Raw genomic sequence first — 58,928 nt, forward strand, 5'->3', positions numbered from 1 at the left:
TTTCCAACCTTTCACTTTCAGCTGGTTTGTATCCTTGGATCTAAACTGAGTCTCCTGTAGGCAGCATATGAATGGCTCATGGTCTTTTTAAAATTTTTTTATCCATTTTGTCCAGCTATATCTTTTTATTGGGGAGTTTCATCCATTTACAGTCAATGATATTACTGTACACATAATGTATTATTTATTTCCACCACTTTATTCTTTGGTTTTCATATGTCATGCCTTATTTTTATTTTCTTTTAACTCTTTTCATCATCCTTTCTGATATTCTTGCCTTCTACACTCTCCTCCAAGCCTCTCTCTCCTGTCTTTTTTTTTGGCTGTAGGGCTACCTTTAATATTACTTTTTTCAAAGACAGATTCTTTTTTATGAATTCTTTTAGTTTTTGTTTGCTTGTGAATATTTAAACTCACCTTTATATTTAAAGCAATTTTGCTAGATAAAGAATTCTCAGCTGGCAGTTTTTCTCTTCCAGTATCCTAATTATATCATACCACTGTCTTCTCACCTCCATGGTTTCTGGTGAGAGATCTGCACTAAGTCTTACTGGGTGTACCTTGTAGGTGATGGTTTGCTTCTCACTTGCAGCTCTGAGAATTTTCTTTTATCTTTGATGTCTGACATTCTGAGTAGTATTTATCTTGGGATAGTCTATTCAGATTTATTCTGATTGGAGTACACTGTGCTTCTTGAACATGTAAATTCATTTCTTTTAAGACAGTTGGGAAATTTTTAGCCCTTATTTCCTCAAATACTCTTTCTGCAACTTTACCCTTCTCTTCTCCTTCTGGAACTCCCATTACACATATGTTGTTGTGCTTTGTGTTATCATTCAATTTCCTGCAACCGTGCTCAATTTTTTCCATCCTTTTCTCTCCCTGTTCTTCTCTCTTCCATTTCAGCTGAGATGTTTTCTGCAGCATTTATTCTTTCTTCTGTCATTTCTAGTCTACTGGTATATGCCTCCAATGTGTTTTTGATCTTGCCTATTGTGTCTTTCATTCTTATAAGCAGTTATTTTTCTATTCAGGTTTTCAAATTCTTCTTTGAGCTCACCCAGTGTCTTCTCAGTGTCCTTTATCTTTTTTTTTTTTCTCTTTCGGCTCAATTATTTCCGAAATAATTCAATTATTTCGGCTCAATTATTGTACGAAACTTGTTGATTAGTTGTCTCCAATCCTATGTCTCACTTGGGGTTTTGATATTTTCCTTTGCTTGGGCCATTTCTTCCATATTCTTAGTATGGTGAGTAAGATAAATGATGCTCAATTTCTCTTTCTTTCATAGGTTTTTAGAGGCACGTGTGTTACTGCTGTTCTTTGATTCGTGGTTCAACCTGTTCTAGGTCTTTAGGGTTATCCTTGTTAGTTGCTTAAATCTGGGCCAAGGACCCAGTATGAGTTGCAGACCTGCTTCCAAGGTCTTGAGGAGGGAGGCTGTAAAGACCAGAAAAATCCTATCATTTACTTTTAATCTCCTCTCATGCACTTTTTTGGTCCACCAGCAGATGGTGCTTTTCAGCAATCCTTGCAGTTCAAAACCTGGTTGGAGTGTTTTCACTGCAACACTGACCGCAACAATGTTTCAGGGGATCCTGCTTTGAGGTTCTGAGCTTTACAATTCAAAGTTTCTCAGAGGCAGTTCTTCAGCCTTTGCTAGCAGCCCCCTCCCTTTCTGCAGGTAGTAAATAATTCCACTCCCTTCTGCTTCCTCAGCAATCAATCCTGGTCATAGGGAGGGTGATTGAGAGAGTTGGATCTCTTTAGTCTTATGCTGACTCCCAGGGCAAACAATGGTGTGGCCCAATCCAGCCTGGAAGTGCTTATAGAACACAGCAGACCAAATTTGTTGGCCAAAAGTTGAATTAGCCTTAGGGTGCACCCCTCTTTCTCCTGTTTCCTGGGGAAGTGGATCCCTGTGACCATCTTTGTCTGTAGCTGTCTGCTGTCTGCTCAGAGGGTGGAGGAAGGGCACTAGCACCTGCAGATGCAGCTTCTACTTACAGTCTTTCCACAGGAGTCTTTCCCTGTGCCCTTCTCTCATTCTGGGTGGTGTCGAGCCCTCCCCTGGTGTCTAAACCATAGATCATTTTTTCCAGGTTGTTTCTGCCTCTCCGCTCCCTATTGTTCTCCCTATTGGGAGAGTAGCATGTCCTGTGACTCTCTAATCCACCTTCCTCTCAGAATCTGTATCACAATTTGATGATCCATTTTCCTCATGATGGGCATTTGGGTTGTTTTCATTTTGGGTTATTATGCATCTCTTTCTCTGTCTTTTAAACTTCCCAAGTATTCTGATGTTTGCCAGGATTGAGAGCTAGAAACTATAACAGACAGAGAAAGAAATTTCCAAGGGGACAAAAAGAGGGCTCCCTCTCTTTCCCAGAGTAAATGCCTTTTGGCAGCCCTGTCAATAAGCATTTTAAAGAGCTGCTGTTTAAAGCATCCAAGCTTATGGGAAGATAAATCTGTCTCTATAAAATGCCCAGTCACTCCCCTATTTATCTTGGGTTAATTTGGGATCTCTGAGTTGGCTGTGTGTTTATGCAGAGATGCATCTGTGGTATATTCACTACCAGGTGGCTAAGTTTGTGAGCCTGCTGCTTTCTCCTCTCATCAGGGCACTGCATTCTATTTGTACATTAACTATGTAACTATGTACATATTAAATTTCTGGAAATTGAATTCAGCTGTCTCCTTGCTTATGTGAGAAATTTCAGCGATGTGTTCCAGAAGCTTTTGCTTTTTTTTATTCTTCCGGCCAGTTAATTTTTCATGTCTCTCATGCCCGTCCCCTTCCCCACTTCTGTCAAATTTTATTTTTGTATGTTACACACTATATTTAGTTCATAGTAGCGCAATCATACAGTATCTGTTAAACCATTATTGACATGTGAATTCACATTTAAATGCACCCAGACTTGGAGTGGCGTCTTGGGTCTCTACTTCTCAGCTAGCTTCTTTTTCTTCTTTCTTTCTTTTTTTCTCAGCTAGCTTATTTTTCTGAGCTTCAATTTCCTCTTCTGCAAAATGGGTGTAATTACTTACCAAAGATGTTTTAGAGGGTCTATGAGATCAAGCACGTAAAGTCTCATTTATCGCGGTTATTACTATTGGCTAATTCCCTGCCGCCTAATGGCTTGCCTTAGCACACCGTCTGTGTCCGAAGTAATCAGTGGTCTGAACTAACGAATAAACGGTTCAGTAAACTCAAGCACGAATTCCATGCTTCAGCGCCTGTGGGAAATTTCCCATTTCGACCCTCCCAAGATGTCAGCTCCACGTTCTGCCGTAAGGTGGTCCAGACACTCTCAAGATGGCGTCCCGGAAGTGCGTCTCCTTGGCGAGCCCCAGAAATCTCGCGTTGGGCGAGGCCAACGCGCATATTCTCGCGCGAGGGCCCGTCAGTCCCAGCTAGGGGTCGTGTGAACAGCAGCTGTTACCGACGGCGGGGGTAGAACCGGAGCGGCAAGGAAGGGGCCGAAGTGGTAAGCCCGGGGCCGCTGCCGGGGCCAGGGAGGTGTGGAGACAGGATTCGGGCGGTATAAAGGTTTAGTGAGGGTGTCCTCTTTCGGGTTCGCAGCTAGAACAGGGCTGCCGGAAGTGCAGTAAAAGAAAGAGGGTTTTCTTTTTCCTGGGAACTGGTGAGGAAACTGAATCTCGAGGTGGAGGTCGGAATTGGGGGACTCATTCAGGCCGCCGTCTTTACCTGTAGGAACAGAAGATGTCGGACAGCGAGGAGAGCAACTTTTCTGAGGAGGAGGACAGCGAGCGCAGCAGCGACGGCGAGGAGGCCGAGGTCTGTGGCTGGGGGTCTGGGAGAGGCATTGCGCGTGGAGACAGGACCAGGGTAGCAAGGTCCCTGTGGGCGTCCAGAAGGGATCAGAGCGACCTCTGTCCTGTGGAAGCTTGCAGGGTATCCGAAGAGATAAGAGAGGTAGTTGAAGTCTAGCAGAGGGACAGGTGCTGGAAACCAGGGATGCACCAGGTATGGTGGGATAACCATCAGAGGACTAGTATATAATAAGCATGCTTCTTGCTAGTTGTTCTTATTTTTAGGTTTGCTCAATCATTCCAGAAACCTTTTAGTGTTTTTACTATGTGTTAGATACAATATTTTGTTTTTGGGCTACATCAGTGAACCAAACATTTAAAAAATCTCTTGCTTACCAGGTGACTGATTGACCCACTCTCCAAGGAAAGGTCCTGTATCAGGGGTCAGCCTTGGTGAGGGGAAGTCCATGTTGATAAGCCTATGTGCAGCTTCATGCCTGCCACTGTAGTTATTTTTACACGGGCCTATTGAGTACTGATGGCTGGAATAAAAACTGATTTACATCAACAGAATATGTCATTTTCCCCACTTGATTTAATGAGAGTCTTCCCTGCATTGGATGTCTTTATCCACATAAATTGCAAATATCTTCACATTCATTCTCCATTCTGAGAAGTCCATCCACATACCTCTTCTCAAGACCTCCTTGTCTCCAATCTCCCAATACTTTTCTTCTCAAGTCCCTGATCATTCTGTGAAATCATTGGTAACTGCTCACAAACTAATGTAGACCATTCCTTTTGCCATATCTCAATCCAGGCAAAAATAGATAACCAGATGTACTGCCTGAAGTACTGACCACTAGGAGAATTTCCCTTTACCTTTTTTTTTTTTTCAGGGTTACTTCTGATTGGGGCTGTGCTGCAGTCATCCACGTCATATTGGTGCCAGTTAATTTTGCAGAACCATTTGTAAACCAGGGCCTCTTAAAAAAAACTCTGCTTTGGAAAACTCCAGAATGTAGATTCTAACAGAAATAGACGTAACCAGTAAATAAATTATATGATAACTTAGACGGTGATGTGTACTCTGGAGAAAAGTAGATCCAAGAAAAGGAATAGGTGAACCTGATTGTACTTTACGGTGCTCAGGATGAGTCTGAGAGAGAAACATTTGAGCAGACTTGTTGGAGGTGATGGAGTGAGTCAGGTGGCTGGAAGAAGAATATCCAGTAAAAGGGAACAGCAAGTACAAAATTGGAAGTGTGTCTGCCGTTTTCAGGGAGTAGTAAGGAGTCCAGTTTTGCTGGATTTGAGTGAGTGGGGCAGTGAGGTAACAGGCCAGAATACTGGCTTTTGAAGGCTGTAGTGAGGAATCTGACCTTTACTGCATGAAATAGAACCATGAGAAGGTTTTGAGCAAAGGAGCGACTTGATTTAATGTTTTGGAAGGAGCGTTCTGGTGTTGCGTTTGCTGAATTGCCACTTTTCAGGAATCAAATAACAGACATTTCCTGGGATGTTTCCAATTTCAAGTATTTTAGAAATTATTATACATATACACATATTTTCCTCATTTCTGATTTATTTATTGAGCAGGTAAATGGCTAAACATCTATTACCATGTTCTAGATACTTCCCAAGTGTCAAACAGAGTAGAGCAGGGCAAATCTTTGCTATGGAGTTCACATTTAGTAGACAACATCCAAAAACCAATAAACAAAGAGGTGGTAATTATAGATACTTTGTTTGATCTGTAGACCCTTACATTTATTTTTTAAGTTAGTTGCCAACATATGAAGGCAAATTTCACGTAAAAATAGTAATATTCTGCTTTTTTGGAGGGGTGGAAGGAGCTGGCAGCCCAGGGCCGGGGGTGTGCTACATAGCAGCCCTTTGCTAGAGAAGTGACTTTTCCCTTTACCACCATGGACTGCCTCCAGGTCCCCACATAGCCTACCATCCCGCCCCCAGTCCCATCCCGCCCCCAGCACTAGGACTGAGTGTCATCTACCATTTCTCATCACACCTGCCTTATGCAGAGTTAAGAAAGGGAAAGATTTCACATACCCGTGTCCTGGAACACATCAGATAGACAAAGAGTGCTGTGACTTTCCTTTGGCCTGCTCCACTTACTTATGTTGCCAGCTTGTCCCCAGCAGGCATTTGATTGTTGATTCTTCTTGTATCTTTTGGGGGATACAGAATTGGAGGAATTGGGATATGGTGAGGGTGAGGCACATGGGAGGATGCTCCAAGCTGTCACACTGGGGCCTTGGTCTTTGACTCATGGTGTCAGGGTACTTTGCTTAGTGGTTAGAGCCTGGTACTAAAGAGAAGGGTGTCCCTGCTTCCTTTCCTGCTTGGAACAATCAGTTTGCGTGTACAAGGCTCACACCCTCAATACTACACCAGGCTTTTGATTTACCAGCTGGCATGTTCACTATCCCCAGTCAAGGTAGAGGGTTGTGTGAGGCCTGCCTTCACTGCCAGATATAGGACTTGGGTGGGCTTTTCAGGGAGCCAGATGTTGGCATGGTCTTGAAGGATGGCATTCTGTGTAAAGACAGGTAGGGATGGAAGGCAGGTGTTATGGCATCAGTCATTTCTAGTCCCAGCCCCAGTAACCTGTTCATTCATTTAACGTGTGTTTGTTGAACCCCTGTCATGCTAGGATCACAGTCTCCTGCACCCAGTTTCAAGTCCTGGGATGGAGATAGTATTATAAATAGAATGTTACTTCAGGAATACTGAGGGCAGTATAAGAGCACATTCAAGCCCTGAGGAAGCACAAAGGTAGTAAGTAGCAGGAGCTCTTTTCTCAGAAAGGAAGTATCCAGGTGTGGGAATCTGGGAATGAGCCTTTGCTGGGAACGAGCTGGCAATGAGCCACCAGGGATCATAATAAGGTTCCTAGAAAACAGACTGAGTTGCTGTTGTAGTTCAGGGTATTAAAATGTGGGGTATTGTGAGCTAGTTGGTATTGTGTATTAAGCAAACGTTTCTTAAGGCTTCTGTGCCTGGCCCTGGGCTGGGTGATCCTGGGGACCCAGAGATGCTTGAGATAGCCTGACCCTTGTTCTCAGGGAGCTCACAGTGCACTGAGGGAGACAGACCTTTCACTGGAGAATAACTGCACAGAGTGTTCAGGGCTGGGATGGGGAAAGTCCAGAGGGTTGTGAAAACGTAGAAGACTTGTCTGACTTTGCCTGGGGGCACCAGGGAGGGCGTCCTGGAGGAGGAAATGTGAGTGGGAGGAAGAGAAGAATGGCTTTTTATTCAGAGGAACAGCCTGGATGGTGGGCAGCACTGAGAGTCTAGTACAGGTGGTTCAGTGGCTGGGTTCTGAAGTGTTTGTAAGGGAAAGCCCTGAGAGGTGGGGTAAGAGGGAGAGACAGTAGGCAAAATGTGCACTTCGATCCAGGCTGGCCGAGGAACTGGTTTTTTATCTGAGGGCAGTGGGGAGTCCCTCTGTTTTAAACAGGAGAGCAACTTGGTCAGATTCATGTTTTCGATCATAGTTGTGGTAGGAACCATCCTGGGGGTATAGAGTGGGGCAAGAGGTATTTTCAGGTGAAGTAAGGATATAACTTTAAGCAGGTTGAATCATTTAGTGAGAAAGTTGTTGCTTTTGTTTTTTTTAAGTTGTATGTCCTGTCTTCTGATGGCATCAGGGAGAAAGTTTCACTTCTGTGCTAGTGTATCTTGAAAACCTCTCTGAAGTTTTCTGTTCTCAGTGTTTATCAGTCTTAGAGCTTGCAGCAGGCAACAGTATCTTGCTGGAATTTAGTAACATTGTTTTGCTTTTATCTTTGGTTACCTTTTTTTAATTTAAGGTTTATTTTTTTTAAAACCCCCCCATTGCAGCTTGCTTGCTGTCTGCTCTCTGTGTCCATTTGCTGCATGCTCTTTTTGTGTCTGCTTGTCTCCCTTTGTTGTGTCATCTTGCTGCGCCAGCTCTCCGTGGGCGCAGGCCATCAGCTCTCTGCAGATGCGGGCTGGCTTTCCTTTATAAGGAGGCCCTGGGACACGAGCCCAGGACCTCCCATATGGGAGACAGGAGCCCAATCAATTGAGCCATAGCCGCTTACCTATCTTTGGTTACCTTTTATTTATGACAAACAAACCTTTTTTAAAGAGAGTTTTTAAATTATGACATATTTTAAAATGTAGGAAAGTTTCTCTTTTAAGTTAAGTAAAAATGTTAGTGGATTTAAAGAAAATACCAAGTAAACGGGTGGTGCTGATGAAGCTATGGCAAGAAATGAAATTAATGAAAAAAAGATTGAGAAATATAATTTTGTATCGATAATTTCCATTTTTGGGTGCTGAGGAAAGAGGGATTAGAGGTTGAGAGACCAGAAGGCTGGGGCAAAGACGTGTGTGTCAGAGGGCAGTGTTCTGGCCTGGATTAGGGTATGTGGAGGTGGGGAGGAGGAGACCCATTGGAGAATCATTCAGAAGGCAGAGAAGACAGAACCTGGTATGTGATGGGGAGCTGGAGGAAGCCAGCATGTGTGTAGCACAGGGAAGTCACTGAGGTCAGTTTGGGACACAGTTTGTGTGAAGGCTTCAGGAGACATCTGGGGAACGCATATGGGAGGGTGCTGGCACATGGGGTCTCTAGTTCAGGAGAGAGGTGGGGACTGGAGACAGATGGGGGTGTTATCTGCTGAGACAGGAACTAAAGTCATGGAAGGGAAAACTCCCAGGGTGGGAGTATGTATATTGTAGGAGAAGCAAAATGGGCCCTGAGGATTGAAACCAGCATTTAAGGGATGAGGAGGAGTGAGAGGATCCTGGGAGGTAGGAGAAAAATCAGGACTGCATGGTGGAGCAGGAGCCAAGGGAAGAGCTGTCCACAGGGAGGGAATGGTCAGCAGAATCAATACTGCTGAGGTGGCTCTCAGGTCAGGACTGAAGAATACCCACGTGATTAGCAGTGTGGGGTGGTCTGTCACCTTGGTGAGCAGCATGGGCTAGAAACAGAGAAATTGGAGTCCTCGTCACAGAGATGACCGCCACAGCCGTGGGAATAGAGGAGAGGCCCAGGGGGAGCTTAGTGTAGAAGGACATGAGGGCCAAGGACTAAGCTTTGTGGACCTATAACGAGAAGTCCAGTGGGTTGGGTATTCTGCGTCAACTCCTGGGTGCTGGCTGGACGGGGGTGCTGTTGCTGAGGTAGGATGGTTACCAGAGAGGTCTGCCAGAATGGCAGGGTGTGCATGCAGAACAGGGCCTCTGTTGGCCAGGCTGACCTCAGTCACATGTGGGGCATGGGGAGCTTGGTTTCCAAATTTGGGGGCAGTAGAACCCTGGTGCTCCAACCCTGCCTGACCTCTGCAGGTAGAGGAGGAACGGCGGAGTGCTGCAGGCAGTGAGAAGGAGGAAGAGCCGGAGGAGGAGGAAGAGGAGGAAGAGGAGGAGGAATATGATGAAGAGGAGGAGGAGGAAGACGATGACCGGCCCCCCAAGAAACCCCGTCATGGTGGCTTTATTCTGGACGAGGCTGGTATGTCATGGGGCCAGGAGAGAGCTGAGCAGGGACTGGGCTTTGCTTCTACTTTTTGGTTCCATTTTTCTAATGTACTTTTTTTCTCTTTTGGTAAGTTTCAGCTATATAAAACATTAAAATATTGTACTGAACCACCACCACTTCCATTGTCCCTGTACCATATCTTAATTTCAACAGTTTAAGAACTCACTGCCAAATTTGATTTTCTTTTCTTTTTTTTTTTAAATATAATGGTACACACTCTTTTTTTTTTTTTTTTTTAATTACCCCCCCTTCCCTGGGGGTCGTTCTCTGTGTCTATTTGCTGCGTCTTGTTTCTTTGTCTGTTTCTGTTGTCTTGTTTCTTTGTCCGCTTCTGTTGTCAGCAGCGGCACGGGAAGTGTGTGCGGCGCCATTCATGGGCAGGCTGCACTTTCTTTCGCACTGGGAGGCTCTCCTTACGGGGCGCACTCCTTGCACGTGGGGCTCCCCTACGCGGGGGACACCCCTGCATGGCAGGGCACTCCTTGCGCGCATCAGCACTGCGCATGGGCCAGCTCCACATGGGTCAAGGAGGCCCGGGGTTTGAACCGTGGGCCTCCCATGTGGTAGACAGACGCCCTAACCACTGGGCCAAGTCCCTTTCCCTGATTTTCTTATTATTCTTCATTTCCCAGCTGCCATTGGATGTTTTTGAAGCAAACTCTATATACATAACTGTACCCAAAAATATTTTTGTATGTATTTCTAGAAGACAGATTTTTTAAAAAACACATAATCGTAGTACCTTTATCACCCTTTAAGAAATGACAATAATTTGTGCTAGCCATGGCCAGCTCAAAAGACATAAAAGTAGGCAACAGGAGAGGGTATTGGAGACCAGCAGATCTGGGTCTCTTCTCTCCTGGCTCTGCTATTTTCTCCTATTGAATGTCTCTCTCAGCTTCTTTCCTCCTCTATAGGGCAGATAAACAGGAATATTTTGAGGATTCCATTCATGGAGATTATTCTTAATGGGTGCAGCGTTTCTGTTTGGGGCAATGGGAAAGTTTTGGTAATGAATGGTAATGATGGTAGTGCAACATTGTGAATGTAATCCTACTGAATTGTATGCTTGGGAAATTTTATCATATGCATAAGAAGAGAGAGAGACCAAAGAGATGATAATTAAATGCAATACACGGGGAAGCAGATGTGGTTCAAGCAATTGGGTTCCCGTCTACCATATAGGAGGTCCTGGGTTCGATGCCTAGGGCCTCCTGGTGAAGGAAAGCTGGTCTGTGTCATGGGCTGGCCCACGTGGAGTTCTGGCCCACGTGGATTGCTGCCCTGCACAGAGTACTACCCCATGCAGGAGTGCTGCCCCATGCAGGAGTGCTGGCACAGCAAGATGATGCAACAAAAAGAGACACAGAGGAGAGATAAGAAGAGACACAGCAGATCAAGGAGCTGAGGTGGCGCAAGAGAATGATCACCTCTCTCCCACTCTAGAAGGTCCCAGGATTGGTTCCCAGAGCTGTCTAATGAGAATACAAGCAGATACAGAAGAACACACAGTGAATGGAAACAGGGAGCAGATAGGGGTAGGGGAGGGGGAGAAGTATATAAAATAAAAAATCTTAAAAAAAAAAAAAAAGCAATACGTGATCTGGAAGTAGAGCTAATAATGGAGAAAATGCCTAAAAGGACATTATTCTAGCAATTGAGAAATCGGAATGTAGATTGTATGTTTTATATCAATGTTAAGTTTCTTTAACTTGATAAGTATACTTAATGTGTGTACATAACTCAGCGTCTCTGCTCTTAGAAAATACACATGTAAGTATTCAAGGAGCGTGGTGTATCCACCTTACTCTCAAATGCTGAGAAAATAGGTGAGTATCTCACCTCTCTGAGCCTCAGTATTCTGGTCTGTGAAGTGGAGATTTGATGTGCCTATCTCCCAGAGGAGGCACTTCCTTTCCTGGGAGTTGCTGTTAGGAAGGTCACCTTGCCCTGACTCCTTGGCCTTTCATTTTCAGACGTGGATGATGAGTATGAGGATGAGGACCAGTGGGAGGATGGTGCAGAGGACATCCTAGAGAAAGGTGAGTGTGGGCCCTATCTCCACATAACCACAAACATTGAGGGGTGTGGCTGAGAGGGTCTTGGGAGCCCATTCCCCCCACTCCCATGCCCTGTACCACCCTAACCCCCACCTTCCTCACCTTGCTTGTTTCTGTTGTTGCCAGAGAGACCAACCCCCCACCTTTTTCCTTTTAGGCCCATGAGTTGGGGGGGAGGGTACCATGGGGCGGTGGGTGTTATGGGGAAAGGACTCTAGGATCCCAGGGCCCCAGTGAGTCCCTTCTGGGAATTATAGGATAGGTGGGCTCTGTCCCAAGACCCCCCCACTTCCTGGGCCAGTGCCCTGCCCTTCCCTGTTATTTTCCGTTCTGTGCACCTCATACATTTCGGCTTCTCCCCCACCCACCTGGTGCCTGGCCTTTATTTTTGATTTTCGACCTTCCTGTGTCCTACCCTTTCCCTTCCCCCAACCCATTGGTTGATTTTGCTGCTATAATTTGGCTCATACTTTGTCTGCCCTCGCCCACCACTACCACCACCACCACCACCACCACCACCACCACCACCACCACCACCACCTCCTCTTCCTCCAAGTAGAAGAGATTGAAGGTAAGAATCTGAAATACGTGATTCCCTGATCCCTTCCTATATCCTGACATTTCCTCTTTCCTGTGGCATCCTGCCCATACTCCCCCAACCCCTTGTCTGGTCCTGGGGCTCTAATTCATATAAAGTCCAGAGTCAGGGAGTTCTAGGGCCAGATATCTAGCAGTTGTTGACCTGGGGAAGTGTGTGTGTGTTTATGTGTGTGTATGAACATGTGTAGGTGGGATGGAGTTCAGGGTGGGCTTATTAGACAGTGGCTGTGAGAGGGGAATAGCTAGATACCCTTAACTGCTGGACCCCTTCCCCAAATTCTTTTCACGAGAAGCAGGATGCTATACAGGAAAGGGTAGGGGGGTGGAGAATTGGGGATTTCCTTGGTGAGGTGTCTTCTTGTTCTCAGGACAACCTCTGGCCCTCTTAGCTCCACCACTTTCTCCAGGCCCCTGCTCTCTGCCTTCTCTTACTTACCCCATCTCCCCGTTTTTTTTCAGCCTCCAATATTGATAATGTCGTCCTGGATGAAGACCGTTCTGGGGCTCGCCGCCTACAAAACCTCTGGAGGTGAGCAAGGAGGGGAACGGTGATGGAACTGGGTCCCCAGGGTGCCTGCTTCTGTGGTGAGCTTTGGGGACAGGACAGCATCCCCTCTTCTCCTCAACTTTCAATTCATGTTTGCTTTCCCCCTTGGACTCCAGGGACCAACGAGAAGAAGAACTGGGAGAGTATTATATGAAGAAATATGCCAAATCATCTGTGGGAGAGACGTAAGGGCATGGTGTGGGCAGGCAGGTGTTGGGAGCAGGTGGTTCCTTCAGGGGGAGGATCAGGGATCTAACAGAGTTTAACCTCCTACTTCCTGACTGCCTCTCTCTTCAGAGTGTATGGAGGATCTGATGAGCTCTCGGATGACATCACCCAGCAGCAGCTGCTCCCAGGAGTCAAGTAAGGGGTGGGCAGGAGGGCTGAGGGGGAACTCTTGCTTTGGGCTGATGTACCCCTGAAATAAATCAGCCCACTGAGTCTTCTGGAGACAATCTTTTGTTGGGGGTGGGAGGGCAAGTTGATGCTTTTCCTTCTGTTAATGGCCGGAAGAGTGGAGAAGGTCAGTGTAGGGAACCTTGGGGGTGTGGAGAGAGGAAGAAGGATGGTTGTGGTTGTTCATATGTTTCATGCTGGGGAGACAGTTTCACTAAAGAGCTTCCTTTTTCTCCCCTGGCTAGGGACCCCAATCTGTGGACGGTCAAATGTAAGGTGGGTGCTGGCCTCACGGCTTGGGGGAGGCAGGAGAATGGGGGAGGATGCCTTGAAATGGAGAGCTGTCCATCATCTGTCCTGGGACTCCTTGACCTGTGCCTTCATCTTGGTCCCTCTGTCTCTGCCTCTCCATCCTTCTCTGTCCTTCCCCCACTCCATTTGCTTACTCTTTACCACCTTTTTCTCCATCTTTCTCTGCTCTGTCCCTGTTGTTGCTGTAACCTTCTATTTCTTGCCCACTGACTGTCTCTCTCCTACTGCTGTCCCCTGTTTCCTTTTCTGTGTCTTTTCCTCCATCTCATCCTATCTTTTCAATCTACCTTTCTTCTTCCAGATTGGGGAGGAACGGGCCACAGCTATTTCCTTGATGCGCAAGTTCATTGCCTACCAGTTCACAGACACGGTAAGATGGGTAGCAGGAGGCTTAGGACTGAGATACAGGGCAGAGCCCAGAGGGAGGGGCAGCAGAGGCTTCAAGGGCACCAGGTTTCCCTTGTGCTGCCTGTTGTTGGTTGAGCTGTGTCAGCTAGAAAAAGACCAGTTTCCATTTGCAGAATCCGTCTGTCCCCTGACCCAGTCATCTAGCATTCATTGAGCTCTTTCTCTGTGCTGATCACTACACTCGGAGAGGCTGCTACAGGAGTGACTATACCAGTCTTGGGCCTTGCCCCTTGAGGGCTCACTCACAGCTTGTGAAACATGCAGTAATGCTGCCCACCTGCAAGGCAGCAAATGCAAGATTAAAGGCACAGATCTTTCTTTGAACAGCAAGCTTCAAATCCTGCCCCTACCATTTCCTGGGCAGGGCTACTTCTCTCTGGGCCCCTTGCTTGCTTCTCAGCATCATCAAGATTAAATGGCTTTGGATATGTCCAACTCTCAGCTGGAACCTGACCTGCAGCTTGTGCTCAGTAGTTGTTGTCAAAGGCGTAATTGGCAATTTTGGAACCAGGGCAAATGATATGCACGTGTCCTCAAACCTGTGAAATCTGTGAAACATGGGCTTGCTAATAACTGTGTGCTGGCTGGTAACTTTCTAACATAACATGAATTGTGTTAGGCTGAGTTAATTGCTTCTACCTGTTGAAACAGTCAGTGTGTGCCAGTGGGGATGAGTAGGCAATTGCAGAGTTTGCAAACCGTGATTTTAAATGTTTAAACCTGCACTGTGCCCTGGGCAAAATTCTAGTGACCTAATTCCATTAGCTCTGATAGGTTTTTTTTGTGGATTCTTTAGGATTTTATATTTACAAGGTTAGGTTATCTGCAAACAGAATGTTATACTACTACTTTTGAAACCTGGATGCCTTTTATTTCTTTTTCTTGTCTAATTGCCCTGGCTAGAATTTCTTATATAGTTTTGGATGGAAACAGCAAGAGTAGACATTCTTGTCTTCTTGATCTTAGAAAAGAGCCCTTTCAGTCTTCTCCCCTTAAGTATGTTAGCTGCCCATTTTCAGGTTGAGGAAGTTCCCTTCTATTCCTGATTTGTTGAGTGGGTCTCAAAGTTCGTCATATGTTTTTCCTGTATCTATTGAGATGATCTTGTGGTTTTTCTCTTTTTTCTATAGATACAGTGTATTACATTGATTGGTTTCTTATCTTGAACCACTCTTGCATTCTTTCAATAAATCCCACTTGGTCATGGTATATAATCCTTTCAATATACTATTGTATTTGGTTTGCCACCATGTGGTTGACCATTTTTGCATCTATATTCATAAAGGATGTATTTTTTTTCTTCTCTTCCCCCTCCCTTCCCCCTTCCCTTCCCGTCCCTTCTGTTTTTGCTGTCTGTGTCCATCCTCTGTGATCTTCTGTATGTTTCTCTTTTTGTCTTCTCTTCTCATCTTTTTCCTCTAGGATTCACCGGGATTCAATCCTGGGTACCTCTGATGTGGAGAGAGGTTCCCTGTCAGTTGCGCCACCTCGGTTCCTGGTCTCTGCTCTGCTTCACCTTCACTCTCCCCTTCATCTCTCTTTTGTTGCATCATCATCTTGCTGCGTGACTCACTTGCATGGGCACTGGGTCACCATGCAGGCACTTGGCTTGCTGTGTGGGCACTTGGCTTGCCATACGGGCATTGGCTAACCACACAGGCACTTGGGCAGGCATTTGGCTCACCACATGGGCACTGGCTTGCCATGCAGGCACTGGCTTACCGTCCAGGCACTCACGTGGGCACTCGACTCGCTGTGCAGGCATGCTTTCTCTTCTTTTTCACCAGGAGGCCCAAGGGATTGAACCTGGGTCCTCCCATATGGTAGGCAAGAGGCCTTATCACTTGAGCCACATCTGCTTCCCTATAAGGGATATTGACGTGTAATTTTATTTTCTTATGCTGTTTTTAATCTGGCTTTACAATCATTCTAGTCAATGAACATGAGATGTTTTAGGATGAACTTGGCCCTCATAGAATCACTTAGGGAGTGGTCCCTCCTTTTCCGTTTTTTTTGGAAAAGTTTGAGAGGGATTGGTGTTAATTCTTCCATGAGTATTTGTTGGAATTTATCAGTGAAACCATTTGGTCCTGGGGTTTTTTTTGTAGGAAATTACTGATTACTAATTCAATCTCTTGTTACAAGTCTACTGAGATTTTTTTGTGCTTGAGTCAGTTTTGGTAGTTTATGTGTTTCCAGAAATAAGAAGCAACTTTTGATTTTCACTATTTTTCTATTCTCTATTTCATTTATTTCTGCCCTTTATAATCCCCCCTACTGCTTTGGATTTAGTTTGCTTCCCACCCACCGCCACCCCCACCCCCACCCCCCAGTTTCTTAAGGTGGACAGGTATTTATTTATTTGAGACCTTTTAAAATATAGCTATAAATTTCCCTTTGAGCACTGCTTTTGCTGTAATCCATAAGTTTTAGTATGTTGTGTATTGGTTTTTTTTAAGAAGGTACCCGGGATTGAACCCAGGACCTCATATATTAGAAGCAGGCGCTCAACCACTGAGCTACATCTGCTCCCCAATGAGAGTTGTTTTTGTTTTCTTTTTCCCATTTGTTTGTTTTATTTTGTTTTTAGGAGGTACTGGGGATCAAACTTGGGACCTTGTACATGGGGAGCAGGCACTTACTTGAGCTATATTTGCTCCCTAGTGTTTTTGTTTTCATTCATCCCGTTTTTGTATTCCCCTTGTGATTTCTTCTTTGATTTATTGGTTATTTAGGAGTGTTGTTTAATTTCCACGTATTTGCAAATTTTCTAAATTTCTTATTCTATTCTGTTTAGAGAACATAGTTTATACGACTTCAATATTTTTAAACTTTGAGTTTTTTTATAGGCTAACAGCTATTTTCAAGAATCTTCCATGTGCACTTGAAGAAAGTATATTCTGCTGTTGATGGGTGGAGTGTTCTATAGATGTTTGTTATGTCTAGTTGCCTTATAGTATTGTTAAGTCTTCTATTTCTTTGTTGATGTTCTACCTGTTAATTTCATTATTGCAAGTGGTATGTTAAATCTCTTAACTATTATTGTTTAATTACCTGTTTCTCCCTTCAAGTCTGTCAGTTTCTCCCAGAGGTATTTTGGGGCTATTATTGTTAGATGCACATATGTTTATCGTTATATCCTTTTGATAGATTAACACTTTTATCTTTACAGGATGTTTTTCTTCATTTTCAATAACAATTTTTGCCTTAAAGTCTATTTTATCTGATAGTAGTAAAGCCACCCTAGCTCTTTTTGGTGCTATTTGCGTTTTCTTCAGAGCATATGTTGGATGTCTTTCACTGTCACTGTATGTAGTTTCATCACATTGTTTTTTTAACTGCTGCTTTGTATTTCGTGTTATGGTTTGAGCCATAATTTAGCCAGACCTCTTGTGGGGCATTTTTTCTTTCTAGTTTGGTTTACTAAAATAAATACCTGCAGTAATCATCCTTGTGTCCATGTTATTGTGCTGGCACATTTCTGTGGGATACACTGGTGGGAGAGGACTGCTTCATGGAGGCCATTACTGTTGCTAGTGTTTATGTCTCACCGGTTCTTCCTCCCACCTTCTCACCCTCCAGCCCCTGCAGATTAAGTCAGTAGTGGCTCCTGAGCATGTGAAGGGCTACATTTATGTGGAGGCCTATAAGCAGACCCACGTGAAGCAGGCCATTGAGGGCGTGGGCAACTTGCGGCTGGGCTACTGGAACCAGCAGATGGTGCCCATCAAGGAGATGACTGATGTGCTCAAGGTGGTGAAGGAGGTGGCCAACCTGAAACCCAAGTCCTGGGTCCGCCTCAAGCGGGGCATCTATAAGGACGACATCGCTCAGGTACCTGGGGTGGGGCGGTGGAGGGAAGGCAGGGAGGGCTCATGTCCTCCCCTCCTTTCCACCTATTCTCCCTTCTCCCCTTCCTGGTGCAGGGAACAGAACCCCATGCAGATTAGGTGAAGCAGCACCTAGGGAAACAGGATGGCATACAGACTGAGGGAGAGGACAGTGCCAGGTCTAGGAGGAAGGCAGTGGAGCAGAGAGCAGTGAAGGTTTCGAGAGCTGTTTAGACATAGAGTCAACAGACCTCAGTGATTGACTGGATGTAGGCGGTGAGAGAGAGGAATCATGGATGATGTAGGGTTTCTGGCCTGGGGGGCTGGTGGAGGAGGAGCTGGTTTGGGGAAGGGGTGATGCCTGTGTTCTGTGCACGTTCACAGGCATGTTGAGTAAAGGTCTGAAGGAGGTAGTGGAATCTTGTGGAATTCCTCAGGAAGAGTGTTTTAGGCAGGAGGAGCAGCCGAGGTGCTGTTTCATGCAGTCGGACCATGGCTGGCTGAAGCAGACTGAGTGCAGAACTACCAGGAGGTGTGCTCAGAGAGGTCCCAGGACATGGGGGCTTCTTGTAGGGGGTAGGGGCTTTGGCTTTTCCTTGAGTATGATGGGAGGGCTCTAAAGGCCATAACCTAACTTCAGTTTTAACTGGATTACTTTGTTGACTGTTGAGACTCTCGACCAGATCGGCAATGTCTGGAGACTTTTGGTTGTCATGGCTTGGGAAGGGGTGATACTGTCATCTAGAAGATAGAAACAAGAGGGGCTTTTAACATCCTACAGTGCACAGGACTGCCCCCACAACAAAGAATTAGTTGGCCCACAAGGTCGCTAGAGCTGAGGCTGAGAAGCCTTGAAATAGACTGTCTGGGGCCCCAGGCAGAAGTAGGAAGATCTGTGAGGAGGCTGCTGTCATAGTCCAGGTGGCGGGTGCTGGGGCGGGGAATGACACAGGACCAAGGACGTGGTATTAGAGGCATTAGATATTTAACTCCAGGTTGAGGGGAGTTGGCCAGACTGGGGGCAGAATTTTGGGCGCTGCTGGCTGAGGGATTTCTTTCCCATCATGTTTGTCCTTCCCCCTCCTGGCCACTCCTCGCCAGTCCTGTGTCAGGCAGGAATCAGGGAGAGGCAGGTGGGGGCTGGGCCCCAAGTCCCGCCCCTCTGATCCCGTGCCTGCCCTGCACAGGTGGATTACGTGGAGCCCAGCCAGAACACCATCTCCCTGAAGATGATTCCCCGCATCGACTATGACCGCATCAAGGCCCGCATGAGCTTGGTACAGTGGGGACTCGCTGGGGGTGGGGGTGGGACACAAAGCGTGCGAGCATTGGTGGACACATCTCCTCCCTCGCCCATGCACCTTTTCCTCCACAGAAAGATTGGTTTGCCAAAAGGAAGAAGTTCAAGCGACCACCACAGAGACTGTTTGACGCTGAGAAGATCAGGTGAGAGTGCCCTGGGGTCCCCAGGCCCTGTGGTATGGAACATACCCCTGCTTGTGCCCCCACAGGGTTAGTTTGTGAGTGGTTAGCTTCACAGTGTAGCCTCAGGTTATCTAACATCCTGGTGCCTCAGGTTCCCTCTTAGAAAGCTCGATGACGATAAACCCCTACTCCCTAGGATTGTGATGTGAATTAAGTGAGTGACTATGTCTGCCCAGAACAGTGCTCCACAGATGGGAAGTGCTTGATTAATGATGTCACCTGTTCAAATGGGATTTATTTTTATAAGGTGTCTTTCCCTGATCTCCTCCTGTTGTCTGGGCTAAAATGGGCGTTTGGAGTTCCTACCCTCAGCATGTCCCTCCTTTCCTCCCCAGATGGATAGGGGAATTAGAGCAGCCCAGGATGGGCTGGGGGCTCCAGTGAGGAGGAGATGGGGACACAAGAGCTGCCAGGGATGCTCTTCCCTCTGGTCCTGTTGTGGAACCAGTTGTGAGTCAGCCAGACAGACCTGAGTACTAGGTTTTTATTCTGAGAAAAGTTGAATTGTAGAATGTACCTTCAGATCTATACCCAAGGGCCTTTCTAATACTTGACCTAGCTGAATTGGCTCCATTTACACCACCAGTTCCTGACCAGTTACTGACTCAACTGGACCTCCCCTTACTGTATGGCAGAGGAAACCAGAGTGGACCCCCCTGCCACACCCCAGCAGGCAAAGCTGACAGAGTGCTTCAGGCCTGCTTGGTGGGCCGTGCACCTTCCCTCCCCCAGATGCATCACATGGAGAAGGCGATTGAGTGAGCAGCAAGAGGAGCTGGACCTGATCCTCCCATACGCATCCCTCTGGGGGCATGTGGAGACTTTCCCTCCCCACTCTGAAAGCAGGGTGTGGGAATGGTGTGTCCCCACCCCACGTGCAGGGTCGAGGGCTGCAACCACAGACAGATCTGGGCAGTATAGTGAAGGGCACAGGCGTGGGAGTCCAGCCCACCTGGGTTTGAATCCTGGCTTCCAAACTTGTTGGCTTGCCAAACTGGGGTATGTAGTGTGACCCCTCGGTGCTACATTCCTTTGCCTGTAAGAGAAGGGTCATACTATTGATGTCACCAGGTTTTGAGAGGTGCCATTGAGGTCATGTACATACAGCCCAGGCATGGGGTGAATGCTCTCTGATCATCAGCTGCTAGTATATCCCAGAATTCATATAACTAATAGTTAACTGAGTGCAAGTAGGGAAGGGGCAGCAGAGTACAGGGAGGTGGGAGTTGCTTTGAGTCAGGGCCTTTGGGGTTCAGGCGCCAAAATGTGTGTTGGGATGGAGTAGGTCAATCACCCTGTGGTCCTCTCCCAGCTTTGCCAGCTCAGGATGTTGGGGTACAGCAAGATTCTCTTCTTGACACTCTTCTTCTAATCTTCTCTTCCCCCCAAAATCCCAGGTCCCTAGGGGGTGACGTGGCCTCTGATGGCGACTTCCTTATCTTCGAGGGGAACCGTTACAGCCGGAAGGGCTTTCTGTTCAAGAGCTTTGCCATGTCTGCTGTGGTGAGGGTCTGGCAGGGGGAAGGCAGTGCTGGTGGTGGGAGGGTGGGGGGAGGAGCAAGCTTCCTCTCCCTCCTACAGTGCAGGCCCCAGACCATTTCTGACTGTCTTTTTCACATAATCAATTTAGGGGTGTCCCTAGGGGGGAAAAATTCTCACTGTCTCTCTGATCCACTGGCTAGGCTGTGACACTTTCTCCTTTGTCCACTTTCTCCTCCTCCCCTTGCCTCTCGGGACTCAGATCACAGAGGGTGTGAAACCTACACTCTCGGAGCTGGAGAAGTTTGAGGACCAACCGGAGGGCATCGACCTGGAGGTGGTGACTGAGAGCACAGGTATTTGGTCCCTATCCCCACCCAGGCCAAGGACGAGGCAGGAGCCTGTGGGGGCAGCCCCCCAGTCAGCCCCCTGTCTTTCTCCACAGGGAAAGAGCGAGAGCACAACTTCCAACCTGGAGACAACGTGGAGGTGTGCGAAGGCGAGCTCATCAACCTGCAGGGCAAGATCCTCAGTGTGGATGGCAACAAGATCACCATCATGCCCAAGCACGAGGACCTCAAGGTGGGTGCCCATCCTGCCTCCAGGGCTGGGGCTTGCATGGGTGCACATGAGGGACTGCTGCAGGTCTGAGAGACAGGGAATCTGAGCGTTTGGGGGCATGCATGTTCAGGTGGTGGTACCCCTGCTTACATCTCTTTACCAGGAGGGTCTGCCTAGGTCTTTCCAGTGTTTTCAGGGTATGGTGTTTGCAGGTGCCTGAGAAGGTATGCCTGCTGAGGCAGTCACATGGCGTGTCTCCAGATCAGGGTGGGCTTTGTGCAGGCATTCAGGGAAAGAGAGGTCTGGGTATGTTTCTGGGGGCCTGGTGTGTGGGTCTTGTCTGTCTCTAGGAGACTGCTGGGAGCATGTGTCTTTGGGTGGCTGGGCTTGTGTATACATGGGGTATCTGCTCACATTCCTGACCCAGGGCACCTTGCATATGGTGGGTGTTCAAATGTTTAAGGGAGGAAGAAGCATGTGTCCAAGGGCTGTACTTGTGGCTCTATCACTGAAAGGGTTGGGCTCTTGTTTTTGAAAGGGAAGGTATCTGTGTGCTGGGTTAGGGTGTGGTGTTCCCATGGGGCAGTCTGAGATAGACTTCTGTTGCTCAGATGTGTGCTCTCTCCAAGGGCTTGTCCAGGGCCAATGTCTTGTACCTGGGGCCCGGCTGTTTGATGGCTTGTCAGGTTTTAGGTAGTCTGTGGGGAAATGGTGTGAATCTGAAATGGGCCCTGACCAGGACCTTTTCTGAAAACATAAGTGAATTTGGGAGGGGTTGAGTTGTGATGGCCTCCTGTCACTTACTCTTTTGTTCCTGTCCCTCATCCCCCAGGACATGCTGGAGTTCCCAGCCCAGGAACTTCGGAAATACTTCAAGATGGGGGACCATGTGAAAGTGATTGCTGGCCGATTTGAGGGTGACACAGGCCTTATTGTGCGGGTAGAGGAGAACTTCGTCATCCTCTTCTCTGACCTCACCATGCATGAAGTAGGTTGTAGGGGAGTGGGGGGCATGTATGCCTAGAGGAAACCCAGGCTGACGAGCCTGACCCCTTTCTCTCTGCAGCTGAAGGTGCTCCCCCGGGACCTGCAGCTCTGCTCAGAGACTGCATCGGGTGTGGATGTGGGGGGCCAGCATGAGTGGGGTGAGCTGGTGCAGCTAGACCCTGAGACTGTGGGCGTCATCGTGCGACTGGAGCGGGAGACCTTCCAGGTTTGTGTATTAGACTCAGTGGCTGGGGCTCACTTTGAAGGGACTTCCCTTCCCTTGGGACTTTTGTCCTAGGAGATGGTAGAGAATAGGTGAGTCTGGGTTGCAGTCCTGGCCTTGCCACTCACGGCTTTCTGATGCTGGGCAAGTGGAAAGTCGTTTGTCCTCTCTGAACCTCAGCTTCACAACCTTTAAAACATAGGGCTAATAGTAGCAGCTACTCCATTGGTTGTGAATGACTCCTTGAGATCACATTGCTCAAGGCTCGGGTGCTGCAGGTGCCCTCCTCCTCTTCAGCCTTTCCTTGTAGACCCGGGTGCCACAGAGCATAGTGCTAAGGACCCTGGACACTGGATTCTCATCTTGACTATGTTGCCTCCCTATTGTGACTTGCCCTCTCTGTGCCCCAGATTCCCTGTCTGAGAGACAGGTATCATGGCCGCACCCACCTCAGAGTAGGGGGGAAGGCTTTGGTGAAATGTTACCTGTGAAGAGCTTGGCATGGGGCCTGGCCCAGAGGGGGTGGTGAGTAAGGGTTAGTGTGAATTTCCTATCTTCCTACTCCCAATGCCCATCTCAGGCCCCTGGTGCTTAATCAGGGAAGGGAGTCTCCCCTCCCCAAAGGGTGTTTTTGAAGAGTGGCAACATTTTCAGTTGACACAGTATCTAGAGAGTGGCCCAGGAGTCCAATGTCCTGCAGAACCTGGGACAGTCTCCCACCAGAAAGGGTCGTCCCTGCTTAGAGAAGTCCTGCTCCATGTCACTCCCTTCCTCCCTCACCCCCCATCACTGTCACCTCCCTCTTGAGGTCCTGAACATGTATGGGAAAGTGGTGACTGTCAGGCACCAGGCTGTGACCCGGAAGAAGGACAACCGCTTTGCTGTGGCCCTGGACTCAGAACAGAACAACATCCATGTGAAAGACATCGTCAAGGTCATCGATGGCCCCCACTCGGTGAGTCCAAGCTCCTGCCCCTCAGCTGGGGTTCAAAGTATTGGGGTTGGGTGGGGTGGGGCATGGCCAAGAGAGTGCCCTCCTTTCCCACTCCAGGGCCGGGAGGGCGAGATTCGCCACCTCTTCCGCAGCTTTGCCTTCCTACACTGCAAGAAGCTGGTGGAGAATGGGGGCATGTTCGTCTGCAAGACCCGCCACTTGGTGCTGGCTGGGGGCTCAAAGGTGAGGCAGGCATAGTGGGACCCTGTCTTCAGGTACTTAGGTTGGCTCTGAGCTTCCCCAGGAGTGACAGGATTGTGTTTAATGGAAGTTAGGAGGGCAGATGTTACCATCCAGTGAAGTTTGCAGAAACGTGTGACTCATTAGGATTCTGAGCTGTTCATCAAATCATTCATTCATTCATAGTTCGTTTCTTTAAATTTAAACTTATTTTGAAATCAGGTGGGGATCTGGGTAGCAGGAACTAGTAGGTGGTCTCTTCAGGGTCTTGCTGACAGGATGACATATTCCCATGGCTTGTAGTCTTTGTGTCACTAGAGATTTAAATCCTGACTGGCCAAGTTTTAGTCCTACTTTGTAGCCAAGGAGGCCAGTGCCTTTGATCAACAGGCCTCTGAAGGCAGAGGGGCTGCAGTTCCCCCAAAGGGAAATCAAGGCATTGTCACCAGGAGAGGATGGTTGCTGGGCAGGTTCCCAAATGGAGGCAGGTAGTGTGGCCTGGGGGCTGGAGCCTGTCACCCAGGCCCTGCCTCCCCATCCCCAGCCTGCCAGTTCACTTCTTGACCCTTCCCCAGCCCCGAGATGTGACCAACTTCACCGTAGGTGGCTTTGCCCCTATGAGTCCCCGGATCAGCAGTCCCATGCACCCCAGCGCTGGAGGTGAGGGGGAGTTGGATGGGGTGTATTTGGGGGGGTAGAAGGAGGGAGAAGCTGAAAGAAAGCACTGGTTTGTTCAGCCCACATTGACTGAGTGCCTGCTCTGTGTTGGACCCTGCACCAGGTGCTTCTGGGGAGCCAGTGGTGACCGAGCTAACCCTGGGCCCTGCCATCACTGGACTTGTACACAGTCCAGGGGAGGATAGGCCCAAGCCCACACTGTGGTCAGGGCTCTGATGGGAATGCTCATGGGTCTGACGGATCCCAGAGGAGGCACCTGATTCGGCCTGGGGGGACTCAGGCCACTCAGAGGGTCCTTTGGCCCTGGGGGGAATTGAGTGACCTTTTCTGTCCCTTAGGTCAGCGTGGTGGCTTTGGCAGCCCAGGTGGTGGCGGTGGTGGCATGAGCCGGGGCCGGGGCCGGAGAGACAATGAGCTTATCGGCCAGACTGTGCGCATCTCCCAAGGACCCTACAAAGGTGATCTGTGCAGCCAGGTGGGGTCTGGGGGGGGACATGGTGAGGAGATCCCCCTGCCTGACCTCCTACTTCCCCACCAGGTTACATTGGGGTGGTGAAGGATGCCACTGAGTCCACAGCCCGCGTGGAGCTGCACTCCACCTGCCAGACCATCTCTGTAGACCGTCAGCGGCTCACCACGGTGTACGGCTGGGCCAGGAAAGGGCCGCGATGGGGTTGTTGGGCCGTGAGAGGACCCTGCTCACCTCTTTGCTCTCTGTCCACAGGGGCTCACGGCGCCCAGGTGGCATGACTTCGACCTATGGGCGGACACCCATGTATGGCTCCCAGACGCCCATGTATGGCTCTGGTTCCCGCACACCCATGTATGGCTCGCAGACTCCTCTCCAGGATGGTGTGTGCTTCTTGAGAACAGGAAGAGTGGTATGGGGGCATCTGAAGATGGGACAGAAGAGATGGTCACGTGCCTCTCCTCTCTCCCTGTTCCAGGCAGCCGCACCCCACATTACGGCTCGCAGACACCCCTGCATGATGGCAGCCGCACTCCTGCTCAGAGTGGGGCCTGGGACCCCAACAACCCTAACACGCCATCCCGGTGAGGGCCAGAAGCTGGTGCAGGGTGGGGTCTGTGTGCTGGTGTGTGAAGGGCTATGCTGGAGGTTCTGGGAGCCTTCTTTTACTTCAGAGTTAAGCAGAAATGGCACAGATCTGCTCTGGCCCACCTGGAATGCTCTGCTCCCAGTCCCTGGCTGGTCCATGTGAAGGAGGACACATGACTTGGGGGTGGCAAATTGGGTTTCACTCCATCCCCAGCCACAGTAGCGTGCTGTGGTTAAGACCTGGCTTGGAGATGGCTGCCTGGGTTGTGCAGCCATAGGCATGCAGCCTTATCTCAGGCCTAATCTCCATGTCACACTTCTCTCAGCTGCAAAATGGAGATCACCTCAGCAACTCCTCTGGTGGGGCTGTTGTGAGGACATAAGCATCTGCTGCATTGTTATCACCATAGTCATCTCCAACCAATCTCTCTCCCCCAAAGGGCCGAGGAAGAGTATGAATACGCCTTCGATGATGAGCCCACCCCATCTCCACAGGCCTATGGAGGAACCCCCAATCCCCAAACACCTGGCTACCCAGACCCCTCGTCCCCACAGGTCAACCCACAGTACAACCCACAGACACCAGGGACGCCGGCCATGTGAGTCCACCAGCGTGAGCCCCGTCAGCCCTTGCACAGCCACTCTCCCCACTGTCACCACTCCCTTCACCCCACCCCATTCTTAACAAATGCCTCTTTTTTCTTTATCTCTGTAGGTACAACACAGACCAGTTCTCACCCTATGCCGCCCCCTCCCCACAAGGCTCCTACCAGCCGAGCCCCAGCCCCCAGAGCTACCACCAGGTGGCACCGAGCCCAGCAGGCTACCAGAACACCCACTCCCCAGCCAGCTATCACCCCACACCCTCGCCCATGGCCTATCAGGTACCGGTCAGCCCCTAGACCTGAGGGTAGTGGGCTTTGGAGGGGAGCATGGGCCTGTAGGGCCACCTAGGCCAGATGATCTCTTCCCAGCTACTCTGTCCCCTTTTCCCTACAGGCCAGCCCCAGCCCAAGCCCCGTTGGCTACAGTCCGATGACACCCGGAGCCCCTTCCCCTGGTGGCTACAACCCCCACACACCAGGCTCAGGTATTGAGCAGAACTCCAGTGACTGGGTGACCACTGACATCCAAGTGAAGGTGCGGGACACCTACCTGGATACGCAGGTGGTGGGGCAGACAGGCGTCATCCGCAGCGTCACGGTATGTGGGGTCCGGGGGGTGGGTGGGTAGGTACCCTCTCACACAGTGTTCCTATTTCTGTGGTTACTTGTCCTTTTTTTTTTTAAGAGTTATTTATTTCTCCCTCCCATCCACCCCTCCCCCCCATTGTTTGCTCTCTGCGTTGATTCACTGTGTGTTCTTCTGTGTCCACTTTTATTCTCATCAGGCAGCACTGGGGATCTGTGTTTCTTTTTGTTGCATCACCTTGCTGTGTCAGCTCTCCGTGTGTGTGGCGCCAATCCTGGGCAGGCTGTGGTTTCGTATGGGGCAGCTGTCCTTGCGCAGGGGGCACCCTTACGCAGAGGCATCCCTGCATGGGCTGGCACTCCTTGTGCGCAGCAGCCCTGTGTATGGTCCAGCTCATCACACGAGCCAGGAGGCTCTGGGTACTGAACCCATGGATCTCTTATATGGTATGCAGATGCTCTATCAATTGAGCCACATCTGCTTCCCTCCACGGTAACTTTTTGACATATTCCTTTGAGAGATAATTTGGTATCATATACCAAGTGCCTCTTCTGTGTCAGGGTTGGGCATCCTGCTCCAGCCTCAGGGACTTTGCAGTCTCTTCTGTCTAGACCTCTCTTTTTTCCATTCTTTGCCTAGTTAATTCCTACCCACCCTTCAGAGAAGCACATCCTAGGCTATGTCAGGTCTGTCTTTTACAGGCTGTCTTAAGACCACATTAGTCTTTATGTTATCTGTCATAGCTTAAAGTGTACATTTGCATGGTTTTTAAAATTATGTATCCTGTATTTTATTCCTAAGAAGATACCCCAGTTACTCAGTGAAGGCCTGGCACCTAGTTGGCCTTCCAATTAATACATTTAATAATTAAGGTTTTTTTTATTTGTAAAGAAGTTTTAGATTACATAAATGTTACATAAAAAAATGTTACATATGCCCAGCTCCCTCCCTCTCACACACTTTTCCACTTTAACAACATCCTTCATTAGTGTGGTACATTTGTTATAATTGATGTACTAACCATGTACTACAGTTGACATTGTAGTTTATATACTTTGTCCTGCACAATTTTGTAAGTTATGACAAAATATATAATGGCCTGTCTCTGTCACTGCAATGTCATGCAGGACAAAGCCAATGTCCTGAAAATGCCCCCATATTACACCTGTTCTTCCCTCTCCCATCCTTCAAACGCTCTGGTGGCCACTGCCTTTACATTAATGATACTAGATCTTCCATTGTTAGAATAATAACAAGTCTATAGTAGAATAATAAGTATTTTAGTCCATTGTTCATTCCCCAGTCTTGAGGATTTGGGGATGGTGGTGGCCACTCTGCTTCTAATTGAGAGGGCTTAGGTCCCATGGGGCAGATGGATGGAGCTTTCTCGCTTGCAGTTGTAGACACTCTCTGTTCCTTAGTATGGATGTTGTCTGTCATAATCTCCTTGTTAGTTGTCCTGGGTGAGTCCAGTGAACTGGAGGGTAGGTAATTGCAATTCTGCTGAAATTCAGGGCTCAACTGGCACATGGACGGATCAAAGAGTTTATCAAGGATAGTGCTAATTATGGGTTCAAATAAAAGAGTCAGAAGAGCCATGTGTAAAGAACCTATGAGTCTTAACTCTGTTACAATGAGGAACATAATTCCAAAGTAGGGCCCCCTGACAGGGTGCCGAATTCCTGAACTGTCTGCCCTGCTTATAGGTTCTGGGTATCTCTAGAGGCCTCAGGAGCCCTGCTATTTGAGGCACTGTTTATTGTGATAGTCAGTGAGATCCTGCTGACATTTGAATAAGTGTAACCTCTGGAATGACCTCCTGACTGCTTTGAAGTCTCTTAGTGTTAAAAACTCACTTGTATTTACCATTTTCACCTTTTTAGTCAAGGTATTTTTCCAGAAGCATTATTAGTTGGTGCTTGGTAATAATCCCTTGGTGCAAGGGAGGCTCATCCCTGGGAGTCATGTCCCATGCTGGGATGGTGGGGGACAGGTAGTGTGTTTATATGCTGTGTTTGGCTTAGAGAGTCCACATTTGAGCATCAAGGAGGCTTTCAGGAGGTAACTCTTAGGCAGTATATAATACTAGGCTAAGTTTTAATTTCATGAGAAAAAGTTCATCAGTATAATTATCAATGTCAAGGGCCTGGCATAATGGTCTGTCTTCCTTCACTAGACATAATATTAATTTAATTAAGTTAATAGCAGAGACCAAGGCAGCCCCAGGCCCTGCCCTCACAGTTCAGTGGGAGAGACAGACATGTGCCCAGACAGTGACATCCCAGAGTTGTCAAGGTTATCAGTGGGAACCCTGAAAAGGCAATTCATTTAACTCTGGGGGGTATCTGGGAGGCTTCCTGAGAAGGTGTATTCTGAGCTGAGACCTAAAGAATGAATACAAGTAAGCCAGGAAAAAAGGCTGAGGTGGGGGGGTGGGGGTGGGGAGGGATGTAAGTCTGGGCAAAGAGGTTAAATGTGTTCCAGGTAAAGGGAATTACATGCGGAGATCTGGAGGTAAGGGGAAGCCAAGCACATATGGGGAATTGAAGTAAGTTCATTGTGCCTGGAACATAAAGAGCCCAGGGAGATGGTGAGAGGAGAGGATAGACAAGTGGCTAAGACCAGGTTATGTCCCAGCATGGGGATCCTGGACTGTGTCCTGAGGGCACCAGGGAGTTGTTGGAGGAATTTAAACAGGGGAGTGGCGGAATCAGGGTGGTGGTTTGGTGATGACTCTTCTGTGCTGCCTGTCGGGATGGATTGGGAGTGGTGAGATAAGGGGCTGCACCACTCTGGTGCCATGCGGAGGTGGGGGGGTGGGGAGAGCACCAGAAGGTTGACTGGGTAGGCATCAGAGCTGCAGGCTTCCTGGGGAGGGAGGTGATCAAGATGAAGTCCAGAGCTCTGGCTGGGGACTAGGGATCGTAGGGGTGGCCCTGAGACAGGGCCGTGGGAGAGCTGTTGTAGGGAATTGCTGAGGCTAGTTTTGGGGGCATAAAGGGTCAAGTGCCCAAGAAGCAGTTTTCCCTTTTGACTCTGATGCTGCCCTTATCCAGGCTCCCTTCCCCACCCATCCTCACACACCACTGGTCTCAGGCCTTGAAACTTGGCCTAGTCTTGCCCTTTCCTGCTCTCTTCACCTTGGGGGAAATGACTTTACTTCTCAGCATGAGTCCCGAGCCTCTGTGTCTCCTGGAGTGTGGGTCTCAGCCCTGTGTTGGGTGCAGAGCACACTGACCAGGCTGTTCCTACCCCAGGGAGGAATGTGCTCCGTGTACCTGAAGGATAGTGAGAAGGTCGTCAGCATCTCCAGTGAGCACCTGGAGCCCATCACCCCCACCAAGAACAACAAGGTAAGGGCATTGGGTGGGCTGGGGTGGGGGGGGTGGGCAGAGGGCTGCTGACTTGGGATCCTGACCCCATGCTCCCCCCCACCAGGTGAAGGTCATCCTGGGTGAGGATCGGGAAGCCACAGGTGTCCTACTGAGCATTGATGGTGAGGATGGCATTGTCCGCATGGACCTTGACGAGCAGCTCAAGATCCTCAACCTCCGCTTCCTGGGGAAGCTCCTGGAGGCCTAAGGCAGGCAGTGGTGGACTTGGCAGATACTTGGCAGGTGAAGAATGTCCCTCCTTCCTTCCCTGGCCCTTGGCTCTGACACAGGATCCTGGGGCTGGGGCAGGACTGGGCTGTTTGGTCAGGGTTACCTTTCTTTTACTTGCTGGGTTCCCATCTCCTTCCTTCCTGATGTCGGGTGGAAATCAGAGCAGAGTCTGGCAGAGGGTCCCCATCTTCCTGTATCTCCCTTGCCCTCAGCTTGTTTTTTGTGTTATGGTCTTTGAATAAAAAGAAGCTGTTTGGTCAAAAGTCCTGTGTCTGTGTCTTTTGGTTTGAAAGTGGGGTCACTTGTAGACCCCACTCTTCCTTCCGTGCTGTGTAGTCTTAGGCAAGTGACTTTGGGTCCTTCCTACATCTCAGTTTCCCCATCTAGAAAGTAATGATAGTGCCTACCCCACAGGGCTCTTTAGAAAAATGTGTGAGAAAACATCCAGAAAGGGATTGTTAGAACAGACCCTGCCATGTGACTGAGAAAATTACACCTTACTCAGGCATGCAAAATCGTGACAGTAGCTCTCGGGAAACTTCCAGATTCCTCAATGGTGCAAAATACAACACACAGTGGTCCTTTGGTCTCTTGAGCTCTGATAGCAGGGACACCAGAATTGGTGTCGCTTGTCTGATGGTTGGGGGTGAAGTAGGGGATCAGTGTAGAAAATAGGGCTTAGTAACTTGAGCCTCCTTCACTTTCCTCATTTGATAATCATGTCTTTTTAAAAATATAAAATATTTCAGATGTTCTGAAAGATACAGGATACCAGGAGCGCCCATGTTCCACCACCCAGTTGAAGAAACACTATGTGCCTGATTAGGACTCACTTTAGCAGCACCCTCAATACATTCCTCTCACTCTCCAGAGATAATCACAATTCTGAACTCAATGTTTTTCCTGTGACATACATTTACTACTTCAGTATTTACCCCTAAATGTTATATGGTAACTTGGCATGTTTTAAAAGTCTACATAAGAGGTACCAAACTGTTTTTGCTCAAAAATTTTTGAGGGGAGAAAAAAAAAAAAAAGAGGGAGACTCATCTGTGACTACTGTGGCCTCTAATTCATTGATTTCTCACCTCTCTGTACGCTGGACCCGGCCGCTGCTCCTTTGCTGAGCCCCAGATGAGGGAAATGGCTGGCTCTCAAAATTTCAGACCCGTTACAGGAAACGCAACGGAAGGAGGGCAAGTGGCCCCCGCGAACGGCAGAGTAAGATTCCTGTCTCCCAGCTCCATGTGAGGAAGGAGTGAGCGCCGGCTCACTCGCCCGCTTTCCGGGCCTCAGTTTCCACGTCTGACCGCTGGAAGGAGCAGGCAGACCCTCTGATTGCGAGAAGGGCTACGGGACTCTCGGCTGTTCGCTTTCTGGACAGACCAGGCAGCCATTAGGATAACCTTGGCGGATGGACCCTTCATAAGGCCTCAGCTTTACCTCTGAGCAGAGGGTGTGACCCGTGTCCCCGCCACGTCCTGATGCAGAGAGGGCTGCGGCGTCGGGTGACTTTGTATCCTAGTTGGCGGGTCCCGGGCAAGCCACGAGAACGGCCTGAGGCGAACCGTGTGCGGCAATTCGCTCACAAATTTTTGGCTCTCTCGGGCTTCCGTCCACAAATCTTTGGCTCTCTCGGGCTTCCGTCCACCTGCCCTTCCCCTGGGCATCCATTGGCCACGACCGTGGCTCGGGGTGGGCGGAAAGAGAGAGAGTGGGCGGGGCCGTGTGACGTCGACGCAAGATGGCGGCCTCGGCGGCCCTGTTCTCGCGCCTGTGGAGCGGTCTCCGGCTCGGCGCGCGGGGACTGTGCACGAGGCTGGCGACGCCGCCCCCCCGGGCCCCGGACCAGGTGAGTGGGACGGGAGTGGCGCTCCGCGTGCGGGCGCCCCTTCCCGGGACTCCGGACGGGATACTGCCGCTCAGGGCTTCTGGGACACCGCCCCTCTGGAAGCTGAATGGAATGTCGCCGCGGCCGTCTGTCTTCCGGGGCGCTTTCCTGCCTCCTGGAGCAGACAGAGCTTGTTCCCCTGGTCGGGATGCTGGGGCCCAAATGCATCCTCGGGACCCCCATTCCTACCCACGTGGGCGCCGGATAAGGGGGTCACCTGCTGGTCCCCATCTCTGCGTGCTCAGGTAATATTTGAGGGGAAGGGACCCGGGACCCTAGGGTCCCAACCTGGCTTTGTGGGGTAAGTACTTTTTCCCCGTTTGTGTTGGAGAGGGACGGTGGGTGTTCGGGCTTCCAACTCTACCTGCCTCCATGTTGACGGAGAGCCAGCCGTTCAGATTTCCAGGCCTATAACTTCCGTGTCCTACCACTCCCAAGACCCAGGCAAACGGATTGCCCCCTCCCCACGCTCTCTACTAACTGCTTCCTCCCATTCCCTTTCCTTGTTCTGCTACCACAGCCCCATTCTTCTGGACCTCCTAGTGCCCAGCCCCTTGATGTATTCTCTTCCCTGCCCTGCGTTTCTGAGCTCCACGCCCTCCAGCCCTCCAGTTCTGTTGCCTCCGGGATCCAGGCTCCTGACAGCCTAGTTCTTGATCCTGCTGACCTCTCCCAGCTTGCACTGCCCGGAACACGTTGCCCCAGGGGCAGCATTGTGTGTGCTTGCTTCCTGGCTTCAAATCTTGCTTTTTCTCAGAGACCAGGATGCCCCATCCACCCTGGCCTTCTCCCTCTTCTCTCATGGCTGACCTGCCTCCTTTCAACTGCAGGCTGTGGAGCTCGGGAGCCGTGGGAACGTCCAGGCTCAGGGGTCACAACAGCATCGAGGCTCAGAGGGTCCCAGTTACGCCAAGAAAGTTGCACTGTGGCTCGCTGGGCTGCTTGGAGCTGGTGGGACCGTGAGCGTTGTCTATATTTTCGGTGAGAGACACACCCCTGTCTCCTAACTTTTTCTTGGCTTCCCATTGCACCATCAACCTCCCCCTCAAGAGTTTCACTTATTTTCATTCACCGACTCCTTTCTCAGTAAGACAGGCAGCTAGGACACCTACCTCAGAAAGGGGGAAGTCACCTTTCTTCTTTCTGACTCCTGTGCTCAAGTTTCTACTTTTTCTAGTTGGTTCCTGCACCAGGCTATAAGGAGCCAATCAGAGGAGGGGAAGATGGGAAAGAATAGGCCTGGATCAGCCTCCTAAGCCTCTTCCCTCAGGACCAGCACTTCACTTAGCCCCTTTTTCTCAGAGAGGCAGGAGTCCAGACCTCCACAAACCCACAAACCCAGGAAACTATGCCTCTGATCCTCTTCCCTCAGACCCAGGGTCCAAGCTCCCAGTCCTCTTCTCAAAACCCAAGAATCCAGGCCCCTTCCCACTCTTCCCTCAGGACCCAGGAGACCAGGCCCCAATTTCTCTCATTCATCCTATCTGCTTTGCAGGAAACAACTCTGTGGATGAAACTGGTGCAAAGGTGAGGGGGGAAGAGACCCAGATGCCTTGCCAGGAGCCCCATCCCTTGGGCATGAGGGTGGTTCTCTGGTCTGCTCAGGCTCATTTCTTGTCTGGGGTGAGCCTCTCCTTCCCAGGGACCTTTGCCTACCCCTGTTAAGGGCCTAGAGATTCCTTTTCTGGGTGTGATGTTGTTCTGCCTCTGTCACCCCAAGTCCCCATTTTCTCTTACCTTCCAGATCCCCGATGAGTTCGACAATGGTGAGTAAACTCTGCTGTTTCCAGGGATGTAGCCTACCCCACGTGGTGCCTTCCGGCCCCTCCTCCTTTAGTTGGGAGGCGGGGAGTCAGCAGCTGGATGGTTTTGCAGGGAGGGGCATTACAAAGTCCTAGTCCGCTTTCCTTGTCCCTCAGCCCAGGAGCAGATGGTCAGGGACAGATGGGGGAGGGGACATGGGGGGCTTGGAGAGGCCAGACACATGGCTCCCTCTGCCTTAGAGCTGAACATCTGCACTCCCTAACGACCACCTCTTTTACAACAGCCTCCTCTTTTTCTACCAGTCCCCTATCCATTTACTCCTCATCTCCAGAACAATGCTTCCCTCTTCCCTCCTCTTCTGGCTAATCAGCTTTTTGGTGGGAGTTTTGACAAATTGGATAGTAGAGAGAAGTTGTCGTTTCCTGTCACACTTGGTCCTTCCCAAGAGAAAAATAAAATTGGCAGATCCCAAAAGCCACCTGTGTGTGCTGCAGAAGTTTATAGATGAGCATGTTGATATATATTGATTGTTTTAAACTGGGGAAGGGATAAATATGCTGTTTTAAACTGGGAAGTTGTAGAATTATAGTGGTTTTTAAAAAAGCAATATACTGATTTAAATTGGGCAGGTAGATCTATGTTTAAGGTGTGTATATATGTGTGCTTGCTTAACTAGTTTCAATTTCGTAATTTTTGAAAAGGGAGACCTGTAAGTAGTAGTTTAACTGGACTAAACATACTATACTGAAGTAGGCAGTTGTGTAAGTTTATTGTTTCAAACTGGATTCAGTGTATCCATTTAAAGCAGGATGTTTCTATTAATACCTTGACACTACTGATACGCTAGACTGGATAATTTTTTGTTGTGGGGGACTATTCTGTGCATTTGAGGTTTAGCAACATCCCAGACCTCTAGGTACCAGTAGAGTGACAATCAAAAATGCCTTAGGGAAGTGGACTTGGCCCAGTGGATAGGACATCCGTCTACCACATGGGAGGTCCGCAGTTCAAACCCCGGGCCTCCTTGACCCATGTGGAGCTGGCCCACGTGCAGTGCTGATGCGTGCAAGGAGTGCCGTGCCACACGGGTGCCCCTGGCATAGGGGAGCCCCATGTGCAAGGAGTGCATCCTGTAAGGAGAGCCATCCAGCGTGAAAGAAAGTGCAGCCTGCCCAGGAATGGCGCCGCACATACGGAGAGCTGACATGGCAAGGTGACGCATCAAAAAGAAACACAGATTCCCATGCTGCTGACAACAACAGAAGCAAACATAAAGAACAACACGCAGCAAATGGACACAGAGAATAGACAACTGGGGGTGGGATATAAATAAAATAAATCTTTAAAAAAAAAATGCCTTGGGGAGCAGATATAGCTCAGTGGTTGAGCGCCTGCCTCCCATATACAAGGTCCTGGGTCCAATACTTGGTACCTCCTTAAAAAGAAAAAAAGTCTCCAGGCATTGCAAAGTGTCTCTGGGGAGCAAAACTGCTTCTGGTTGAAATGGTTTTAAAATATGCAATCTTTATATGTTTATCCTGGCTTAACTAGACATAGTATACTGGCTTAAAGTAAACACATCTGGAAGCATAGTGTTTCAGGATAGGCAGGTATAGTGGTATAACAACAGATTTCTGTATGTATTGATTTTAAGGGGGCAGGTTTATAAGCATTCTGTTTTATATCTGGGATAGCATGTGATAAAAATATTCAGTTTAAAACTGGGCTGATGAATAAATACAATTCTACCTGGCAGTTATGTCATTGTACAGCCTTCTAAACTTTTGGACCTGGAAATAAGCTTTTTCAAACCAGGTGGGTAGATAGGTTTATATCTGGTAGATAAGTAAACCCCTGATTTGTCCAGGAAGTTGAGCAGGGTCTCATCTTGGAATCCCTTTGTGCCCCACTGTTCTCTTAGATCCAGTCCTGGTACAGCAATTGCGCCGGACATACAAATATTTCAAAGATTACAGACAGGTGAGTGGGAGCCCTGGCCCAGTTTCCATCCCCTCCATCCCCAGTCACCAAGTCCCTCAGTGCCCCATTCCTTCCTTTCCCACAGATGATCATCGAGCCCACCAGCCCCTGCCTTCTCCCAGATCCTCTGCAGGAGCCATACTACCAGCCACCCTACACACTCGTCTTGGAGCTCACTGGTGTCCTCTTGCACCCCGAGTGGTCGGTGTGTCCTGGGGAAGGCAATGGGTTGGGGCCCTGAATAGAACTGGGGTGGGGGGCTGGAACTTGATGATTCAGTTAAAAGCATAGGCTCTGCAGCACATCGATCCTATGGCAGAGGTGTCACCTTTCATTACCTCACTTCCCTCAGTTGTGGAAAGGAAAAGGAAATAGTGGCAGTAACCACTGGGTAGGGTTGTCATATGCATGTTTAACACACAGTAAGTGCTGCAGAAGAGCCAGCTTTTATTACAGAACCCAACTCTGCTAGCTCACAGAGCTTCACCCAGTCTTTGTACCCCTGAACTCCTCCCCCAACAGCCAAAAGGTCAGAGGGAGAGAATGCAGATTCTGGGAAATCCTCAGGCTGGGTCTTGTCCTCTTCGGGCTCTGGGTCTTGGTATCTCACTGTCCCCACTGCCTCCCCAGCTGGCCACAGGCTGGAGGTTTAAGAAGCGCCCAGGCATTGAGACCTTGTTCCAGCAGCTTGCCCCTTTGTATGAAATCGTCATCTTTACATCGGAGACTGGCATGGTGAGGGCACAAGGGAGGGGAGGGATGGTCAATGTGGTAGGAGATCTGGGGGGCCAGGGCTCAGTCTGATCTTGTTCTTCTCACCCTACCCCAGACTGCATTTCCCCTCATCGACAGTGTGGACCCCCATGGTTTCATCTCCTATCGCCTGTTCCGGGATGCCACGCGATACATGGATGGGCATCATGTGAAGGTGCCAGGGAGTGTCATGGATGGGACTCTGGGGTCTGGAGGGCTTGGGGGGATGACATTTCTGAGGGAAGCAGGGAAAGAGGGCCCAGCACTGACCCCAGCCCCAGTCCTTTTTCTGGTTTTGCCCATGCTCTGGTATCTACTGGGTGTCTGCCAGGCCCTTCTCCCTCTCCTCCTTCCTCGGGACATGAAATGGGATCTCCTCAAAGAAGATGGTTGGGGCATGAGGGGTAGTAGGGACATGGGGTGTTTAGAAATTGTGTTTTCTCTGTGTACTGGAACTGTATTTCTGGGACTGCTTATAAATCTAATAGCTCACAGGAGACTGTTTGGGATTGGGCTGACCTGGGGTCTGACTGACAGGTTCTATTTCTGGGGGCCCAGGAGTCTGTGGGTCTGGATCCAGGTGTGCAAGGTTTCCGTTTTCTGTGTTTTTGTTTTTGTTTTTAAAGATTTTATTTATTTCTCTCCCCTCCCTCCATTGTCTGCTCTCTGTGTCCATTCACTGTTCTTCTGTGTCTGCTTGTATTCTCATTAGGTGGCTCTGGGAACCAATCCTGGGACCTTCCAGAGTGGAAGAAAGGCGATCATGCCCTTGTGCCATCTCAGCTACCTAGTCCCTTGCGTCTCTTATTATCTCTTCCCTGTGTTTTTTTTCTTTTGTTGTTGTTGCATCATTTTGCTGCTCCAGCTCTCCGCATGGGCCAGGCCTCCTGTGCAGGGCAGCACTCCTTGTGTGGGGTAGCACTCCACGTGGGCCAGCTCGCCACATGGGCCAGCTTGCCCTCACCAGAAGGCCCTGGATATTGAACCCTGGACCTCCTGTATGGTAGATGGGAGCCCAGTTGCTTGATCCACATGCATTTCCCTGTTTTTGTTGTAAGATTTATTTACTTATTTCCTCCCCCTCATTTGAGCTCGCTGTCTACTCTCTCTGTCTGTTCATTGTGTACTCATCTTCTTCAGGAGGCACTGGGAACCGAACCCAGGACATCCCATGTGGGAGGAAAGGGCTCAATCACTTGAGCCACCTCCACTCTCTGCTTGTTGTGTCTCATTGTGTCTCTGTTGCATCATCTTGTGTCATCTTGTTGCATCAACTCACTGTGCCAGCCCATTGCATCAGCTTGCTATTGGTTGTCTTCTTTAGGAGGCACAGGGAACTGAACCTGGGACCTCCCATGTGGTAGGTGGATGCCCAACTGCTTGTGCCTCATCCGCTTCCCTCTGGGTTTTTTACTGCATCTTGGTCGATCTAGGGTTCTTTGTTTTCCTTGGGGGTTCAGAAGTACATTGTTTTTATAACTACTGGACACCATTTCACCAACATTTGAGCCTGAAGATCCAGTTAAAAAGAAGCAAAGTTTTCAGATTAAGCCTAACAAAACACCCAAAACACCAAAAACATCAACAGGTATTGGAAGTAATAAATAATGATGAGCGCTCGCCATTTGCACTAATAACTTAGTGATGAGAAGAATAAATATGGTGTCACGGGTTGAAGATTAAGACTTGAGGTGAAAAATACAGAATAGAAAATTAAAAGACAAAATTTCATTTCATTTTCCTGACAGTATCAGTAATATAAAATAACGTACCATTAGGAGATAGAGAATATCAAATCACTTCTAAACCCAGTGTTTTGTGAGAGTCATTAGTGGCCAGTATGAAGTCTGTTATATTTTGGTTCATTCTAAATTAAAGTTCTCACATTTTATATGAAAATCAGAAGTTAAGACATTTACAGAAACATTAAAAGTCAGATCTGGTTCTTTTATATGGTGTTTCTTAAACTATAAATTGACCCATAGCTATTTTAACATTTACGTGTCAAAATAAGTCGCGTCAGTCCCAACCACTCTACTTAGCCTGTTACAACCCAGAACTAATTGTCTAGTAGTGTAATTGTCTGGAACCTGTACTGGCAGTTTACTTATCTACCTCTTTGTCAAGTGTTTCAGATACAGAGGTCATAGTGATAATAGATAAACTGTTGACATTTTTAGTTCTTCAGAAACAGGAGAATCCCTGTTTTCTGCTGTTTCTGTATTGTTGCATAGGAATTCAAGTCTGAAAACCAAAATTTAAGCAGGCCGTTTTTAAGGAAAGAAAGAAAAGCCCTCAGGAGAGCTCTAATACCCATTCTAAACTCACTCTTCCAAAACTGGCATTCACCAAAGTTGTCATCTCTAACACTCAGGTTTCCTTAGTCTCTGAAGCTGGAACCTGTATAGTCTGCATTCAGTTTCTTGTTCAAAGCAGGGTGGGAGTAGGGGGGCCTTGAGTTTTTTATAAACCCTCCAGGCGTATTTGATCTATTTCAGTGTCTACCAATAAGTGGAGTTCCTATTGTACATTCTGAAAAAAGAAGAGTACCTGGGTTGAGATTGAGGTGTGGCTGTCAAGTGTCTGGGTCTGCGTTCCTGTCTTTGTTTAACTCCCTGTGTGTTGCTTTAGCTCTCCCCACACCTCTGTGTCTAAGTGAGAGGTTTTCAGACCTGCAGCATAGCATGGTGTGAGGTGTTGGGTAAGTGTGCGAGGGCCCAGCTCCCTCCCCAGACCTCCTCATCAGTCTTGGTGCCTGGTGTGCGTCTGGGTGGGAATTCCAGGAGTCTGTGTGACTGGCTCCCAGGTTTCCTGGGGAGTTCAATGCCATTCATCTATGCCTGGTTCTTGGGAGGCCCCATTTGTGATGGTGTATATTTGTGTATCTTTCTCTCTCTCTCTGGGTTCCTAGCAGGGAGAGGAGGGGCTTGGGCTTTGACCTAGCTGTCACCCACTTGCAGGACATCTCGTGTCTGAATCGGGACCCAGCCCGCGTGGTAGTTGTGGACTGCAAGAAGGAAGCTTTCCGCCTACAACCCTACAATGGTGTCGCCCTGCGGCCCTGGGACGGCAACTCTGATGACCGGGTCTTGTTGGACCTGTCTGCCTTCCTCAAGAGTGAGGCTGATCCCTGACCTCTTGGCCTCTGACCCTGACCCCTTTTGACCCTCAAGGGGAATGCTAGGCACTTGTTTCTGGCTTGTTTTTCATGTAAATCTGGGCAGTTGAGATGCAGGGAGGTTCGGGAGCATCTTGGGAGTCTTTAGAAGCTTTTAGAATGTTTGGGGTGCTCCTCTGGAATGGCTTAGGAGCACTCAGGAGTGTTCAGAGAGCCCTTTCAATGTCAAGGAGTGTCCCCGGTAGCACGAACCCCACTGTCTGACCTTTACCCTTGTGGGACCTGCCTTCCTCTGACCTTCAGCCCAGCTGACCCCCTCCTGTTGTGCCCACAGCCATTGCACTGAACGGTGTGGAGGACGTCCGGACGGTGCTGGAGCACTACGCACTGGAGGATGACCCACTCGAGGCTTTCAAACAGCGGCAAAGCCGGTTAGAGCAGGTGGGGGCTGCAGATCCCCAGGCGAGTGGGGGACAGTGTATTGGTTCCTGAAGCTCCCTGAAGGAGGGGTCCTGAGTCAGCCTGTCTCCTCTCTCCCTGGTTGGCTGGGCAAATGCCTTGTCGTCTTTGCCTTGTTGTCTGTAACCTGGGGGATATGACACGACCTGTCTCACAGAGTTTTAATGGGGGAGGAATTGATCCTGCAGCCTGTTCTGAGAACAGGAGGTAGGAAGCACCAAGCATGTGAGTTACGTCTGGATGAGGGGTCTTCCTTGACGGTCTCGAGCAGGTCTGGGGGCCCTGGTTATTTCTGGAGGTCAACTGTGGGTCCGGGTCAGATGTGGTAAGAGGGATCCTGGGGACGTGGGGGTAAGGCCCAAGGATAAGAACTCCAGAGAGGAGTTTGGATGGTCTTGGTGGGTCCCTGGTAATTTTGAAAGTAGGGCTGAGAGTATGAGTCGAGTTGGGGAAGAGATTCTCAGGGGTCTAGATTGAGGTTGACCAGATTCTGGGTTGGGTTCCTGGGGCTGGGGCTAGAGCCCCAAGTACCCAGAAATGGGCTTCCCCACCCATATCTAGGCAGGTATCATGGGATGTGAAGTTGGGTGCCAGGGGCAGAGGGCCCTGAGGTTTGGGCTTGGGATCTCACCAGCATCCAGACTGAGGTAATAGGGTCTGTGTTAGGTTCCCAGGGTTCATGGGAGGGGTCCCTGGCATCTGGGGAAGGGGATCATGAGAGTTTGGGACCTGAGAAGCTTCTGATGCTCAGGACTGGAGACTCTGATTTCCTAGGGTCCTGCAGCTCAGAACTGGCCCTTGTGAGGCTCTGGGCTGGGTCTCTGGGGGCCTCATGTATGGACTGGTGTCCTGGGAAGTCAGAACAAGGCATCTCAGCTGGACAGAAGGGTGGCCCCTGGGCTAAGGTCTGAGGACCGGGGAGTCTGGGAGGAGGCTCTACCCACCTGACTGACCTTCCCCTCATTCATCTGTCTGCCCGCCCCAGGAGGAGCAGCAGCGCCTCGCTGAGCTCTCCAAGTCCAGCAAGCAGAACCTCTTCTTCAGCTCTCTCACCAGCCGCTTGTGGCCTCGCTCCAAACAACCCTGATCCTTGGGCCTCCTCAAACTCAGTGCCTGGGCCCAGGGCCCCAGGCCCCATTTCTTCCAGACCCATGGCTTGGGCAGCCGCATGTCCAATAAAGTCCATCTCAAGATACCACAACTCCTGTGTTCAGAGTTTCCAGATGGGGGCATTGGGGTGAAGTCACCCTCTCCCAGTGGCTGTTCAGTTACCAAGGACAGACAGCGTGGGTCCTTTGTTGGTTTTTAACCCTGGCCTGGGATTCTGAGAACCTGGGTTTGTGCTCTGGCTCTATCTTCGTGTTGCATGTTCTGAAAAAAGTTATCTCCCCCTCTGGTCCCAGGTTCCCCATCTGTGGAAAAGAAAAGAGCAACAGGGTTGAAAGACAGGTGGCCTGCAGGCTGCTGTGTGAATATGTGAAGTGTGGGCTCTGGGGGACTGAAGAAGGCAGCTGTTGCTCAGTTCCAACGAGCTGTGACCCTGTGGGCAGTGGACCTAGAGTTGCTTGATCTTCTGGTTTTTCAGTAGAAGCCAGAAATTGGGATTTGTATATTAAATTCCTTAATTATTATTTTTTTAATTAAAAAAAATTTTTTTTTGAGGTACTGGAATCAGAAATTGAACCTGGGACCTCATATGTAGGAAGCTGTCACTCAACCACTGAGCCACATCAGTTCCCCAGAGTTGGTTCTTTTGTTTGTTTGCTTGTTTTGTTTTTGTTTAGGAAGCATAGGGAGGGGGGTGGGGGGAGACGGGGCAGGATGGACTGAACCGAACCTGCAACCTCCTATGTGAGAAACAGGTGCTCAAACCACTTAACCACTTAGGCTCCCCCCCCTCCAACTTTTAAATTTTGGCTCCTAACTAAAACAAGCAGACTGTAGCTGGTGGTATTTGGCCAATAGAACTTCCTGCGATGGCGCGTTCCATATTTTGTCTGTACTGTCTGGTACAGTTGCCAGTGGCTGCGTGTGGCTGTCAAGCACTTGAAATTTAGCTAATGTGACTGGAGAACAATTTTCAGTTTTGATTAATTTTGTTTAATTTTAATAGCCACATTATGGCTCCTGGCACCCCCGGTAGGCAGTGTCCCTATGTATGATTTAAGAAATTGGGTTCCAGGTTGTCTGGGTTCAAATCCAAGCTCTGCCACTTCCTGACTTCTTGATCACAGGCAATTTACTTCATTTCACATTTCAGTGACTCAGTTTCTACACCTGTAAGGTAATAGTACCTACCTCATAGGCTAGGCTTAAAGATGAAGTAACACTCAAATGATAGCTGTGTGGCCTTCAGGCAAGGCACTTGCCTCTCCTTCAGTTTCCTCCTGTCTAAAATGGGGTAATGATAACACCTCTATCTGAGCAGAATAGTTGTGAAAGGTAAATGGGATAAATCATACTCAGGCTAAATATATCTTTTTCAAAAGCCTGCATCTCCATTGACATGGAGCTTGCTGTTCTAGGCACTGGGGATGCAGTAGGGAACAAATCAGATTTTTAAAAATTGGCTTCTCAAAGTGGACATCCTCATGGCGGATACAGACAACAATCAGATTGTTCTCAGGTGCTAATGAATGCATAGTATGGTAAGGAGATGGAGTGATTTGGGCTGTGGGGTGCTAATTTAGACTAGATAGAAAATGGTCAGGGAGGACCTCTTACGGGATTATATTTGAGTGGATACCAGAATATAATAAGAAAGTTGGGGGTAGCTGAGTATACCAGGTGTGGTCACCTTAGGACCTTTGCCCCTCTGCCAGGAATGTTCAGGAATGTTCTGTCCCCCCCATCCCTATGACTTCCTCACCTCCTTTAGGTCTGCTCAAATATCACTCCAACACAGCCTTCCCTGATTATTACTTTTTAAAAGATTTATTTATTTATTTCTCTCCCCTCCCCACCCCCACCCTGGTTGTCTGTTCTCTGTGTCTATTTTGCCGCATCGTCTTTGTGGGCTTCTGTTGTCAGCGGCACGGGAATCTGTTTCTTTTTGTTGCGTCATCTTGTGTCAGCTCTCCTTGTGGGCGGTGCCATTCTTAGGCAGGCTGCACTTTCTGTTGCGCTGGACGGCTCTCCTTATGGGGCGCACTCCTTGCACGTGGGGCTCCCCTATGCGGGGGACACCCCTGCATGGCAGGGCACTCCTTGTGCGCATCAGCATTGCGCATGGGCCAGCTCCAAATGGGTCAGGGAGGTCCAGGGTTTGAACTGAGAACCTCCCATGTGGTAGACGGATGCCCTAACCACTGGGCCAAGTCCGCCGCCCTGATTATTCTTGAAAATTGTTATCTTCCAGTACACTCCATCCCTTTTGATTAATCCTGGTTATACTTAAGTGCCATCTGACATATTGTACTTTTCTACTTATTTGTTCTCTCTCCTTTCATGAAAATGTCACCTCTATGAGGGTACAGTTTTTTCTCTTTTTAGGCACTTCTTAAATACTTGTGGAATGAAGAAATAAATTTGGAGGAAAGAGCCAGTGCAAAGGTGGTAGAAACAGGCAATGCAAAGGCCCTGAGGGAGACAAGTTCTTGGTTGTTCAAGGACCAGCAAGGAGGCCTGTGTGCCCAGAGCAGGGGGCTGGGGGGACAGTGAGAGGAGGTGAGGGCAGAGAGGCCATGGGGGCAGGTCATGGGGGCCTTTGGGGGCACAATGAGGACTTTGCCAGGAGTGAGATGGAGCCACGGGAAGGGGTGAGGAGGGATGTTTCTACTGTGTGCAGGGCAGGAGCTAGGAGACAGTGAGGAGGCTGCTTCCCTGGGCCTGGCAGGAGATGATAGGGCTAGGGTGGGGGCTGTACTGCTGGGAGAAGGGCAGCTGCAACTCTTGAGTTCATTACCATAGAAGTTACTTAGCATAGTGGCTGGTACCTGATACAGTCAAGTCCCACTATTTCAGGGACTCTAAAGTCGGCATATAAGGAAAAGTCCTGAATAGCCAAAAGGTGCTTGGAAATCCTTTAAAATACAGTCAACGCACAGATGAGCAACTCCATGTGAGACACCAGCAACCTGGCACAAACCTTCAGTAAATGCTGGCCATTTTTATTGTCTTCAAAATTGGGGAAACATTTAACCTCTGAAGTTATCCTCCAAGGCAGGAATTTGCCTCCTCCCGCAGGTAGTTCTTATAACTGCCCAAATCCTTTTGACCGTCTTCTCTAGGTGGGAGTTCACTTCCTCCACCTATCCCAGTCTGGGGCCACAATTTGCATCCCAATAAATTCCCCTTCTGACATCTGACTCTATCCTTTGGGACCACAGAACTGGCAGAGTGGGGATTTTGTAGAGAGAGGTCCTCAAATATTAGCCTTAGAGTAGAGTATACTTTGAGAGCACTGGGAAGCCATGGAAAGGTCTAGGTGTGGGGGGTGGGACACGGTCCAATTTGTGCTTTAGACCCCACAGGCTAGAGGGGTTAGGGCTGGGATGGGGAAGCACAGGCAGAGTGATCAGGGCTGTGGGAGCACAGAGGGGGGCCCTGGCGCCTTCGGTGAGGGTGGGGGATGGTAGGGAGGGCTTCCTAGTGGAGGTAAGCTCTGATTGGTGAAAACGAGGGAATTAAAACAGGAATTGGAAGGAAAGTATAAAAAGCAGAGGGCAAGCATGTGCAAAGGAACTTGGAGTGTTCAGTACGTTCGACGATGTCCTCCCCTTCTCCAAACCCTCCCGTGCCTCCAGTGTTCTCAGGATTAAGAGAAAACTTTAGATTGGCATTAGTTCATTAATTCAAAATCTACTGAGCGCTCTTATTTCTGGTTGTGGTGATCACCCTTACAAATATATATAGATATGTATGTATGTATGTACGTACATATATTGATCAAACCTATATTTTCCCTTAAATTATTAGCCTGAGATGGTTTTTTGTTTGTTTTAATTCGGGGGGGTGGGGAGACACCAAAAAAACACACATTTACTCGCAGTTAGAACCGGAGGGCTGGACATCTGCTCCTGCCTTGCCCTCCTTGCTGTGGCCCTGGAATACTAAGGGGCTTCTGGAGGGCCCAGGGGCGTCCGCCTTTCATCCTGGGGTGGGGGAGCTGGCCCCGGGTGTACGAGGACGGAATTTCCTGCCCGTTTGCTGCTCACACCTTCCGGAGGCCAAACGGGCGGCCCAGCTGCGGCGCGGGGCGGGGCGCGGCGCCCGGCAGATGGCGGCATTTACATACAGCTGGGCGCCCCCGCGGCGCGGCCCCTCGCCCGGGCGTCGCAGGCGTCCGCGATGCGGGGGGGGGGGGGGGGGGGGGGGCGGGGGGGGGGCTTTGTCTTGGGGTGGGGGATGGGGGGAGAACACACCCAAGCACACAGGGGGGCCACAAAGAACCCCAACCCATCATAACCACACACGGCTCCACCCGAGGACCTCCCACCAGGCCCCCAGAATCGATGCACGCCCAGGCGGGGTCACGCGGAGCCCTCAGCCATTCACGAGCTCACGCAGCCTTCGCCGCACACACAAACGCACACGGACCCCCCAGAGCCACCCCGGCCCAGGCCACCAAGTCACGCTACACGCAGAAATCACACACACAAACCGAGCAGGCCCCGCACGGCCACACGGCCACGAAGCCCCCCGTTTCCCATCCGCGCGCGCACATACACATGGAAGCTTAGAATTATTCCCCACCGTAAACAGGCTGCGCCGCGCACAACCCCAGGCACACACTGAGCCACACGGCCTCGCACAGGCACAACCGCTAAGCCTGCACCGCCCCGAGGGGCTCGCCCCGGCCGCGCACACGCACACCCGCAGCACCCTAACATCGTTGGGACCCTCACACAGGCTTAGCCCTCCCCCCTCCTCAGCCGCATCAAAGGGGCGCCCACGAGCAGCCGCGCACCGCCCCGGGGCCCCACCCTCACGCCACCGCCGGTTCCACAACCGCACAATCTCAGGGGGCTCCTGCCCGCACCCCTTCCTCTGCGAGCCCCCTCCCTCCGGGTGCCCCGGACACCCGCGGCTGCCTGGAGGGGCGGGGCCGCCCCCTCGGATATAAGACTCCGGAGCCAGCAGCTGCCACCGCCGAGACCCCCGAAAGGCCATGGTCGCCCCGCGGACGCCCCGGCTCCTGCCGCCCACGCTGCTCCTGGCGCTCCTTTCTCTTCCCCAGGTCAGAGACCCGCGGGAGGGGAAGGGAAGGATTCGGGGTGACGGGGGCGACCCGGGAGCCAGGGGAGGGGCCGCGGCGCCTGGGTCCCACCCAGCCCCTCACCCTGGGCCCCTTTCCGCCCCAGGCGCTGCCGGCCGGCGTCTTCGAGCTGCAGATCCACTCTTTCAGGCCGGGCCCGGGCCCCGGGGCCCCGCGGTCGCCGTGCAGCTCCCGGGGCTCCTGCCGTCTCTTCTTCCGCGTCTGTCTAAAGCCGGGGGTCTCCGAGGAGGTGGCCGGGTCCCCGTGCGCGCTGGGCGCTGCGCTGAGCGCCCGCGGACCGGTCTACACTGAGCAGCCGGGGGCCACCGCGCCGGACCTGCCGCTACCCGACGGCCTCATGAGCGTGCCCTTCCGCGACTCCTGGCCGGTGAGACCCGGCCCGGGCACCCCCGGTGCTGGAGGCCTCAGCCTGCCACCCGCTTGCGACTCCTTTCTGCCCTCCAGCTTCCAAGACCCCAACCTTCTCCCCAGGGTCCCCAAATTCCCAGACCAGTAACTCTACCATCTGCGACCCCATGTTTCTAGACCTCTAAATCTTACATACCCATTGGAATCCCAAATTTTCTGAACCTAACTTTGCTCTCTGGGTACTTCAAAAGCTCTGAACTCAGCAGGGTATGTGGGGGACTTCAAATCCCAGAACTCAAACCCTGCACCTCTGGAAATCCTAAGTGCTCTGCTTCTTAGGGATCCCTAAATACTGGGATCCTCATCTTTATCCCCAAATTTCCTTGCCCCTCGGGAACCCCCACTGTGTTTTGGGGACCCCCAATGTCCTCTTACCTTATCCCTCCTCTGTTCTTCCAAGTCATCTCCAAAATCTCCCCACCCCTACAATCCCAAGAGGACAGGAATGAAGAGACTTGTATTTGAATTCTAGACTCTTGCCCTTCTGGGTGAGCAATTCCTTTTCCCAGCCTCAGTTTCCCCATCTGTAAAATGGGATCATTACGTTATCTCAAAGGGCCTCAAGTGAGGAATCCAACCAGGTAGCTTGAGTAAAGTGCTTAGCACATAATAAGTGCTCAAAAGAGCAAACCAAACATGTCATCCCTTCCTGGGGCCAGGCCCTCTGGGAATTGTGCCTTGTCTGCCTAGTTCCCAGAGTGGCCATCACACTTCACCCCTGAAGTCTGGCCTTCACTGAGTTCCCACCCTGACCACCGCCTGTTGTTCTTTCCTCTTCCCCAACCCACCCAGGGCACCTTCTCTCTTATCATTGAAACCTGGAGAGAGGAGTTAGGCGAGCAGATTGCAGGTGGGTGTTTTTAGTCTTGGAACTGTGGTGGGGGACGTGGGAGCTCCCAAGAATTGGGGTGTGTTGTGGGCTACAGGATGGTAACATGGGGTGCCTGTGGCCCTGAAGGAATGCAGAGTGGGGTGTTTACGGGATGACCGGGCGTATGATGTCATCGCAGCTCACGGAGGGGGTGCTGAGCACGGACACCTCCAAGGCTCTTGGCACCTCAATACAGAAATCACCTGGGTGAGGGAAGCTGATTTATTATCTTGGAACTGAAGCCACCAGAATAGGATACAGCCCTTCACAGCTCAGCTCTGGTGGCTTCTAGCATCGTGATTTTGAGAATCCAGGGTCAATGTTGAGTTACTTCTGGTTTCTCTGTGGGAGGTTCTGCCACTATGTTCACATAAAGGTCTCGGGGAGATCTGTGGGAACTTGCAGCTTCACCAGGGAGAACACCGAGCAAAGGCTTCAGGTGGGGATATGGGGTGCTCTTAACCTTACCTTGGGGGGGGGGGACTCTGAGCACTACGTAGGGCTTGGCAGTGTGTGGGGGGGTTCTGCTGCCCTTCTGATACAAGGGAATCTCCTGCAGCACAATGCTAGGGGTGACAGGCTTGCTGTGGAGAAACTGTCACTCTGCCCATATCCGCAAATGGGTAATTTACGGCCTAGGAACTGGAGTCTGTCACCACCTGATAGAGGATGATCCTGAGGCACAGTATGGGGTGTTGTGACCTCATTTCAGGAGACCTGTTATTGTACCTTGGCCATATTGAAATATCAAATGTCACAAGATGTTATAGGGGTAATTTATGGCCTGGCAATTAAGGGTGTCATTACTACTTTAATATACAAAAATTCTAGGATGAAATATGGGGGAGTTAGGACTTCTATAAAAGAACTGCAGCCACCGCGATGGTTACAGGACACTGGATGTGGTCGCCACGTCAAAGGACTCCAGGGCCCCATAAGGGTGGGCCTCGCCAAAGGGGGTGCCCGGTCCTCACGGCGAGGTCCGACTCGGGCTGCGGCCCCTCCCAGCGCCCGCCTCGTCCCCGCAGGGCCCAGCTGGAGCCTGCTGGCACGCGTGGCTGGCTGGAGGCGCCTGGAGGCAGGGGGCCCGTGGGCCCGGGATGTGCAGCGCACGGGCATCTGGGAGCTGCGTTTCTCCTACCGCGCGCGCTGCGAGCCGCCGGCTGAGGATCAGTGTGCTGTACCGCGTGAGTTCATCTCCACCTCATCCCCCCAGGACCCTGGCCCCTCCTTAGCCCCCTTATGGCCCCCAGTCCCTCCTCACAACCCAGCTTGTGATAGGGAACGGGGGACCCTCAGTACCCTCTTGCCATTCGCTACTGCCATTAGGGAAACTGAGGATCCCGGACCTCTCCCCAGCCCTGCCTGGGTACCCCAGTCCCCTCCCTTCCCAGCACTCTCATCAGCCCCGAATAGGAAGCATGCACCCACTTCGTATGCTGGTACCCCCCAGTTTCTTCCTAACCCATGTCCCTCTCCAGATGCCCTCTTTAGCCCACTCGGCAGCTTTAGAAAGTCCTTGCCAACCCCTGAGGGATCTTCCCTCCCTTCTATTGCCGGCCAGGTCTTTTTTTTTTTTTTTTAGGATTTGTTTTATTTATTTCTCCCCCCACCCTCATTGTTTGCTGTTTGCACCTGCTGTCTGCTCTCTTTGTCTGTTTGTGGTGTGCTAGTCTTCTTTTTTTTTGAGTTGGCACCAGAAACTGAAGCCCGGACCTCCCATGTGGGAGGGAGGTGCCCAGTGGATTGCGCCACCTCTGCTCCCCCCACTGCTTTTTGAAGTCTGGAACTCTCTGACCTCTACCCGGGGTCCCCTCAGGATCCTCCCCAAGGTTTGGAGCCCGGCTAAGGCCCCTAGGACCCCCAGACTAATCCAGATCCTCCTAGACTGGCCCTAATCCAAGACCATCCCATGTCCCCCGAAGCCAGGGGCTGTCTCCCCAGTCAAGTATCCCTTTCCCTCCTTCTCCCTTCTTGAAGCTCAAACCTGGAGCCCCTTCCCCATCCTTCCAGGAGCACACCTCGAGCCCTATGGCCTGGGTTCAAATCCTTTCTCCCCACTTCCTAGCTGGGTGAGTTACCGCACCTGTCTGGGCCTCAACTCACAGTGTGTAAACTGCGGATGGCAATACCACCTAGCCCAGAGGGTTGTCACAAGGGTGGCGCACAGAAAGCCCTCAGAAACCTCTCTGCGATTGCCATCCTCCTGGCCTGGCCCTCCCCGGCATCACCATCCCTCTTTCCTCTGCCTCTTGGCCCCACACAGTGGCATGTCGAGCGGGCTGCAGCCCAGAGCACGGCTTCTGTGAGCAGCCTGGCGAGTGTCGGTGCCTGGAGGGCTGGGCTGGGCCCCTCTGCACGGTCCCAGTCTCCACCAGCAGCTGCCTGAACCCCAGAGGCTCATCCTCTGCCGCCGCTGGATGCCTCGTGCCTGGGCCTGGGCCCTGTGATGGGAACCCGTGTGCCAACGGGGGCAGCTGTAGTGTCAGTATCACCCCAACCCCCTCCTCATCCCGACTCCTGCTTTACCCTGGGAGTTCCCCATCTCTGGGACTCCATGAAACTCTGGCCTGGGGAGGAGGGCCTGGGGTAGCCATCAGGGAGGGCTTCCTGGAGGTGCCCAGCTTACGCCTGGGGCTTTGAAAGATTAGGTGATGGGATGGGACTGGGGAGGGCAGACCCAGTGGGTGGCTCCTAAAGGTGGCAATGAGGAAGAAGCACCCTGTGAGGCCACACATTGTCCTCTATGGGCTAGAGAACTACCCAGGGCCCAGGGAGGCTAGGGATTTGGGATCTGGCGAGGGGGAGACATCAGAGAAGGCTTTCTGGAGGAGGTGGGCCCAGGACAGGGTTTCGGAAGTATGATTTGGCTGAGGGGTCATGACTGGAGAGGGGAGAACCAGGTAAGTGGCATGGGGTGAGCAAAGTGTGTCATGAGAATGAGCCGGTTGTGTAAGGGGATGAGGCAGAGTCTAGTGTGGGCCACCTGGACACCGTCACCATGGGACAGTGAGAACACTCAGGGTTCAAGCCGAGGGGGTGGTGCTGGGGAGGGGAGATCAAGAAAAGGATTCCTTTTTGTGTGACCTATGTATCTTTTAAAAAAAAGAAAAAAAATTTATTCCTAAGTATTTTGTACTTTTTGATGCTCTTCTAAATGGGATTTCTTTCTTCATTTCATTTTTGGATTACTCCTTGTTAGTGTATAAAAGTACAATTGATTTTGATAATTTCGGTTGTATCCCTCAACATCCCTGAACTTACCAGTTCTAATATTTGCTTAGTGGATTCCATATGATTTTCTATATGCAAGATCTTGCCTTCTGCAAATAAATATATGTTTACTTCTTCCTTTAAAAAAAAAATAAAAAGGATTCCTGGAAGAGGTGGACGTACAACTAGGACCTCAGAGTAGGATTTGGCTCTGCAGGTGGAATCTGGGAGGGCAGATCCAGCAGGCTGCATGTGGGAGGCAGAAGTGCAGGTGGGAATCCGTGCCTCTGGACTGTTTCCCTGTGCAAGGGGCAGAACCCAATGTCGAGACAGGGGATGGGGGGCAGTGCTAGAGTTTGCTCCAAGGACACTCTGTCCAAAGCCTTCTTGCCTCTACCCAGGAGACGCCGGGGTCCTTCGAATGCGCCTGCCCCCGTGGGTTCTACGGGCTGCGGTGCGAGGTGAGTGGGGTCACATGCGCCGATGGACCCTGCTTCAACGGCGGCCTGTGTGTGGGGGGTGCAGACCCAGACTCTGCCTACGTCTGCCACTGCCCGCCCGGCTTCCAGGGCTCCAACTGTGAGAAGAGGGTGGACCGGTGCAGCCTGCAACCCTGTCGGAATGGTGAGGCGGGGAGGCCAGAACGCGGAGGGGCGGGATGGGGTGGTGCAGTGGGCGGGAGCAGGGCTTGGCCGGACCGTCCTGGGTGGGAATCCCCGTCTTGCCTCCTCGGCCCTGTGGCCTGGGGAAGTGACCCACCCCTCCGAAGCGTGGCGGGCTGGGGGGGGTCCTCCTGCCCCCGGGCTGCGTCCCTGACGCCCCCTTCCCCACAGGCGGGCTCTGCCTGGACCTGGGCCATGCCCTGCGCTGCCGCTGCCGGGCGGGCTTCGCGGGCGCTCGCTGCGAGCACGACCTGGACGACTGCGCCGGCCGCGCCTGCGCCAACGGCGGCACGTGCCTGGAGGGCGGCGGCGCGCGCCGCTGCTCCTGCGCGCTGGGCTTCGGCGGCCGCGACTGCCGTGAGCGCGCCGACCCGTGCGCCGCGCGCCCGTGCGCTCACGGCGGCCGCTGCTACGCGCACTTCTCCGGGCTCGTCTGCGCATGTGCGCCCGGCTACATGGGCGCGCGATGCGAGTTCGCGGTTCGCCCAGATAGCGCGGACGGCGGCGCCGGTGCTGTGCCCGGGGCCCCGCCCGGCCCCAGGCAGGGAGACCCGCGGCGCTTCCTTCTGCCGCCAGCCCTGGGACTGCTGGTGGCCGCGGGCCTGGCCGGCGCGGTGCTCCTGCTGGTCCACGTGCGGCGCCGTGGTCCCGGCAGGGATACTGCATCTCGCCTGCTGGCGGGGACCCCGGAACCGCCCGGCCACATATTCCCTGACGCGCTCAACAATCTGCGGACGCACGAGCGCCCCGGGGACGGTGCGAGGTGAGGGCTGGAGCCTCAGGGGTGTGCCTTGTCCCTATCGGCTGCGTGTATCAACTTGTGATTGACAGTGTGATTGGCCTGGTTCATTGGTGGGCTTTCCTGATTGGCCCGTTCCTGTTATCCCCTAGCTCTACCTCTTTTCTGATTGGCTCGCCCCGCAGTTCCCTTGGTTGGCCACTGGTTCCTCAATGGAGGGTGGGAAAAATAAGATTGAGAATCTAAATGGTCAGAAGGATCTTTCCTTCCGCAGCCCGTCCCCCGATTGGAGTTGCCCTGAAGGTGGAGACTCTCGAGCAATTTACGTTGTATCTGCTCCTTCCATCTATGCCCGTGAGGTAGCAGTCCCCCTTACTCCCGATATTTTCTTTCGGGGTGGAGCCTCCTTTTTCTCTATTTGTTATATGGGGAAGGGAGAGTTTCTGGAAGGTCCTTAAGCCCACTTTAAATTTCGGATTTAATATAAGTCTTTCTTGCGTTCCTCTTGCTGTCGTTTTGAGCTACTGGCCATTCTTTCTTTGAAAGACCGATGAACTTCAAGAGTTCAGAGTGGGCTGCCTCTGCCAGAACTTCTCACTTGATTTCCGCTCCCTGGGGAGAGGGAGAGGAGGCTGAGCGCGGTCCTTTCTAACGCCTTCTATTCATTTTATTTCTAGGCCTGACCTGCCCCTTCTCCACCATAGCGTGGAAACAGAGCCTGGATGTTTTTGTATTTACTGGGAGGTGACCAATCTTTGCCCCAGACACTCTGGAGTTCAAGCTGAGGGTGCCTGGGAGAATTTTACCTTCGAAAGTTGTACATATTATTTATATTCTATATTTTTCTTTCCCCATTTCACCAGAGATGCATATAAAGGCTCTTATTTTGATCAATTTTGACTAGTCTTAGTGCTTTATATTTGGTGTTGGGGCTCAGAAGAGATTTTGTGTCCTGAGGTAGATAGGACTTTTTCTGTTGCAGAGGGAAAGAAAGTACTCAAACTTGTTTAAATAATAAAAGACAATGTATTAGTTCATTAAAAAGGAAAAACCTGTTGTAAGTATATCTTAAGGCAGGGCTGGATGCAGGGGCTCTGTGGCATCGTTGATGTCTCCTGTTTTGACCAGAATGACTTCCTATGTGAGCAGATCCTCATTGGTCCTGCTTGTCACACGGCCATGTCTGAACCAGTCACCAGGGGAGTATGGCTTGCTCTGATTGGCCACACTTGATCATATGCCCAGTGTGTTTAAGGGAGTAGGGTCCGCTTACCCCAATTTCATGGAATGGCATGAGTGAGGGGGAGTACCTCACCAAAAAAAAAAAAAAAAATCAATACCAGGCAGGCAGTCCCAACAGAATCAACCAGTGAATGAAGAACCCATTTTACAGAAGTCAAAGATGAGATCAGAGAGTGAAGTAACTAATGTAAAGACGGCAAGTGAATATGAGAGCTGGGATGGAATCATCTTTCATAAAGAAATCTCTTCGTATTATGGAAATGTGCTTCTTGGTTTCTAAAAAGCAAAATGGGAACATGTTGACTGCCTTCAATGTTCTGGTGTTTGCATAAAATTAAAAGCCTCAAGAGTAATTTAGCATAACTTCTAAAATGAAAAATACATACTCCCTAAACCCAACAATTGAACTTCTAGGAATTTACCCTACTTATAAGGCTCCACTTATGCACAAAGGTGTGTCTGCGTTGCAGCATTGTATGTAATAGGAACAGACTGGCAACAAGCTAAATGTCTGCTGATAGGGCACTGGTTACATTATGGGCCATTTATAAACAAGTGCTAGTGAAGATGCAAGAGGTAGGAACCCTTGTGTAAAAATGATGCAGTCATTATGGCAATTTGGCAGTTGCTCAGAAAGTTAAATATAGAATTACTATATGACCCAGCAATCCCACTGCTAGGTACATACTCAAAAGAGTGAAAAACAGGGACTTGAACAGATATCTGCACAACAGCATTCATAGTAGCATTATTCCCAACAGCCAAAAGGTGGATGCACTCCCAATGTTCACCAGTAGAATAATGGGTTTAGAAAATATGGTAGATGTAAATACAATGGAATACTATTTATTGTAGAAAGAAAGTTCTGCTATATGCTACAACATGGATGAACCTGGACACCATCATGTTGAGTGAAATAAGCCAGATATAAAACAAATATTGCATGATGTGACTTACAGGAAATAGCTAGAATATGAAAATTGATAGACGCAAAAAGTAGCTTATAGGGAACCTGGGGTGTGGGTGGGGAATAGGTATGTCAGGTACAGAGTTTCTGTTTTGGATGATGGAAAAGTTTTGGTAATGGGTGGTGGTCATAGTAGCCTAACATTGTGAATATAATCAACTCTATGTTCAATTGTGGAAAGTGGTTAAAACGAGAAATTCTATGTTGTATATAAGTTACCACAGTTACCATTAAAAAAAAAGAATGCATGGAAGCTACATTTGTGTTTTAAAAATGGAGTGTGTCTGTGTGTATTGACATAAGCTAGTATATTCAGGACTATTTTGCAAAGAAATATAAGAAAATGGCAATAGTGGTTTTATAATAGGATTTTCAAGAGAATCAGAGCCAACAGGAGATATATATGTGTGTGCGTATTATGTAAATATATGAAGTTAAAAAAAATTTTTTTTAATTTCGTCTTTTTAAAAAATAGATCACAAAAAATTTTACATTAAAAAATATGAGGTGCCCATATACCCCACCCTCCACTCCACCCCTCACTCATCTCACATCAACAACTTCTTTCATCATTGTGGCACATTCATTGCATTTGGTGAATACATTTTGGAGCACTGCTACACCGCATGGATTATAGTTTACATTGCAATTATGAGATTAATAGCAGTTGGCTCATGCAATTGTGCGGATGGGCAAATCCAAATTTCAGAGGGCAGGCGGCAAGCTGGGAACTCTGATGGAGGTTTTCAATGAACTCCCCAGGAGAAACTGGCTGACTGAAATAGAGATGGAAATTCTCCCTTCTGACTGCTGAAATCATCACTTCTCCTTTTAAGGTCTTCAACTGACGGGACAAAACTTCTCCGACTGTTGAAAGCAGTTTCCTCAGGTGATTGTAGATGTAATCAGCCACAGATGCAATCAATTCACTGATCTTTTAAATCCATGAAATATCCTCACAGTAACAATCAAGCCAGTGCTCGCTTGACCAAACAACTGGACACCAAAACCTAGCCAAGTTGACACATGAACTTCACCACCACAGGATGCCTCTGGGAGGGGACCAAGGATGTTGTTGTTTTATCTTTAATATTTTCCTCTTCCATCCCACATTGATTTCTTTGTTCTTTTTCTCATTCAACCTTCTATGTTTTCAAAACTGAAATTCCGTAGTTTTGAGTATATCCACCAGAAACAGCAGAGTCGAAAAGATACACAGAGGAAAAAGTATCCCCTCATCCCTGTTCCCCATCTGCTCAATACTCACCCAAAACCCCAGATAATCTCTGACTTCAGTTTATTGATAACAATATGTGTTTTAGATCTAGGCATGTTTTACTGTCTAACTCATTGCTTTTATTTAGTGCATAGCATTTTAGCTTTTTACCATATTTTATTTTCCATTCTTCCAAGGATGGACTCCCAGATTGCTTTCAACTCACTAGTGGAAAGTGTCTCAGTAAACATCCTCGTATCTGTCCTGTATTCGTTTTCTGCACTGCCTAACAGATTACCACAGAGCTAGCAGTTTACAAACACAGACACACTCATTCCTCATCTTATGCTTTCTGTGGGCCAGTCGTCTAGGCACGGCTTCTGTGGGTCTTCTCGGCTTGGCCGGGGCTGGGTTCTCGCCAGGAGCTTCACTGGGGGAAGCATCTGCTTCCAAGCTCCCTAAGGTTGTTGGCAGAGCTGACTATTTGTGGCTGAAGGATTCATGGCAGGTTGCTTTTGATAGCTGGAAAGTGTGCTTATTGAAATTTCTCCACTTAAGCAGCTTTGAAAATTCTAAACCTAATTGAACTGGTTTTCTATTAATCTAATTTCAGAGGTTTACTCTTTGCCCTTAGGTCCCTGAAGGATATTAACCAGACCTTCTCAGTTTTGCTTCCAAGAATAAGTTAATGTCTCAAAGCAAAATCAGACAGAATGGTGGAAATCTGTAAATTTTCCCAGAGACAAAGAGTTTGATATCCTTGAGCAGTTGTTCACGGAAGAAGCCATGAAGGCCTTGCACCGGCAGAAATCAAGGACAAGCTGGATGTGCTAGAGGCAACACAGCACTGAGAAATTGCACGTACCCTCCTAAGACCTCAGGCATCACTTTTTTTTTTTTTTAACTTGTTTTCCTTCTCCCCCTACCCTCCCCTCTGCCTTTAAAAACCCTAGTTCCTATTCTTACTTTGAACTGGTTTTGGGAAGATTCCCGGTCACAGTAAATGACCTTCTCACTGAAAGAGACATTTGTCCTTTGTAGCATGGGATCAGGCAAGCCGGGCTATTGGAAATAGCCATCCTTATGGTAACACTCCCTCCCCACCCTTGCAACTTTTTGCTTGCTGTCTGCTCTCTGTCCATTCACTGCACGTTCTTCTGTGTTTTTTCTGCTTGTCTCCCTTTTTGTTGCATCACTTTGTTGAGTTGGCTCTCTGCAGCGCTTGCGGGCCGGCGGCTCTTCGCAGCATGTGGGTCAGCCTGCCTTCACAAGGAGGCCCCAGGACGCAAACCCAGGGCCTCCCATGTGGTAGACAGGAGCCCAAATGATTGAGCCATGGCCGCTTCCCATGGTAACACTTTATTTATTTGTTTGTTTGTTTCTCTCCCCTCCCAGTTGTCTGTTCTCTGTGTCTATTTTGCTGCGTGTTCTTTTTGTCCACTTATGTTACTGTCAGAGGCACAGGAATCTGTGTTTCTTTTTGTTGCGTCATCTTGTTGTGTCAGCTCTCTGTGTGTGCAGCACCATTCCTGGGCAGGCTGCACTTTCTTTCGTGCTGGGTAGCTCTCCTTACAGGACACACTCCTTCCACGTGGGGCTCCCCTACGCGGGGGACACCCCTGCATGGCAAGGCACTCCTTGCTTGCATCAGCACTGCACGTAGGCCAGCTCCACACCGATCAAGGAGGCCCGGGGTTTGAACCCGCAGACCTCCCATGTGGTAGACGGATGCCCTAACCACTGGGCCAAGTCCGCTTCCCAGGAACACTTTTTTAAATGCTGCAGTGGAAAAGGGGCAGGGAGAGACTGGTGCTCCACTCTTGTTAGCACTTACTCGTACTCATGTTCTCCAGTCACCTTTGCCACACATTTTATTGGTTAGACCCAAGTCACAGGTCCCACCCACACTGAAAGAGAGGGAATCACACAAAGCCTGAATACCAGGAGGTGGAGAGCACGGGTCCTCCTTAAAGTTCCCCCAGCATAAGTCTGGACCTGTTGGAGAATTTCTCTAGGCTATCATATCAGTCAGGATAGGCTGAGTTATGCTGCAGTGACAAATGATCTTCAAATCCCACTGATTCACAACACAAGTCTATTTCTCATCCATGCTTCATCTCAGCTTGGCTAACTAGGCTTTGCTCCACATTGTTTTCACTCCAGGACTGAGGCTAACAGAACAGCCTCCATCTGGAACATTGCCAGGTACCATGGATGCAGGGGGTGGGGTGGGGAATAGTGAGCCACATGCTGATGTGCTTAAAGCTTCTTACTCACATTTCATTGGCCAAAGCAAGTCACATGGCTAAGCCTGATATCAATGGGGCAGTAAGTATAATCCTTCCTCAGGGAGGGACAGTGAATAGTTTGAACAGAATAGAGTCAGCTGCAGACAGATACTCAAAGAGTTTGCCTGGTCACGGGCCGTGTGCTACCCATTTCATCAAGTATGAACAGATTGCTTCCTCAGTCCACACTCCTACCAGGATGTACAAGTATTCCTGGGGAGATTGTTTAATCACTGTGGACCCCTTTGTTCTATTTAATTTTTCCCTCTTGCACATATTGTTTTGGGAAACCTCAGGAAGTTCTCCTCTGAAATCAGGTAGATTTTTCTTTTTCATGGGCAGCAAATGGAATAGCAGGCTGATTTCTTCTGTTGTTCTGAAAGGAGGTAAGCTGAAAGCTGCCAGATAAATAGGAAGGGAGAAATAGACTCCATCTCTTGTGGAAGGTGGAAGGTCACATTTCCAAGGTGATGGGTCCCAGGAAGGGTGGAGAATCGGGTCATTTATACAATCTATCACACTTATATGCCCTTCTCCCCCCTTTTAAAACTCAGCTACACATGCAGTTTATTGATATGCTTTGGTACAATTTTAGTCCTCCTTTTCCCAATCCCAGGCATGTTAACAGTCACTTAAAAATCATGCTACATGGGGAGCGGATGTGCCTCAAGCAGTTGGATGCCCACCTCCTGCTTGGGAGGCTCTGGGTTCTGTTCCTGGTGCCTCCTAAAGAAGATGAGCAGACAGCGAACGGACAGATGAGGGAGCCCCCTCAGGGAAGGGAAGAATAAAAATAAATAAGAAAAATACTAACACTGCCCCCCAATAAAAAGGTTATAGATAGAAAAAATTAAAGACTCAAATGGTCAATGAATAATTGAAAACATATTTTTAAAAAGCATGCTACATTATTTTGGAGGAAATACTTGGCTGGGGAAACAACTGTGGCTCACTCAGTTGGGCTCCCGCCTACCACATGGGAGTTCGTGCCCCGGGACCTCCTTGTGAAGGCGGGCTTGTCTGCAGGCCATGAGAGCTGACTTAGCAAGGTGACACAGCAAAAAAAAAAAAAAAAAAAGGGAGACAAGCAAAAAAAAAAAAAACCCGCAGAAGAATGCTTAGCAAATGGACACAGAGAGCAGACAGCAAGCAAGCTGCAAGGGGGAGGGGAATAAATAAATTTAAAAAATAAAAAACACAGACACAGAAGAACACACAGAGAGCAGACAGC

General features: G+C 49.8%; 3 protein-coding genes and 1 long non-coding RNA gene across 7 annotated transcripts; 3 read left to right on the top strand and 1 right to left on the bottom strand.

The window, feature by feature from the left end:
• Positions 1–3,366: 3,366 nt before the first annotated feature.
• Positions 3,367–30,172, top strand: SUPT5H (SPT5 homolog, DSIF elongation factor subunit). Of its 2 annotated transcripts, XM_058280234.2 has the most exons (30): positions 3,387–3,491; positions 3,719–3,802; positions 9,124–9,289; positions 11,293–11,358; positions 11,936–11,947; positions 12,436–12,505; positions 12,640–12,708; positions 12,821–12,886; positions 13,165–13,195; positions 13,533–13,601; positions 17,222–17,473; positions 18,657–18,746; positions 18,845–18,915; positions 20,352–20,457; positions 20,696–20,789; positions 20,879–21,015; positions 21,827–21,982; positions 22,061–22,207; positions 23,013–23,159; positions 23,256–23,381; positions 23,954–24,038; positions 24,395–24,514; positions 24,595–24,697; positions 24,781–24,908; positions 25,004–25,109; positions 25,554–25,712; positions 25,829–25,997; positions 26,113–26,316; positions 29,562–29,657; positions 29,743–30,172. In XM_058280234.2, exons 2-30 carry the CDS (start codon positions 3,728–3,730, stop codon positions 29,884–29,886), a joined length of 3,264 nt encoding a protein of 1,087 aa, XP_058136217.1. In that variant the 5' UTR covers positions 3,387–3,491; positions 3,719–3,727; the 3' UTR covers positions 29,887–30,172. The 2 variants fall into 2 exon arrangements, with proteins under 2 accessions (XP_058136218.1, XP_058136217.1); XM_058280235.1 differs by lacking the exon at positions 11,936–11,947 and having other exon boundaries at positions 3,367–3,491.
• Positions 27,164–31,174, bottom strand: LOC131274347 (uncharacterized). The gene is made up of 2 exons (XR_009181582.2): positions 30,998–31,174; positions 27,164–27,781 (listed from the first exon to the last, which is right to left on the bottom strand). It is a non-coding gene; the product is annotated as an uncharacterized lncRNA (long non-coding RNA).
• Positions 31,149–41,130, top strand: TIMM50 (translocase of inner mitochondrial membrane 50). Of its 2 annotated transcripts, none has more exons than XM_023585472.3 (11): positions 31,149–31,761; positions 32,631–32,781; positions 33,296–33,327; positions 33,545–33,566; positions 35,486–35,544; positions 35,630–35,749; positions 36,175–36,279; positions 36,374–36,472; positions 39,258–39,414; positions 39,750–39,846; positions 40,860–41,130. In XM_023585472.3, exons 1-11 carry the CDS (start codon positions 31,654–31,656, stop codon positions 41,113–41,115), a joined length of 1,206 nt encoding a protein of 401 aa, XP_023441240.1. In that variant the 5' UTR covers positions 31,149–31,653; the 3' UTR covers positions 41,116–41,130. The 2 variants fall into 2 exon arrangements, with proteins under 2 accessions (XP_023441240.1, XP_004481509.1); XM_004481452.5 differs by having other exon boundaries at positions 39,750–39,856; positions 40,860–41,075.
• Positions 41,131–45,423: 4,293 nt separating this feature from the next.
• DLL3 (delta like canonical Notch ligand 3) lies at positions 45,424–54,450 on the top strand. 2 transcript variants are annotated; one of them, XM_058280239.2, is made up of 9 exons: positions 45,424–46,052; positions 46,177–46,458; positions 47,292–47,349; positions 48,399–48,557; positions 49,637–49,854; positions 50,985–51,207; positions 51,417–52,008; positions 52,259–52,343; positions 52,662–54,450. In XM_058280239.2, exons 1-9 carry the CDS (start codon positions 45,984–45,986, stop codon positions 52,665–52,667), a joined length of 1,692 nt encoding a protein of 563 aa, XP_058136222.1. In that variant the 5' UTR covers positions 45,424–45,983; the 3' UTR covers positions 52,668–54,450. The 2 variants fall into 2 exon arrangements, with proteins under 2 accessions (XP_058136222.1, XP_058136221.1); XM_058280238.2 differs by lacking the exon at positions 52,259–52,343.
• Positions 54,451–58,928: the final 4,478 nt, after the last annotated feature.

Source organism: Dasypus novemcinctus, chromosome 18, assembly GCF_030445035.2.
Source record: "Dasypus novemcinctus isolate mDasNov1 chromosome 18, mDasNov1.1.hap2, whole genome shotgun sequence".
NCBI classification, from domain to species: Eukaryota; Metazoa; Chordata; class Mammalia; order Cingulata; family Dasypodidae; genus Dasypus; species Dasypus novemcinctus.

Excerpts from the sequence above, each read along its gene's own strand:
- SUPT5H (XM_058280234.2), top strand. The coding sequence starts at position 3,728 with ATGTCGGACAGCGAGGAGAGCAACTTTTCTGAGGAGGAGGACAGCGAG. Across the intron at positions 3,803-9,123 it reads GCGACGGCGAGGAGGCCGAG|GTAGAGGAGGAACGGCGGAG; the intron begins GTCTGTGGCTGG and ends TGACCTCTGCAG. Across the intron at positions 29,658-29,742 it reads CCCCCACCAAGAACAACAAG|GTGAAGGTCATCCTGGGTGA; the intron begins GTAAGGGCATTG and ends CCCCCCCACCAG.
- TIMM50 (XM_023585472.3), top strand. The coding sequence starts at position 31,654 with ATGGCGGCCTCGGCGGCCCTGTTCTCGCGCCTGTGGAGCGGTCTCCGG. Across the intron at positions 31,762-32,630 it reads CCCCCCGGGCCCCGGACCAG|GCTGTGGAGCTCGGGAGCCG; the intron begins GTGAGTGGGACG and ends TTTCAACTGCAG. Across the intron at positions 36,280-36,373 it reads TTACATCGGAGACTGGCATG|ACTGCATTTCCCCTCATCGA; the intron begins GTGAGGGCACAA and ends ACCCTACCCCAG.
- DLL3 (XM_058280238.2), top strand. The coding sequence starts at position 45,984 with ATGGTCGCCCCGCGGACGCCCCGGCTCCTGCCGCCCACGCTGCTCCTG. Across the intron at positions 49,855-50,984 it reads CCAACGGGGGCAGCTGTAGT|GAGACGCCGGGGTCCTTCGA; the intron begins GTCAGTATCACC and ends GCCTCTACCCAG. Across the intron at positions 52,009-52,661 it reads CGCCCCGGGGACGGTGCGAG|GCCTGACCTGCCCCTTCTCC; the intron begins GTGAGGGCTGGA and ends TTTTATTTCTAG.